Source organism: Hyperolius riggenbachi, chromosome 8 (assembly GCF_040937935.1).
Source record: "Hyperolius riggenbachi isolate aHypRig1 chromosome 8, aHypRig1.pri, whole genome shotgun sequence".
Lineage (NCBI taxonomy): Eukaryota > Metazoa > Chordata > Amphibia > Anura > Hyperoliidae > Hyperolius > Hyperolius riggenbachi.
The window spans coordinates 26,364,094-26,425,041 of record NC_090653.1 but is presented as its reverse complement, the minus strand read 5'-3'; the positions used below and the strand labels follow the sequence as shown (position 1 = coordinate 26,425,041).

Sequence of the window (60,948 nt, the reverse complement as noted above, 5' to 3'; positions counted from 1 at the left end):
GGCAGAGGATCAGCAAGACTGCCGGGCAACTGAAATTGCTTAAAAGGAAATAAATATGGCAGCCTCCATATACCTCTCTCTTCAGCTGTTCTTTAAAGAGACTCTGTAACATTAAAAAACGCCCCTGGGGGGTACTCACCTCGGGTGGGGGAAGCCTCGGGATCCTAATGAGGCTTCCCACGCCGTCCTCTGTCCCACGGGGGCTCTCTCTGCAGCCCTCCGAACAGCCGGCGACAGAGCCGACTGTAGCTTCAATATTTACCTTTGCTGGCTCCAGCGCAGGCGCTCTGACGGCTGTCGGCTCCGAAGTAGATGGAAATACCCGATCTCCGTTGGGTCCGCTCTACTGCTCAGGCGCCGGAGACTTGCGCCTGCGCAGTAGAGCGGACCCGACGGCGATCGGGTATTTCCGCCTACTTCGGAGCCGACAGCCGTCAGAGCGCCTGCGCTGGAGCCGGGAAGGTAAATAATGACGTCATCGCTGTCCGGAGGGCTGCAGCGAGACCCCCGAGGGACATAGGACGGCGTGGGAAGCCTTATTAGGATCCGGAGGCTTCCCCCACCCGAGGTGAGTACCCCCCAGGGGACGTTTTCACATTACAGTTCCTCTTTAAGTTGTGGTAGGATTGAGACAGAAGGTGTGGCTAGACCTGTGGTGGAGTTGGGACTGGGGGTGTGGCTAGATCTGTTGTCTTGGGATTAGGGGTGTTGCTGAGGATGTAGTTGGGCTGTTACTGTGGGTGTGGTTAGTGATGTGGTGGGGTTGGGTCTGGGACTCTGGGCGTGTGGTTCGAGATGTGGTGGGCTTGGAATTGGAGATGTGGCTGGGGCTCTCTTAGGGGAGTGACTGGAAGGGCAGTTGAATCCTGGCAAGAGGTGTGTTAGGTCAGGTTCGGCGCTATCTTAGGGTTAGGTTTTCGGCACCACCCAGAGGCGCTCCATAGAATTGCGGACGCTGGGGGTTTGCGGAAATGCAAATTGCAGCATTGCCTAGCGGGCACGGAGCAGGCTCACAGGGCGACCGCTATGCAATGCCACAATTTGTATTTCCACAAACCCCCAGTGCCTGCGATTCTATCGGGCGCTTCCGGGTGCGTACATTTTCAATGCTTGCCACTAATTAGGCATCTCCCAGCACCCAAAATTTAACATCTTACCCGCGAAGTAAAAGCCGCAGTTTGCGGTAAAACAAAAAAAAAATTTCTGCGCCGGTAGGTACCTGCTAACAGCTGGCACCATGCACCCAAATTTCCCTTTTCTGCTGGTAATCTTATCATAGGCGCCTATGGTGGCACCCTTTCTTTCGTAAGGGATTCTGCGCCCTTTTTCCTGATTCAGTCAGGGGGGCCTCCAGGTTACTTTTACCCCATCCCCATTGTAGCTAGAACCAGCCCTGTGTCAGGTGAGTGACTGAAGGGGTGGGGGGGGGGGGGAGTTGAGTCCGTGACTGGAAACATAAGCAAGAGCTTTGTTAGAGGTGTGACCTGAGTACGGTTAACGGACAACTGTAGTGAGCAGGATAGGGAGGCTGCCATATTTCCTTTTAAAGAAGAAGTAACACCCATGCTGACCTAGAAATAAAAAATACATATATAAGTAGTTAAATACTAGTTCTACTTACATAACAGATGTATTGCACTGTCCATTTTAAGATTCCTATGAATATTATAAATGAAAAGAAGATAATCCCTTTCTAGACAGTTTCCATCTTGGTTACCTTTGAATTCAGCTAATCCTGACATCATTTCTTCCCTCACTTTTTTTTCTCCTCTTGCTAATTGTGTATTCGTTACCCGCCCTCCTCCCAGAGTCTTCAGACACTCCCACTGAGGTCTATACTAGGAACTGCACTGTCATATGTCATTAAAAGGAGGGGGAAAAAAAGGCAAGAGGAGGAGTATATTCTAAATAAAAAGACCCCCAGCATGCAACTGTTTTGCCAGCCAATGGTATTGGTAATTAAAGGGCCAGTGCTCCTAAGGTATGTGATAACTCCAAACCATAACAGCAGAAAAAGTTTTGAATGCAAGATTAGCATCTGTATCACTTAATACACTCAGACCAGTTGCTGTTGAAATTTTATTTTTACGCTGACAATCCCGCTTTAAACAACGTCAGTTGCCTGGCAGCCCTGCGGGTCTATTAGGCTGCAGTTGTGTGAAATCATTTCTAATTTGTTTTACTGATTAAAAAAGGTAAAAACATAAATTAATAAGTTATGTTTTTAATAAGCCGGCAGCAACTGAAAAGTGATAAACATAATAAAAATTACTATGCATTTCCTCAAATCAAAAACAGGAAAATATTTATTGATAAAGAACTACACTGCATTCTTCGGACATCTGTGTCGGCAGTTTGATGTGGGGAATGGGTGAGGCCGGCCGTAATCTTTGCCAAACATGTGAGACCTCAGTGACCGGAGATCCAGAATCAGCACCCAGATAAAGTCTTATCAGTTTGTTGTGGTACATTGTGCAATCCCCTCTCCAAGATGGAATGGTTTACTGACTGGTGGAGTGTCTCCTCTGTAAATTGCTTTGAATGTGCGGGAAATGACAGCAGACTGCTCTCCAGTTTTTGGATAGATAGCGGAAAAAAATGGGCATACATGTAATTAAGGTGCAGGGAAATTTGGGCACAGGGCAAAGCCGGAAAAAAGTCTCACCCTGCTCCTGCTAAGCCCCGAAGGCGTTAAAGGGATACTTAAAGAGAAACTGTACTGAGTAAAAATATTTAAAATAAACACATGAGGTAACTTCAAATGAACATTACATAGTTACCTTACCATCAGTTCCTCTCAGAAGCTCACCATTTTCTTCTGACAATAATCCCTTCTAGTTCTGACAATATTTTGTCAGATCTGAAATATATCAGTTTCTGTCAGTAAAATATCAGTTGCTATCAGTTATAGCTGAGAGGAAAACTGATGTACCAGGTAATGTCCATGTTTCCCTATGGCTCAAGTGGGAAATGTTACAGTTTAACTGTGTGCTGACCAGAAAGCTGTTATGGGTAATGCCCATTTTCAAAATGGAGGACGGAAAATTCCCTTGATCACAGTGAACAAACAGGACGCGGGACAGGAGAAAGACACTGAGGGGTAGACTACATGGAAGGTAAGTATGACTTGTGTATGCTTATTTTGACTTTAATTTTCAGTTCAGGTTTTCTTTAAGCTTGTGCCCTCGCAGTGACTCACGGATCCTCCTGTCCCCCGCTGCCAGCTAGCTTTGTTTTCGTCTGACAGGCTCACTGCGCCTGCGCAGGCCTGGCCACGCGTCTCCTTCGCGTTCCCGTCCCCAATAGCGTCTTGCAGGCGGGAACGTGAAGAAGGCTTCGTGTGGCCAGGCCTGTGAGTGAAAAGAAACTAGCTGGCGGTGGGGGACTGGAGGGTACGTGAGTGACGGCGAGGGCACGGGACGGCTGCGGAAAAACGATTTTTCTATTACAAGCTTAAGTATGCCTTCAAAGAGAACCTGAGGCGAATGTATTAAATCTTAAGAGGACCAAGAGGCATGTTCTATGCACAATGACATGCCTCTGTGTGTCTCTATTGCTGCCACTAGTCCCCGCCAAGGGGTCTGCTGTGCCCCCATGAAAATATCGCCAGGATACTGACAATCTGCTTTTCGCTAGCCTGATATTTACCTGTCAATAACTTTTTCAAGCATTGCCTCCTCCATAGCGCAGCTTCCCCTGCTGCTCTCCGCCTCCCTAGCGTCCTCCAATCGGAAGCAAAGCCATGACCCAGGAGTACTTCCTGGTGCCCCATTTAGATAAAGGACAACTGTAGTGAGGAAAATATGGAGGCTGCCATATTTATTTCCTCTTAAACAATACCAGTTGCCTGGCAGCCCTGCTGATCTATTTGGCTGCAGTAGTGTCTGAATAACACCAGAAACAAGCATGCAGCTAATCTTGTTAGATCTGACAATGTCAAAAACACCTGATCTTCTGCATGCTTGTTCAGGGGCCATGGCTAGAGGCAGAGGATCAGCAGGACAGCCAGGCAATGTGCATTGTTTAAAAGGAAATAAATATGGCAGACTCCCTATCCCTCTCGTCACAGTTGTTAACCACAGAAAGGCATACACGTCACACAATGACACCATTTCCATCATCAATATGCAGATAATAGAGCTATTATCTATCAGTCAGGGCCAGTCACCGCAGGCACAGTCCAGCCACGCGCGTTCCCATCGCCGGGAGGGTTCTGCGCCTGCGCTGTACAATCCAGATGACGTCAGAGCGGCTCTCGTGCAGGCACAGTAGATGCCGACCTGGCGAGGTCAGCATCTTGCACGGGAAGGGAACCCCGGGCCACCGGCGGGAAGCGGACCTTCGGCGAGGGCACAGGGTGGCAGACGGGCTGGAGGAAGCCCCGGGTAAGTAGATTTTTTTTTTATTCCTTCCTCGAACATTCCCTCTAAAAGATAACTGAAGTGAGAAGAATATGAGGCTGCCATATTTATTTCCTTTTAAACAATACCAGTTGCCTTGCAGCCCTGCTTATTTATTTGGCTGCAGTAGTGCCTGAATAACACCAGAAACAAGCATGCAGCTAATCTTGTCAGATCTGCTGCATGCTTGTTCAGGGGCTATGGCTAAAATTATAAGGCAGAGGATCAGCAGGGCTGCCAAGCAACTGGTATTGCTTAAAAGGAAATAATATGGCAACCTCCATATCCCTCTTCCTTCAGTTGTCCTTTAACCTCTTGACGAATAGCTAACGCCAATAAGGCAGATCGGTGATCCCCAGCCTCTGATTGGCCGGGGATCACCGGCATATGATAGGCTGAACCCTATCCTACAATGCGCAGGATGGATATCCGTCCTGCGCAGCTCAGAGGGGGAGGGAGAGGGACAGAGCGCCGAAAACGCTGCGGAGGGGGGCTTTGAAGACCCCCCCGCAAAGCGCAGAGAGCCAGCGGCGATCAGACCCCCCCCCCCCAGCAGGGCATCCCCCTAGTGGGGAAAAAAGGGGGTAAGTCTGATCGCCCTGGCTCTATCCTGATCTGTGCTGCGGGCTGGAGAGCCTACGCAGCACAGATCAGACAGAAATCCACTGGTCGTCAAGTGGTTAAAACTGCCTAGTAAAATTTCTTGTGCAAATTTATTTGGCCAAATAGATTGATTCTGATCCGGCCACCAGGAGGGGGCGCTCCCAAAGAATGTGTATGAGAGGAATTACGGTTATTAGAGAATTAGTGAGCAGTCCTGTTACGCTTGTATACACACAGAGGCCTTGCCTAACCAAATCTAGGACGTCTGTGCTTGGGGGTGGTCTGCAAGTTACATTAACCTAGGACCCCCTGCTGCAAGAAGAATTCTGAGACCATATGGGTAAAGGGGAGGGGGAGGGAATAGCTGGAACTGTGAAATTCAGGCACCTGTAAAAGACATCATGATTCAGCACACTAGTGTATCTAATCCGCACCAGATGGATGTCCCTTTAAAGTGAATACGAGGTGGCCCCCCAAGAGTTTGATACTACACAGAGGTACCTAGGTACTGCTGAACTGCATTGTATGGCATTATCCGGGTTTCGGAATAAGGAAACCCAGATTCGAACAACACTACTCGGGGTCAGAGCAGTTAGTGCTTAAAGGACACCTGAAGTAAGTGACTACGGAGGCTGCCATATTGATTTCCTTTTAAACAATACCAGTTGCCTGGCTGTCCTACTGATCCTGTAATCCTTTTAGCCACAGACCCTGACTAAGCATGTCGATCAGACATTAGATCTGACAAGATTAGCCGCATGCTTGTTTCTGGTGTTGTTCAGACACTACTGCAGCCAAATAGATCAGCAGGGTCTGGTATAGTTTAAAAGGAAATAAGCATGGAAGCCTCCATATTCTTCTCACTACAGTTGTACTTTAAGGATGTCCAGGTGGACAAAACATTATTTCCTAATAAAAAATAGCCAATGGGATTCCAGTCCTATTACTTAGTTAGAGGTACACTTTGAGGCTATAGCACCTTTATTTGAAAGCAAGTTTTTTTTTTTTTTAGCAAAACCGGTAAGAGCAGAAAGGCTTATTTAAAAAATTACAGCCCACCCGTGGTAGGGACCATACAACCAGGGTGCCTACTGCCTAACTGCACTGCCAAAGCAGGTCATATAACACTTCCCCCCCTTATACCCACCCATCTGCTCTGGATGAGTAACACATACGCATAACTCATCCAAGCGTAAGATACAGGTTCACATTATTAGGTTTCCATATGTTTAAATTATTCACAAGAGAGAGATATTAATCAGACCTGTTGGCTGGACTATGGTCTTCCTCTGCTGATGGAGATCCTGAATCCTGGTCCTCACAGTCTGTCTGAGATCTTCTTCCTCTGTGAGCTTCTGTCCATGTGCTGTGATGAGATAGCAGCTTGGAGTTTAGTGTCTCCAGCTTTTCTGGAACTGCCCTTTTATCTCCTGGGCTGGGACTTCCTCAGATGACCAGGACAGTCATAGGACTCTGCTAACTCCCTTCAGGCAAATAAAGAGATTTAGCATTCCTGGCTTAATATAACCTCCCCAGCACTGATGGTCACAATCAGCAAAATTACGATTACGATAAATTTTAGCAATTATGCCTATACGTAATTAGGATTTGTAAACCAAATTGAATTCGTAGTCATTCTTAATTTCGCATAAAAATTAGTGTAATTTTCGCGTAATTTTGTGCCGACTTTGGAGGTTAAGGCTGGTTTCACAGTAAGACGTTACAGGCGCATGTTAGTGCAGCCTGTAACGCAGCCACCGCACAGCAATGGAAAATCAATGGGCTGTTCACAGTGCCCACGTTGCGTTACATTGTAACGCAGCACGTTTTAAAAAAGTGCTGCATGCTGTACGTTATATGCAGCTAAGCCATGTTAGACTGTTTGCACATGCTCAGTAATGTTGGAGGAGGAGGTCTTCCCTCCTCCTCAGCGGCCAGCCACATGGCTAATTAATATTCACTGCACTCAGTGACGTGCAGTGTTTACTTCCTGGAGCGGCCGCTCTGTGCGGCGATTGGCCGGCAGGACCACGTGATGCTGATCATGTGGTCTCCATATCACATTGCACAAAAAAGGCGCACCAAGAGCTGCATAACGCAGCTCTAGGTAGCGTCCTCGTCCAGCACCACCAGGCGTTGCATTAGGGGCACGTTATGCGACCTATAACGACCCCTAAAACGCAATGCCCTGGTGGGAAAGAGGCCTAATAGCAAAGCCCCCATATATGCTATTGACACCAAAATTGCTACCTATGTTAAAGGGAATAGTGGGTACAAGGGAAAAAAAGAATTTTCCAAAAAGACCGTATAGTTTTTGAGAAAATCTATTTTAAAAATGCAAAGGAAAATGTTTTTAAACAAATGACAGTTTAAAAAACATTTTCTTTGCATTTTTAAAATCGATTTTCTCAAAAACTACATCTTTTTGAAAAATTATTTTAATGCCTTGTACCTAATATTCTCCTTAAAGGACTTACGAGGCCAAGTATAGAAAAATAAAATAAAAAAAGTTAGCTACCTGCATCAGCTTGTAAGGCACGGAGGACGCCATCCGCGCCCTCCGTGCCGATCCACCGGGTCCCCGATGCTCAATACCCCCCCCCGAACGGTCCCCGACCGCGCGGCCCGGGTCGGGCTCTCCAGCCTGTACAATGATGGCCGCCGGAGCTGGCCGCGGCTGCGCAGTCCACATAGCCGCGAGTGCGGCTGCGCAGCTCTAAGGCCAACCCCCCGATCCACGCTACAGGAAACAGCCAGTTACGTGGATTGGGGGGTTGGCGACGGGGGAAGCCCTGCAGGAAATCCCATTCTCAACGGGATTTCCTGCTTGCGCAGATCGCCGGCGGCGATTGAAGAAGATAGGGGGATGCCGCTTGTCAGTGGCTTTCATGTAGCTAGCGCTAGGCTTGCTACGTGATCCCCACCTACAGAAGACAACTTGAAACCACAAAGCCGCTAGTCAAGTCTGTGAAGAAGTGGACAGAGGAGGCGAAGGGGCAACTTCAGGCCTGCTTCGACAACACTGACTGGTCAGTCCTGGAAGCCCCCTGCCTGGAGGAATGGTCAGAGAATGTCACCTCCTACATTAGATTCTGCGAGGAGACATGCATCCCAGCGACAACCGTCAAGGTCTTTCCGAACAACAAGCCCTGGTTCAACGGAAGGCTGCACAGGCTCCGGAGGGAGAAAGAAGAAGCTCACAAATCTGGAACACCGGAGAGTTTCAGGGAAGCCAGGAACATCTTGAAAAGAGAGTTGAAGGTGGCAAAGAGAGACTTCTCCGACAAGCTGAGTCGCAACCTCCAGTCCAACAATGTCCGGGAGGTCTGGAAAGGCCTAAGGGCAGCCACCAACTTCAAGCCCCCCTCTCAACACATACTCCCGAGCACTGCACTAGCCGAGGATCTCAATAAATTCTATTGCAGGTTCGAGGCACAACCCACTCACCCTGCGGTTCAAACAACCACACCCTCACCCAAGCACCCACCCCCCTCCCCTCCTCTACACGCTAGTCATACTCCCCCAACACAGGTAACAGTCCAGGAGACCGATGTGCTACGGCACCTCCGGAAGCTAAACATCAGGAAGGCCTCAGGCCCAGACGGCATATCCCCATCTTGTCTAAAAACATGTGCGGACCAGTTAGCCCCGGTCCTCACTTCCATCTTTAACAGATCCCTGGAGCTGGGCAAGGTTCCCTCCTGCTTCAAAAAAGCCGACATCATCCCGGTCCCCAAGAAGCCAGGAGTCACGGACCTAAACAACTTTAGACCTGTCGCCCTAACCCCGATTATCATGAAGACCTTCGAGAGACTAGTTCTCTCCTACCTGAAGCTCCACACTGCCACCCTATTGGATCCTCTACAATTTGCGTACAGGGCAAATCGGTCTGTGGAAGACGCCATTAATATCTGCCTTGCACATATCACTGAACACCTGGATAAACCGAAGACCTACGCAAGGATCCTCCTCCTGGACTTCAGTTCCGCGTTCAACACCATCTGCCCAAATATTCTGCACGACAACCTGGAACAGCTTGGTGTTGACCCAACCCTTTGCACCTGGATCAAGGACTTCCTTACGAACAGGACACAGCTAGTGAGACTCGGAGACTGCTCCTCCAATGTGAGAACCACAAACACAGGCGCCCCGCAAGGGTGTGTGCTGTCACCGATGCTCTTCTCCCTGTATACAAACAGCTGCACCTCCTCTGTGGACACTGTCAAGGTCATCAAGTTTGCGGACGATACCACCATCGTAGGGCTCATGGGTGATAAATCGGAGCGGGAATACCACAGCGAGATTGAGCGGATTCTCAGGTGGTGCTCAGACAACAAACTTGTACTAAACACAGCGAAAACGGTGGAACTGATAGTGGACTTCAGAAGGAACGCCCCACCACCCAGCCCAGTCATCATAGATGGTACCGAAGTCACCAGGGTACACAGCGCACGGTTCCTAGGCACCACCATCACGGAGAACTTGAGATGGGACGAAAATACCTCCACAACCCAAAAGAAGGCCCAGCAGAGACTGTTCTTCCTGAGGCAACTGAGGAAGTTTGGAATGCCCAGGGAGCTACTGACAAGTTTTTATACGGCGACCATCGAATCTGTCCTTTGCTCCGCCATCATTGTCTGGTACTCGGGGGCAAATGCAAAGGACAGGCTCAAACTCCAGAGAGTCATCAATGTGGCTGCGAGGATCATTGGGTCGCCCCTGCCACCCCTGGACCTTCTCCATGCATCCAGAATGAGGTCCAGGGCAAATAGAATCACACTCGACCCCTCCCACCCTGGTAATCACTTCTTCCGTCCCCTACGCTCGGGACGCCGCTATAGGTCCATCTACACCAAAACCACCAGGCGTAGGAATACTTTCTTCCCTCAAGCGGTCACTCTCCTTAACTCAGACCCTCTCCCAAATTTCATCTCCTAAGCCCCTCCAGCACCTAGGGGCACGAACGAGCGCCCATAGGATGACATGGTCATCTTTGCATAACACTGTATACACCATTGCATTATATGGTGACAACCGCTCGATGTGTCACTGCTATGGTGCAATGTTCTCTTTATAAACTGTACCACGTGTAGGGTTACTTGCACTGTCGTCACTGGCCAGTATGTTGCAATGCTTTCTATAAATTGTACTATGTGTAGTGCTACTCGCACTGTTGTATTCACTTGCCAATATGCTGTAATGTTTCGTTATAAATTGTACTATGTGTAGTGTTATTCGCACTGTTGTCATTGTCAATATGCCTTGTGTCCACAAATAATTCCGAGGGCGGCGCCTGTCGCACTTGGCGAATAAAGTCATTCTGATTCTGATTCTGATGATTTAAAAAAAAAAAATTTTTTAAAGTGCTGCGCTGCCCCCTTGCCGCAACAATTGGAACGGCAAGGGGGTTAAATCAATTAAAGAGAACCAGAGATGAAGCACCCTCTTGTATTTTACCTTATAAATCAGTGGGAACATGACAGTAAACACCTAATCTGCCCTTTGTTTCATTGTTCTCTGTGTAATCTGACTGTTATCACGTCTGATAAGAATCCCCGACTGAGAAGTCAGGCTGCTCCGTCTAGCTTTGCTACAGAAAGATTATAGCTAAAGGCCCATACACACGTCGGATTTGCGCGAACAACGGGTCGTTTGAACGTTCCGTCGTTCGCACGTTTCCGCATGAAATCCGGCGTGTGTACAGACTATCGTTCGGGAGATAAGACTGGTTACCAGCGATCCGCCCGGCGGATCGTTGGTAACCAGTCTTATCTCCCGGACGATAGTCTGTACACACGTCGGATTTCATGCGGAAACGTGCGACCGACGGAACGTTCAAACGACCCGTCGTTCGCGCAAATCCGACGTGTGTATGGGCCTTAAGTCTGTCTTCTGTGGTGTTATTTCAAGCCCAAGCCTGCCCCCTTGTGGCTTTGCTATAATGACTCAGCAATAATCATTCCCAGCAAAGCCAGATTTAATTGCTCAGTCTGGGATTCTTGTGACTGCTGTTAACAGACACTTTTAGCAGTGAGGGTGAAACAGAGAGCATGGTAAGTGTTTTCTCTAATGTTCTTACTGATATATATGGTAAAATACATGAGGGGGCTTTGTCTCTGGTTCCCTTTAAGGAGAGATAAATTGTGAGTTAATAAATAAGGTGAGATAATTTAACAGAAAAGCTTTGTGAATCAGGCCTTAAATGTCTAATGTATGACCCCGACAGGGTCATATGCATAGCGCCGCACAACCTCACCCCCCTCACCCAGTGACGCACTCTGTGCTGGACAACAAGTACGTTACTGGAATTCCCAGGTTTTCCCATTGTTCCAACAGCAAGTTTAAAATCAATGCGTCGCCCATTGACTTATATTACTTCCGTCACAGTGGAAGTCGGCCGGTAATGTGCCGTTGACTGATTGGGCACCTCTTGACGCAGCGCAGTAAGTACTAGACCCCATTGACGTGCATTGCTGTTGCATTAACCTTAAAGCGGAATATAACCCTGCATTTCAACGTTGCTCTAAAACATTATTTACAGCATATTATATGCAAAAAGCATTTTTTTTTACTAGACCAGCATTGGAAGGGTTAAACACAGAGGTTTCAAGTTCCGTAGAGAGATATGCAGAAGTTCAGATTGTTACATTCTATTTAGTTATATGTATCTATTGAGAAATGTTACACACTCTTTGGCTGTCCTCCAACTCCTTCTCAGCCAGAGAGAGTGAGTCACATTCAACACTTAGATACATTTATGTAAACAAAATGTATCTATTTCAGCTTAGGATGCGTCTGCAGAAATCCACAGGAACTTTAAAGCCCTGTGTAACCCTTCCAATGCTGGTCTAGTTAAAAAAAAAATGCTGGTTGCATATAATATGCTGTAAATAATGTTTTAGAGCAAAGTTGAAATGCAGGGTTATATTCCGCTTTAATCATACGCACTTCCATGTCCATTTGAAAGCGCGTATGATGTGCGACACGCAAGAACGGCAGAAGGGCATAGACAGCCCTTCTGACGTTCACATCAAATGCATTGCGCAGCAGTATGATGTGCTACTATGTGCTACATGCACTCTGCCTTCAAGCGCAGAGCTGACCCATTCATTGTAATGAATGATATCAGCAGTGCAGCGGGTAGCGGCGCAGATGGCATGCGATCGTATGTCTTGCATTCCGAATGTACGGCCATATTTTTACCACACCACATAACACAAGAAAAATATCTGATGTGTCGCCCATAAGCCGGGGAAAGGTTAGATACAGGGTATAGAAAGTAATTAATATATACTAATTATTAAATAATAGCGCTGCAAAGATACAGTAGAGGTCTTAGGAATAATGATAATAACAAATAAAAAACAAATAATCACAGCTGTATGGAGCTGGACAGACAGTTATTTATTATTATGAGTATGTTTAAAATTGTTATTATTATTATTTTTTAAATAATATCAGAAGTTTCCTGCAAAGAAAAAATAAACTGTTACTGCAGAACTATGGGGAAATAATAATAATTAATATCAGATTCAGAAGCATCCTGCAAAGAAACAATTCATTGTTACTGTGTAACTGTGGGGGTGGTAATAATATTAATAATATTGTATTATAATAGTAATTGAAGCTTGGGGAGATTTTCCCGCCACAGTAAAGCGTGAAGAGAGACACAGCTCCATCTGCTGGTTGCACATGAGGCTGCGGCAGTGTACGTCACTTCCTGCGGGACGGCACGGTGCAGCCTGGGAGTTGTAGTCGCAGCTGATCCGGGCGGGTGACAGGAAAGAGAAGAGGCAGCAGAGATGGTGAGGAGGGGACCGGTTGCTGTGGCCGCCTGACAGCCCCGGGGGGTCTCCGCTCTGGGGGGAGGGGGGTGATCACGTGTGACTGCTCTCCTGTTCGTCCATCATACATGTCACACCAGGGGGTAGGTGGTGTGAGGGTGGGGTGACTGTATGGTGTGTGTCTCTGTCTTCCCCCCCCCCCCCCCCATACATCCCACACACTCTGTATACCCTGTAATTGTGAGGTCACCACTGATCTCCTGTATATGTGTATTTATATTAAATATCCCATCACAGAGCACCATGTATGGCTGAGGGGTTAGGGAGTGTCTGTCATTCAGCGCTAAAGCCTCGTTTACGTGTGACTGCTCTCCTGTGTGTCTATCATATATGTCACACCAGGCCCAGGGGGAGATGATGTGTGTGGGGGGAGACTGTATGATGTGTATCTATCTATATCTCCCATACATCCCACACTCTGTACATCATGTAATTGTCACCACTGATCTGTGCCCATCACACATGTCACACCAGGAGGAGGGGTGTGTGGGTGTGTGTGTGTGTGTGTGTGTGTGTGTGTGTGTGTGTGTGTGTGTGTGTGTGTGTGTGTGTGTGTGTGTGTGTGTGTGTGTGTGTGTGTGTGTGTGTGTGTGTGTGTGTGTGTGTGTGTGTGTGTGTGTGTGTGTGTGTGTGTGTGTGGGTGGTGTGACTGTATGATGTCTGTCTATATCTCCCATACATCCCACACTCTGTACATCATGTAATTGTCACCACTGATCTGTGTCCATCATACATGTCACACCAGGGGGGAGATGTGAGTGAGGGTGGGGTGACTGTATGATGTCTGTCTATATCTCCCATACATCCCACACTCTGTACATCATGTAATTGTCACCACTGATCTGTGGCCATCATACATGTCACACCAGGGGGGAGATGTGAGTGAGGGTGGGGTGTCTGTATGATGTGTATCTATCTAGCTCTCTCCCATACATCACACACACTCTGTACATCCTGTAACTGTCAGCACTGATCTCCTGTATGTGTGTCTATATCCCATAGCCCATCACAGAGCACTATGTATGTATGTATGGCTGAGGGTTTAGGGAGTGTCTGTCATTCAGTGCTAAAGCCTCATTCGCATGTGACTGCTCTCCTATATGTCCATCATACATGTCACACCAGGGGGAGATGTGTATATGAAGGTGGGGTGGCTGTATGATCTGTCTGTCTGTCTATCTCCCACATACATCTCACAATGTACACCCTGTAATCGTGAAGTCAGCACTGATCTCCGTATGTGTGTCTATATTCCATATCCCATCACAGAGTGACATGTATGTATGTATGTATGGCTGAGGGGTTAGGGAGTGACTGTCATTCAGTGCTAAAGCCTCATACACACGTACAAGGAATGTCTCCAGCGAAGGATGATTACTCGATTCCTCCAGCGACATTGCAGGACCGACACTGTACTGATGCGCTGCTAGGCTAGCAACATGTTCTTAGGGGCGTAACTAGAGGGGTGCAGCCCCTGCGACTACAGGGGGCCCCAGAAGTGCGGAGGGCCCCAACTACTAACTCTCCCTTTGTCTGATACTCCAGATCAGGTGTTTTGTGGCTACACTTGTTATGGGTGTGACTACACTTGTTATGGGTGTGGCTACACTTGTTATGGGAGTGGCTACACTTGTTATGGGTGTGGCTACACTTGTTATGGGAGTGGCTACACTTGTTATGGGTGTGAAGATCCTGAAGGCCCCACTTGTTTTATGGCCCTTGTGAGATGGGCCCCCAGGCTGGGAAGGGCACCAAGAAAAGGCAAAGGAAGGGTTGTAAACATTAAGGGACTGCCCATCCAAGCTTTGCTGGGGGGGTCCAGAAGATAGGCTGTGCTAAGGCTAGGTTCACACTGGACATTGTATTCCCTGTGAAAACCGAATGGCAATGGTGGGGAAATGTTTTATTGTGAGTTACACATGCGACACAGGGAAGCATCCAGTCAATGAAAAGTATGCTTCACTGCAACAGTGAGCGCTCACGTTATCCGATAACGCCCAGCATACCCTGCGTTATCCCGATGGAGCCATCGTACCACACTGCAGTGTTCTCCCCAGAATTATTTTCCAGCTGGGTGGCATGAAATAGTAGCCGGGTGGGGCAATATGAGAAAATGCAGGGCTGGTGCTTCTGTGCACAACTCTGCTTATAGCATAGGAGGAGGTGTTGAACTCCAGGCCTGGAGGGCCAGATCCAGGTCATTGTTTAGGATGGACTGAGAAAGAGAGAAATGTGTTCTGCCTGATGGACCACACCTTTCCTGATTCAGACCCATCAATTCATTTGAGCTGTGTCAAAAATGTGTGAGGACCTCGGCCCTCGAAGGACTGGTTTGACATCCCTGGCATAGGTGGAGGTGAGCCGATGACAGCCGGGTGCTCATCAAAACTAGCCGGGTGGAGCACCCGCCTAAAAGAGCCTGGGGAGAACACTGACACTGCTAACATGCCGATGAGAAGTTGTGAACATACCAGTTATGATGTAATTGCATTGCAATGCCAAAGTGTGGACCTAACCTTAGGATTGTAGTAGAGACTGTATAGCCGAAACACTGAACCATGTTACTGCCACTAGCTGTTGACCTTTGCCACAGAGCTTTGCCTACTGCACAGCCAAAACATAGCTCAGCTAAGACGAAAGAAGGTGAATATTGGTTAGAGTTTAGGAGGACAGAGTTAGGGGGACATTTGCTTTAGGTGTAACGGGGGTAGGATTAAGCATTAGGGGGAAGTTTGGACCTGTGGGTGGCAGCTTAGTGTGGCGGGTTGTGGTGTGCGCGCATGCAGGTGTGTCTGTGCGTACTTAATTTGGCGCTACTTTAAAGGGACCCGAGCAGTGCAGAAACTATGGAAAGATGCATATCATTTTAAAGCTCTCTTTCTCCTCTTTCCAATGATATATAAACCGCCGCCCTACGCCTTTTAGTTTTCGCTATTTTCGCGATTGAAATTGCAGCGGCTGCGATTTCAATCGTGAAAATAGAGAAAACTAAAAGGCGTAGGGCGACTATTTAGGTGTCGCCATAAAGAGGAGAAAGAGAGCTTTAAAATGATATCCATCTTTCCATAGTTACATTGTATTGCACAGGGCGACTTTTTTCTAAAGTCAGCAGCTCCATTCAGCTAAATGGAGCTGCTGACACTGGGGAAAGTGTCGCCCTGTGCAATACAATGTAACTATGGAAAGATGGATATCATTTTAAAGCTCTCTTTCTGGCGACACCTAAATAGTCGTCCTACACCTTTTAGTTTTCTCTATTTTCACGATTGAAATCGCAGCCGCTGCAATTTCAACCGCGAAAATAGGGAAAACTAAAAGACATAGGGCGGCGGTTTATATATCATTGGAAAGAGGAGAAAGAGAGCTTTAAAATGATATGCATCTTTCCATAGTTTCTGCACTGCTCGGAGTCCCTTTAAAAAACCCAGCATGAAATCTCATATGGAAATTTAGGTAACGTGATTGGGTGGACGGCACCCTCTCGAACTGCTAGGTTTCCAATAGGTTGGAGTAAACGATGCCACTATTCAGCCAATCGCAACGCTGGGTTCCCTAAGGTAGACTCACGCCATTAAGTATACTCAGACGCACCAGTGGGCTGCGGCTTAGTGTATGTGGCACAGTTGTGGGAGGTGGCTTAGTGTGGCACGCAATTCTTTTGAGAATTGGGTTTTCTGGTATCTGGGTATGTGGGTAGTGAAGCATCATCTCTGGTGTGTGTTTAAAAACACATTAAATCATAAATTTAAAAAAAAGTGAATTGGCCATCACTGGAGTGACATTATCAGTGTGATTAGGTAAACCTAAACCGAACGTGTAAAAAAAAAAAAAAAAAAAAAAAAAAAAAAAAAAAAAAAAAAAAGGGTTTCACTTACGTGGGGCTTCTACCAGCCCCCTGCAGAGGCCCCCTTGCCCGCGCTTGTACTCAACGATCCTCCGATTCCCCCATCGCGGCTCAGTTTAGTTTTCCACCGATGGGCCAGTTGATGGCCACTGCGCCTGTGCTGCCCTGGCTGCTCGCGTCCTCAATCACACTGTTGTCACCAGGATCGTCCTGCGCAGTACGATATTTCCGCTTACCGCTCATGTGCAGGACGCTCCTGGCGGCAGGAGCGTGATCAAGGATGTGCGCTAGTGGCCATCGACTGGAGAGTTGACGGAAAACTAAACTTAACCGCGGCGGGGGAAGGAGGATTGTTGAGTGACGGCAAGGGTGCAGGGGGCTGGTAGGAGCCCCAGATAAGTGAAACTTTTTTTTTTTATGTTCAGCTTTGGTTCTTAAACATAATTTTTGACTGATGATGTCATCACTTTTTTTTTGTCTCAGATCCGCTTCATCCTCATCCAGAACCGGGCAGGGAAGACGCGTCTGGCGAAGTGGTACATGCAGTTTGATGATGATGAGAAACAGAAGCTGATCGAGGAAGTCCACGCTGTAGTGACTGTGCGAGACGCCAAACACACCAACTTTGTAGAGGTAACATTATGATAGTCCCAGCACCGATAATCCTGTGAGGGTGGAGCCACCTAACACTGATCACCTGTGAGGGTGGAGCCACCTACACTGATCACCTGTGAGGGTGGAGCCACCTACACTGATCACCTGGGAGGGTGGAGCCACCTACACTGATCACCTGGGAGGGGAATTTCTGTAGCACAGAACCCCTGGAAAGAGGCAGCAGCTGGACTAGTCTCCTGGGAGGCAGCCAGCACTGGGCTGAGAGGTGGCCTCCCCCAGCACTGATTCCCTGGCGGGGTACTCATAGCATTTACTTCCTGGGGGGGAGCGGAGGGAAAGGAAAGGGGAACACTTAAATCTGAGCACCTATGAGTCTCACCTCTGCTATCCCTTATCCAGGTAGCAACAGCCGGTGCTCCTCTCCTGCAGGTACACCACCCCTGCAAAGCAACAACATATTCGATATGTAGAAGAAGGCACTCCACAGGCTGTAACTTTGACTTCTTTATTCAAGCAACAGCACACACTACATGTTACGGGTACACTGACCCTTCATCAGGTGTCAAAGGGGAACGTCTGTTACTCTAATGGATGACTATACTACTGAACCCCTACTAGGGGAACTTTAAGGAGAACTGTAGTGAGAGGTATACGGAGGCTGCCATATTTATTGCTTTTTAAAGAATACCGGTTTCCTGGCTGTCCTGATGATCTTCTGCCTCTAATACTTTCAGCAACAGCCCCTGAACAAGCATGCAGCAGATCGGGTTTTTCTGACATTATTGTCAGATTTGACAAGATTAGCTGCATGCTTGTTTCTGGTGATTCAGACACTACTGCAGCCAAAGAGATCAGCAGGGCTGCCAGGCAACTGGTATTGTTTAAAAGGAAATAAATATGGCAGCCTCCCTATACCGTTCACTACTGTTGTCCTTTAAAGGACACCTGAAGTGAGAGGGCTGTAGAGGCTGCCATGTTATATTTAATGCACATTGCCTGGCAGTCCTGCAGATTCTCTGCCTCTAATACTTTTAGCCATAGACCCTGAACAAGCATGCAGCAGATCAGGTGTTTCTGACTGAAGTCAGACTTGATTAGCTGCATGCTTGTTTCTAGTGTGTGATTCAGACACTACTGCTGCCAAATAGATCAGGAGCACAGCCAGGCAACTTATACGGAACCCGCTCACCTTGGGTTCCGTATAAGTAGCGCTAAGGGTGGGAGGAGCGAGGGAGCATACATTGCTTTCATCTCTTTGGTGAGGAGGGGCAAGGGGAATGCCTTGGATGCCCATAGCACCGAAAGTCCCCACGGACAAACACTTCTTTCTGGTGTGATTCAGACACTACTGCAGCCAAATAGGTCAGCAGGGCTGCCAGGCAACTGGTATTATTGCATAGAAAATATACTGTATGTTATATTTCAAAACTTCAATAAAAAATACAGAAATAGGAAAATATACTGTATGTTGCATCTTCCATAGGTCTCACACCCCAGGTTCCTTTTAAAGGACAAATGAAGTGAGGTATATGGAGGCTGCCATATTTATTTCCTGTTAAACAATACCAGTTGCCTGGCAGCCCTGCTGATCTGTTTGGCTGCAGTAGTGTCTGAATCACACCAGAAACAAGCATGCAGATCTGACAATAATTAGAAACGCCTGATCTGCTGCATGCTTGTTCAGGGCCTATGGCTAAAAGTTTTGCGGTCAGAGGATCCGCAGGATAGTCAGGGAACTGATATTGCTTAAAGAGAAACTCCAACCTAGAATTGAACTTTATCCCAATCAGTAGCTGATACCCCCTTTTTACAAGAGAAATATGATTTTCACAAACAGACCATCAGGGGGCGCTGTATGACTGATTTTGTGCTGAAACCCCTCCCACAAGAAGCTCTGAGTACCGCGGTACTTTTGGCAGTTTGTTACAATGTAACAAGGTTCACAGACAGGAAATAGCTGGTTACAGCTGTCTCTAACAGCCAAAACAGCTAGCAGCTACATAACCTGCCCACAGTAAAAATGTCACCATGTAATAAATGTCAGAATGTAAATCGGGGAGAGGAAAGATTTTTACAATGAGCAAACACTGACTAAATCATTTATACATAATTATGGTAAAAAAAATGAAGCACTTTTTTTTACTACATTATTTTCACTGGAGTTCCTCTTTAAGAGGGAAAAAAAAAATATGGCAGGCTTCATAGCCCTCTTGCTACAGTTGTCCTTTAAGCCTCGCTTTATGTACCGTAATCTATCTCTCACATTGTTTCTCTCTCTCTCTCCTGCAGTTCAGGAACTTCAAGATCATCTACCGCCGATATGCTGGCCTGTACTTCTGTATCTGCGTGGATGTGACGGACAATAACCTGGCCTACCTGGAGGCCATCCACAACTTTGTAGAGGTGAGGAAGGCAGAGGATTGCCCAGAAAGCATGTCTCATGGGATTGTGTGGTCAGTCTGACCGCTCGGTAGATTTGTCAGGACCCGCACAGATTACTGTCATCTAGAACCATTATTGCTAACCAAAAAGGGAAACTGAGAGCCCCAATAATGTAGTATGCTGAAAAGGTTTGATCAATCATGTAGTGCATGAAATAATATAAACAAGGGTTACCAATTACCATATTTATTGACGTATAAGACGTGCCTAGGTTTAGAGAGCAAAAAACAGGGAAAAAATAGTGTGTATATATATATATATATATATATATATATATATACTAAACCTGGTGCGTCGATATTCCAGGAGTGTCTTTTAGATGTTCTCCCTCAATTGTCATGTATTGTTCTTCTGTCCCCCTGTGTGTCCCCTTCTGTGTGTCGCGCTATGTCCTTAGCCCCCTTATGTCCCCCTATGTCTCCTCCAGGCCCCTTGTGTGTCCATCTGTGTCCTTCCTTTGCCCCGTGTGTCCCCTTCTGTTCCCCTGTGTCATTCTCCGGTCCCCCTGTTTGTCACCTCCTGTTCCCATGTCGTCTTCCGGTACCACCTCCCCAGTCTCCTCTCCTCCCCATATGTATGTTTTTATATACTACTGACCTCTTATGCAACATTCTACAGAGTACATAGTCATGTCACTGACTGTCCTGAGAGGAGCTCACACTCTAACCCTACAATAGTCATAGTCTAATGTTCTACCTAGTCCAATGTCCCTATCTTGGACTCTACTTTTTTTCTTTTTTTTTTTTTTTTGTGCAGGGGAGGAGCAATTAAACCTTTTAGAAAGGAAACCCATGCAAATACAGCAACAACGTACGAACTCCATACAGATTTTATTACATTCGCTTTATCAAGCCCAATCTACTACTATTCTTTGTGCGATTCGATTACGATTCTATTTACGATCCGATTAAATCCGACATGTCCGGGATTTGATTCGATTTGCCATTGCAAAACAATGGCAAATCGAATTGAATCGAATCCCGGTCGGACATGTCGGATTTAATCGGATCGTAAATAGAATCGTAATCGAATCGCACAAAGAATCGTACCGTGTAGATGGGGCTTAAATAGAGTCTGAAGCGAGAACAAATCTCGCTTCAGACCTCATAGTTAGCAGGGGCATGTGTGCCCCTGCTAAACCGCCGCTATCCCGCGGCTAAACGGGGGTCCCTTCACCCCCAAATCCCCTCCGTACAGCGGGGGAGCGCTTCCTGGTTGGGGCAGGGATAACCGCCGCAGCCCTGCCCCACGCGCGTCTGTCAGACGCGTATCTCCGCCTCTCCCCCGCCCCTCAGTCTTCCTTCACTGAGAGGGGCGGGGGAGAGGCGGCGATGCGCGTCTGATAGACGGCGCTGGGAGGCAGGGCTGCAGCCGTTAGCCCTGCCTCCAGGAAGAGAAAATTTTACGACCAACTTGCGACCAAGTCTTGCGGGGGTGGGTTTGGGGGTGAAGGGACCCCCGTTTAGCGGCACAATAGCGGCGTTTTAGCAGGGGCACACATGCCCCTGCTAACTATGAGCTCTGAAACGAGATTTATTCTCGCTTCAGAGTCTCTTTAAGACTAGAGTACTATTTGCTATGCTACCAATGCTTAGTGTGGTTTTTCTTCTTAGAGAACCCGAGGTGGCTTGTAAGAATCCTATTAGCACACAGAGGCTGGGTCTGCATATAATGCCCAGCCTCTGTTGCTATACTGTCCCCCCCCCCCCCCCCCCCCTAGGCCCCTCCTGCCCTCTGCTGTCCCCCATAAATTACACAGCCGCGTTAGCGACACACAGTGTGTCGATAGTCGGCTGTTTACCTCTACACTGTCACTCTCACCGCTCCCCCGGCTCTGTCGCCGCTCTCTGCCCGCGTCCCTCCCCTCCCCGCTGACTGGAGGGAAGGGACGCAGGTGGGGAGTGGCGAGAGTGACAGTACAGCTGTAAACAGCCTGCTAGCGATGTCACTAGCACAACGTTTGATATATGGGGGACAGCAGAGGGCAGGAGGGGCCTGGGGGGAAACAGTATAGCAACAGAGGCTGGGCATTATATGCAGACTCAGCCTCTGTGTGCAATTAGGATTCTTACAAGCCACCTCGGGTTCTCTTTAAAACAGAAAGTACTTGCGATAATTCAGATTAAAATGTGTAAGCGTGGTTACCCAAAATGCACCGCTACTGAATATGCAAATTTTCTCTTTATGTCCCTGAAGCCGGGCTTCCATCCAGAACCGCTGGTGTATAGCAAGCCTATAGCTGATACATTTTTACAGAGCCACATCAATCCAAAATGCAGACAGCCTTTTTCTGACTGTTGGTCCTCATCAGTGCATGGCAGGGATTGATATGGCTCTATGGGATGGAGTTTTCACCAGTACAACAGAGTAAATAAGCAGCTTGGGGTGACCCAATTTAAAGCTATAGGCTTGCTATAAACCTGCAGTTCTGAATGTAAGCCTGGCTCCAGGGGCATTAAGAAATAATGTGCGGGTAACCACACTTACACATTTAAATCTGAATTATTGCAAGTACCTTCTGTTGTAAGAAGGCAAACCACACTGAGCATTGCTTTTCTAGTAGGAGGGTTTTTTGGTCTCTTTTAGTCCCTTTTTCAAGTTGCGCCATGAAAAAGAATGTAATTTTTTGTAACAGAAATGTGGTTCCACTGGGGCTCGAACCCAGGACCTTCTGCATGTAAAGCAGACGTGATAACCACTACACTATGGAACCAACTGCTGCAAACTGAGATCCAGAGGTATCTTTACATACTTTGCATTCTGTGACAGGTTTGAAAAGTTTTAGGTCTAAGGTGGACCTGAACTCTTGCACAGGACACAAGGCAAACATAACAGAAATGCACCCTGTATGTATTTAAAGAGACACTGAAGTGAAAAAAAAATGATGATATGATTTGTATGTGTAGCACAGCTAAGAAATAAAACATTAAGATCAGATATATCAGTGTAATTTGTTTCCAGTACAGGAAGAGTTGAGAAACTCCAGTTGTTATCTCTATGCAAACAAGCCATTAAGCTCTCCGACTAAGGGCTCTTTTCCACTATGAAATGCGATCGCGATTACGATCGCAATCGCGTTTCAATTTCCACCATGCGATTGCGATTGAGCTACTATACTCATTATAGTCCAGCTCAATCGCATACAAAACGCGGCAGGACGACGATTGCGCTTTGACCAAAATCGCATCGCAATCGGATCGCACTAATGGAAATTGCTGCTGCAGTTTCCATTATTTTAATGTACCTTGCGATTTGCAGTCAGAAGCAAATCGCAAATCGCAGGCTAGTGGAAAAAGGCCCTAAGTTAGTCCTGGAGAGGGCTGTTATCTGACTTTTTTATTATCTCAACTGTTCCTGGACTATTTACTTTTCCTCTGCTAGAGGAGAGGTCATTACTTCACAGACTGCTCTGAAAGACTCATTTTGAATGCTGAGTGTTGTGTAATCTGCACATATTATAGAATGATGCAATGTTAGAAAAAACACTATATACCTGAAAATAAAAGTATGAGAATATTTTCTTTGCTGCTAATCTTCTAGTAATTATTCATAGTACACAACCAATTCACTATATCATATTTTTTTTCGCTTCAGTGTCTCTTTAAAGAGTTTAGCCTGTGTAATTACCCCCCCACACACACTCTCTCTCTCTCTCTCTCTCTCTCTCTCTCTCTCTCTCTCTCTCCTAATCAATAGTTGAAATTTGATCCTCCCCTGTGTCACATGACTGCCTATTGCAGATAAGCTCATTTGAATGTCCAGGATGTTAACAATATGTCTGCTTCCATGACTCAGGAAGTAGAAACTGTGCAAATTTATTTTAGGATTTGTATCAACTGTAACAAATATATCTTTTTTGTTGAAAGGTTATTATGCTGTTGTGTATCTTTTAGAGCAGAGAGGAGGACTGAGTTTAGGTCCACCTTAAAGCGACCCGAGCACCGATGTAAAACATTTTTTCTAAAATGACTGGTCCCGTTCAGGATCCGCCATCTTCTCTTCAGACTAGCTGTATTGACCACAGTTTGTATCTCCCTATTGTTGTGAGTGTGCGTGTTCTGTAATGCATGCTGGGAGATGAAGTCCTGTGGGTACAAGTACATGCTGTACTTGCATCCACGGTACTACTCATCCCAGCAAGCATTTCAGAGTGCACGCTTACAACAATGCCGGTAGATACAAACTGTGGTTGGTGCGACTAGTCTGAAGAGAAGATGGCGCATCCCGAACAGGCAGGGTGACCAGAAGAGCAGCTCTCCGTAGGCAAGCAATGCAGCTTCCCCCAAAGGCACGCTCACGGAGGTTCATTTAGAGAAAAAAATTACTTAAAGGGAAGGTTCAGGCACAGGCGAAAAAAACCTTCCCTTTAAAGAGACACTGAAGCGAAAAAAAATATATGATATAATGAATTGGTTGTGTACTATGAATAATTACTAGAAGATTAGCAGCAAAGAAAATATTCTCATATTTTTATTTTCAGGTATATAGTGTTTTTTCTAACATTGCATCATTCTATAATGTGCAGATTTACACAACACTCAGCATTCAAAATGAGTCTTTCAGAGCAGTCTGTGAACTAATGACCTCTCCTCTAGCAGAGGAAAAGTAAACAGTTCAATTACAGTTGAGATAATAAAAGTCAGATAACAGCCCTCTCCATGACTAAGTTAGTAGGAGAGCTTAATAGCTTTTTTGCATAAAGATAACAACTGGAGTTTCTCAACTCTTCCTGTACTGGAAACAATTAGACTGATGTATCTGATCTTAATGCTTTATTTCTTAGCTGTACTACACATACAAATCATAATATCATCATTTTTTTTTTCGCTTCAGTGTCTCTTTAAATCTTTTCAGTTGTTTAAGAACTGGCATAGGATGCACAGTATGTAGAGAGTCCTCTGGATCCCTCCATCTTGGCAACTGGTTCCATAGTGTAGTGGTTATCACGTCTGCTTTACACGCAGAAGGTCCTGGGTTCGATCCCCAGTGGAACCACATTTTTATTAAAAAAAAAAAGAGGGGGAAAAAATCATCATTTTTTTACGCTACTTTGTTTAAAGTGAGTATGTCTCTACCTAATTGTATAGAGCCTTTAGGGTGAATAGATCTAAGCTTTGATGAGATCATTTACATTTCAAAAAAAAGAGGAAGACTAACAAGAGGTCAGATTACAGGATACTCTACAAAATCATATATAAAGCCTGTGTAAGTGACAGTACTTTGTATGGTTCTGATCCAGTTCTGAAACATGCCTGAAAAAGAAACTTAAAGTTTGGAAAGCTTGCAAAGGAATCTTGTACAGTTAGTCATTACAGGTATTACCTAAATAAATAACTTTTGTTATGTCTTCAGATTCTCTCCATGACAATACCGGACCGCACGCAATTTATTTTTTGGGGCAGCTTGGTAGCGTAGCAAATAGTACTCAGTTTTCCAATGCTAGTTTCCTTGGAAAAAAAATCTGTATGGAGTTTGTATGTTGCTGTTTTTGCATAGATCTCCTTTCTGAAAGGTTTATTTGCCCCTCCCCTGCACCAAAAAAAAAAAAAAAAAAGAAAAGGAAAAAAAAAACTAGGTAGGGCATTAGTCTGTTACTATGGTAGGATTAGATTGTGAGCTCCTCTGAGGACAGTCAGTGACATAACTATGTACTCTGTAAAGTGCTGCAGAGGATGGCAGTGCGATAGAAATACATAATAATAATATGGTAGGATATTAGACTATGACTATGGTAGGATTAGATTGTGAGCTCCTCTGAGGTCAGCCAGTGACATGCCTATGTACTCTGTAAAGTGCTGCAGAAGATGTCAGTACTATATAAATACATAATAATAATATGTTAGGACATTACACTATGACTATGGTAGGATTAGACTGTTAGCTCCTCTGCGGACAGTCAGTGACATGACTATGTACTCTGTAAAGTGCTGCAGAAGATGTCCGTGCTATATAAATACATAATAATAATAATATGGTTGGACATAAGGCTATGACTATGGTAGGATTAGACTGTGAGCTCCTCTGAGGACAGTCAGTGACATGACTATGTACTCTGTAAAGTGCTGCAGAAGATGTCAGTGCTATATACAGTGCTGGGCAGAATGGGAACAGCTTTGGTAGGGTCTTGTGTTGCAGTAGTTGGCAATACCGGGGAGATACTGGTTAGTCTATAGTGGAGCAAGTCACATGGGTGTTGTGATGGGCGTGTTTAGCGAATGCCGGCGTGTGATTGGCCAGTGTGGTGTCACGGTGTCTTTTCCTTTCACTTCAGGTGCTGAATGAATATTTCCACAACGTCTGTGAGTTGGATCTGGTGTTTAATTTCTATAAGGTGAGTTGTTTGGCCGTTTTGCGTCTTGCGCTCAGGCAGTGCTGCCGGCGATGTCTCACGCTCGCTCGTGTCTTGGCAGGTTTACACGGTGGTGGATGAAATGTTTCTAGCCGGAGAGATCAGGGAAACGAGCCAGACGAAGGTGCTGAAGCAGCTGCTGATGCTGCAGTCCCTGGAGTGACCTGCTGTCATGTGTTTCCTCTTCCTGTCATGTGACCACATTCCGAGCTCTCCCCTTCCATCCATTTCCTGTCAGTGAGCAGGCGCCTGTGGCCTCTTCCGACATCCTGTCCTCGCCCGATCCTTCAGCCCAGCATTATATTTTTGTTTTGTACTCTGTGAAGAAATAAAATGTTTATGTGGATATGATGACATGAGGAGCGTTGGGTGGAGTCACTGTGTCTGGAGGGATGTGGGAGGCAGAGTGGGCCTTATTTTTGCTGTTCCTGGATCAACCACAAACCTGGCCTAAATTGTATGGATTTTGTGTTAGTGACACTGAGATGGTGCCACTGCATACAAATATACATACCTGGGGCTTCCTCCAGCCTGATCGCTCCCACGCCGTCCTCTTCTGAGTACCGGTTTACCTGCAATTGGCCCCAGAAAGTTCTCCGGTCCGTGGCCAACTGCGCATGTGCTGACTGGCTGTGCGCTCCCGTTACGTTTGCGTCGCCTGGAGTGTTCTGTACCTGCTCAGTAGTAGCAGAATGCTCTCGGCGATGTGAGCGAAATGTTAGCATGCCTGATCGGACTGCGCATGCGCCGACTAGCCCAGACTGGAGGATTTTTCACGGCCAGTTGCAGGCGAAGGAGAACGTAACTGAGGACGACAAGAGAGCGATCAGGCCGGAGCAAGCCCCAGGTATACGTTTTTCAGGGCTGTGGAGTCGGAGCAATTTTGGGTACCTGGAGTCAAAGTTGGTGATTTCATAAACTGAGGAGTCTGATTTGAGTGATTTTTGTACAAAATCCACAGCCCTGGTACGTATTAGACTAAGGAGTCGAACCATTTTGGGTACCTGGAGTCGGTGGTTTCATAAACTGAGGAGTTGGAGTCGAAAGATTTTGGTACCGACTCCACAGCCCTGCATTTTTTAAGGCGCCCCATCTCACGTACACTTTAGAGGGAACCCGAGGTGAGAGGGATATGGAGGCTGCCATATTTTTATTTTCTTGTAAACAATGCCAGTTACCTGGCTGTCCTGTAGATCTTCTGGCATACGTTGTGTCTTGAGTCAAATCCCTGGAACAAGCTTACGAATCAGAGTACCTGATCTGTATGCTTGTTCAGGGTCTGGGGCTAAAAAGTATCAAGAGACACAGGATCAGGAGGAGAGCCAGGCAGCCAGTATTGTTTTAAAGGAAATCAAAATGGCAGCCTCCATATCACTCTCACTTCAGGTTCCCTTTAGCCTCCTTGGCGGTAGCCCAGAGTCAGAGGCTTGTGTTGGAAAAAAGAAGCTAGGAGAGGTAATCCAACCTGCCTCGGGGTAGCCACCAGGAGGAATGGCGGTGTTTCTAACTCGCCTCCCTCGTGATCCAGACGCTGGCAGCCATTCTGCTTCCGCTCTTCATTCTTTCTTTTGAGATCACCATTTGTTGTCATAACAGTCGGCAATCTCACTATAGTGTTACAGCCCCACCTGGAGGATGTAGGGAGAATTGCAGCACTGGATCCCATGGTGGTGTAGGCTGTGGCTGCTATAGATCTCAGTGCGGTATGATTTTTTTTTCCCCTGCTTTTAGGGCTTGTTCACGCTACCGTCTTTCCCTGAATATAAGACACTGTCTTATATTCTTTTTGGGGAGGTAATGTGTACTAGGGCTTATTTTCGGGGGGAGGGGCTAGACGCTTTGTGTATGGGGAGGCTCTTACCGCAACTCCCTTGTGGCTGCGTCCCCCTCTGTTCCAAGTAATACCTCCGGTGTCCGCAGCAATGGCGGCATAGTAATCAATCTGTGAGGGCGCCGTCTCACCCTCATGCTGACGCTACACGCAGAACGCTAGGTCGGCTCTACGCTAGCGCTCCCTTCCTGTCATAATCATGTGCGCCCGGCTGATGCGTCCCAGGCGCACATTGATTATTACAAGAGGGGAGCGCCAGTGCAGTGCTGACCTAGCGTACTGCGTGTAGCGTCAGCGTGAGGGTCAAAGGGCGCCCTCACAGATTGATTACTATGCTGCCGCCGCTGACACCGGAGGAATTACTTCAAGAGGAGACCCAGCACCGTCTTCAAGCGTATTATAAGCTCTTTATTTGTTCAACCTCCTGGGCGTTACGCACGCCGGAGGGTTTGCAGCCGACAGTCCCCCATTATAATTTGAAGCGATCGGAATATCTTCAGCTAGCATTGGTGGTTGGCATGCTTAGATTACGTCTGATTCCACCCAAGATCGCCGCTAAATACATTACCCCCCCCCCCCCGAATCCAGTGATCGCTGCAGCCTCTCTGGACAGCTCCGCTCATCTCTATGGGGAGGATCGAACATGACGTCAAGCGCAGACCTGATCCTCCCCATAGAGAGGACCGAAGATGTGCTGGGAGGGTACGCCGATCGCTGGATCCAGCAGCGATTGGGGGGATCAGACGTAATCTAAAGAAGCCGGCCACCACTGCTAGCTAGCCTAGTGCTAGCTGAAGATATTACAACTATCCGATCGCTTCAAATGATAATGGGGGACTCCTAGGGATAGCCGGCGGTATGCCCGACATAGTGTCGGGCATACCGCTAAGAAGGTTAAAGCATCAAAAAACATCAAAAAAGTTCAAGTCTGTGTGACTTTTCGAGAGGAGCCCCCTCTCTTTCTCAAGCTGACAAGCCCGGAGGAATTACTTGGAACGGAGGGGGACGCAGCCACCAGGGAGGTGCGGTAAGAGACCACACACCTCCCCATACACAAAGCGTCCCAGCTAGATCTTATTTTCGGAGTAGGTCCTATATTTCAAGCATGCTTGAAATATAAGGTAGGCCTTACTTTCGGGGTAGGTTATTTTAGGGGAAACGCAGTACAAGAGCTTTTCTAAGCGCTTTGGGATTTTAAAAGCTCTTGCTTATGTTATCCTATGTGTGTGTTCTCACTGGAGCGATGTGACTTTGTAAATATCCCCCATAGCACTGCATTAGCAAGAGCTTTTCAAATCACTAGCGCTTAGAAAGCTCTTGTGCGAACGGGCACTTAGGGTCTAAAAGCTTGTGAAAAAATTGTACAGCTTTTAGACCCTAAAATCCGAAAATAATCATTCTGCTAGTGAGGGTAAAGTGCCCAAACATAATCCATTAGCAGCCTTGATATCCAGCCGATTAAAGGCGACACTTAAGCCATTAAAAAAAAAAGTTTTACTCACCTGGGGCTTCTAACAGCCCCCTGCAGCTGTCCTGTGCCCACGCAGTCTCGCTCGGTCCCTCCTGTCCACGCCGCCAGCTACTTTCACTTTTGGCGACAGGCCCAGCCATGCGTTTGCTGCTACTCGTTCCTGTCTGCAACAGCGCCCACTATACTGCTATTGCAGACAGGAACGCGAAGACGCAGACGCGTGGTTGGGCCCGTCGCCAAAAGTGAAAGTACCTGGCGGTGGGGACAGGAGGATCCGATCGATACTGCGAGGGCACAGGACAGCTGCAGGGGGCTGGTAGAAGCCCCAGGTGAGTAATTTTTTTTTTTTTTATTTTTTTTTTTTATGGCTTAAGTGTCCCTTTAAATCCATAATAATCGAATCTGGCAAAGATCAGTGCTGCAGCATGGCTGTTCGATCGATCATGTCAACTGATTTCTGGCTGAAATGATCGATCCGCCGTGCTGGAAAGATCTTAGCTGAGTGTGTGGTGGTGACAGCATTCAATATTCCAACGACAGTCAGACCTCTGGCTGGCCTCCTTTTCCTTTGGGCCCGTGGGTGAGTGCGAAAGCAGCTTACCTATCCATCAGGTGCATCCTCTAGCATCTTATCATTGCCACCAGGGGTGCCTGTACCCCATGACCTCTTCGCATGTACTAAGGTCACATACTTGAGGCGGAGTCACAGGGTACAGGCACCTCCAGTGATGCAGTTAAAGGATACCAGAGGTGACATGATGAGATAGACATGTGTATGTACAGAGTGCCTAGCACATAAATAACTAGGCTGTGTTCCTTTTTTCAAACATCAGGTATGTAAGTAGCAGATCCGGTCTGACTACAATGTGATACACAAAAGATGCTGGTTTCCCGGCACTCAGTGATGGGGGGATGAATGGGTCTGCTGCACCATATATAATAAAAAACCCCGTCCTGCTCCTTGCTGAAACCTGGTTCCTTGTGTGAGGAAGCGTGCAAACAGGTTGTTTTAAATCATCAGTTCATATATAGTAAACACAAGACAGTCCGTGCACTGCTTCCTTAAGACACATTTATTTCTCCATTGGTTAACATCAGCAGGTGGATAGGCACAAATGCAGTAACAGCTTCAGCTCATATACATGTGTATTGAATCGATCTGACCTGTGCCATGGACGGGTGCGGGAGGGTGACCAGGGGGTGAGAGCAGGGCTGTGGAGTCGGTCCAAAAATCCACCGACTCCGACTCCTCAGTTTAGGATTCCTCCGACTCCACGACTCCGACTCCTCTAATTTGCATATTACAATTTTGTTGATTAAAAGTATGTAACATGAAATTCGTCTCTTAGCTGCCAACGCTTAGGAATTTTACAAGACAACTGAAGTGAGAAGGATATGTAGACTACTATATTTATTCCCTTTAGACTAAAACTAGTCCTTGGTAAGAGTACTTGTAAAAGGTACAAACCGGAACAAAGAACATCTATCAGGCCCTAGGCAATGTAAGTGTGGGTACATGTAAGAATGATGTGCAGGTACTCTGCAGGGGAATGAGGAGATTGTAAACAGACAACACCGCTGTGTTCAATGTGCACAGCATTCTCAGTGGATTCCCTGTAGCTCTGTGAGGAGTGCATATGTAGAGTATAGTACTACTGTGTAACAAAGTAAACCTGAGACAGATGAAATTAAAGTTTTATACATACCTGGGGCTTCCTCCAGCCGCCTTCAGGATAATCAGTCCCTCATTGTCCTCCTCCACCACCTGGATCTTCTGCTATGAGTCCAGGTACTTGAGCCAGTCAGGCGTAGTGCGCATGCACACACTCCGCCTCCAAGAGCATACTACACCTGTGCAGCACTATTGCGCAGGTGCAGAATGTTCCTGGCTGTGGGAGCGGCATGCGGCCGGACTGCGCTGACTGGCTGAATTACCAGGACTCATAGCAGAAGATCCGGGTGGTGGAGGACAGCGAGGGACTGATTAGCCTGAAGGGGGCTGGAGGAAGCCCCAGGTATGTATAAAACTTTACTTTTTATCCGTCTCAGTTACCCTTTAATTTGTAGTCACCAAACCAAATTTTAATAACATATCAAATTATTTGATTTCATCAGCAAAGGGAGTGCATACATTTGCATAAATCAGCATCAGTGCAGAATTATTTCCATCTCGTTGACCATCTCTATTAGTGACACAGCTACACATCAGGCTTTATACTTACAGCATAGATGTTATTTAGTATATAAGAGATTCCTGTGTACACATCATATATACAGTCACAATCAGATATGTATATCTGACCTTAAAAATATGGGGACTGCTTTATTGAAGCAGCACAAGTAACTAATTTTGATTGGTTTATTTCATTTTTGTGGACAAAGCACAGCTATTACTGTATATATACTGTATATATACATTATTTTTAATGACGATTATCTGAGAAATAGAACATTTTATCATATTTTCTATTTTAATTACAGTTACAAATTCATTAGGAGTCGGAGTCGGTGCATTTTTTCCCGACTCCAACTCCAGGCACCCAAAATTGCCCGACTCCACGACTCCGACTCCACGACTCCGACTCCACAGCCCTGGGTGAGAGGACTGCGCGACAGCCGTTTCGCGCCGGTGTGGCGCTTGTTCACGTGCAGGTATCCTTGGGCTAGTGTCAGAGGGAGGGGCCACAGCAGAGAGGGCCGATTTACCTGCATGTCCATCTGTGCAACAGGAAGTGTTGGGAGGATGGAGGGAAGCAGCAAGAGGTGTGGACATTCTGGCAAATTAACCCTGCGTGCTGCAGCCCCACCTCAAGCACTTCTCATTAAACTGTTCCCTCATCCATAGAGACTGCACTTCTGCTGTGTTGCCCAGTCTGGGATAACCATAAACGGAAGAGAGAGGTATATGGAGGCTGCCATGTTTATTTCCTTTTAAGCAATACCAGTTTCCTGGCAGCCCTCCTGATCCTCTGCCTCTAATACTATTAGTCATAGCCCCTGAACAAGCATGCAGCAGATCAGGTGTTTCAGACTTTAAAGTCAGATCTGACAAGACTAGCTGCATGCTTGTTTCTGGTGTTATTCAGATACTACTGCAGAGAAATAGACCAGCAGGGCTACCAGGCAACTGGTATTGATTAAAAGGAAATAAATATGGCAGCCTCTGTATACCTCTTACTTCAGTTCCCCTTTAATAAATCAGAGAAAGAAGGCAGTGGGATGGAGTTCTAAAACGCGGCTGCAGCTGGTAGGGTGGAGTAGAGTCCAGATATGAGACACGGTAGAAGTGGAGTAATGAAAGAAAACTCCACACGTGAGTAGAATTGAACTTGTAAGAAGGCTTGAGGGCTTGTGCACACTATGGCGATTTTAGAAATCTTGAAAGCGCTTGTGCAATGTTTTCCTGTGACAGTGTTCAGAGGCACACAACCGTATAAAGCTAAGTACTCACGGGGGGACAATTGTAGCTGTCGCTGCACACGGGAGCGTGTGCGCGACAGTTCGGAGACAGTTCGGTGACAGCTCGTCGCCAAGTCCCTCTGCATACACACGGCAGCAGAGGGATTAGCGATGCGGCGGAAGCTGTCGCCGAGTTTCCTCCCCCCCGCCGGATGCTCCGTGTAATGTGTGTGGGTAGCTGTCGCTAGCCCGCATACACATGTGGGGCTAGCGACAGTTCCGGCGAGGTTGCGGCGACGGCTGTAGCAGGCGATTGAACATGTCAATCGCCTGGCGACAGCTCCGACGGGCGACGGTTCGGGGCGCGCGCGTCATACACACGGGCGAACCGTCGCCGCAACACGCGCGTGCCACGTGGTTACGGCGACGGCCGTACCCCGTGTGTATGAGGCTTAAGAATCAGGAATGTACCCAGGGTAAAAGACCAAATCTAGAAGATGGAATGCCAGTTGGCATAAAACGTGCAGTCCGCCGTCCCAGGGATACACAGACGCTGAAGTCCTGCTTGTATGAATGTCTACATTCCACAACTGCAATCGAAAAGATTTTAGATATTATTGAAGAGTAAAGACTGTTCGCTGTTTCTACAAAAAAAAAACCTTTAGTCTTATGACTGTTTCTGTACATTAGACTAAAGTGTGGAGGATTCGGAGCCATTTTGGTTACCCGGAGTCGGAGTTGGAGTCGGAGGCTTTATAAACTGAGGAGTTGGAGTCAGATGATTTTTTATACCAACTGCACAGCCCTGATAAATAGGCATGCTCAAATAACACATTCGGAGTTCATCCTGCTAATTACATCACCTGTGCGGGTGGACGAGGGCGAGGGGGGTAATTTTACCCATGAGGCGTCTTCTTCGCTCCGTCCCTCGACCGCCTCCCACTTTGCATTCCAATTCGCCGTCACGTAACTATACACTTCCTCCTTCAACCCGGAAGGAGGAAGTGTTTGTAATCACGTGACGCGCTTGGAACGCATCGTGGGAGGCGCCGAGGGACAGAGCGAAGATGACTCTTCATGGGTAAAATTAACCCCCCTCGCCCTCGTCCACCCGCACAGGTGATGTAATTAGCAGGATGAACTCCGAATAACACCACCTATTTGGAGTTCATCTGAATTTGTTATTTGAGCATGCCTGCTGATAAATTCATTGTATTTATTCTTTTTCGGGTCAACGAGTTCACCTCCTGACTAACGTCAGGAAGTGAAAATATCAATCGCTGAGCAAAAGCGCTTACAAAAGTACTTTTCTAAGCTAAAAGCGCTTTCAAAATGCTCAAATGGCTCAGCGCTTGCGATTTATAATGTGAACAAGGCTTTACTTGTGTTTAACTAGTGATGTTAGCTATGAGTATGTAGCTAATGGCTATAATAATTGAAATTAGATAGCGCAGCCCGTGGCAGAGGGGGCTGTTGGCTTTCCTGTGCTGCCGCCTATAGTCGATATGTTCCACTCGCAGTTGATGTAACGCCACTACTTCCTCCTTCCGGGTCTGAAGGAGGAAGTAGTGGAGTTCCATGGACTGCAACTGGAACATTGGCTATTTAGTTGGTGGCATGGGTACAGAGGTGTATCTAGAGGGGTGCAGGCATGGCTTGTGCCATGGGCGCCATGTCTGTCCCTGTGCTGCGCCCCAGATCTGTTTTCTGGGGAACATGACTACTGTATGTAGGCCGCACGTGGCTTAGTGTTAGAAAAGAGGATAGAGAGGAAATAAGAGATATTTCCAAAAAAAGTAACTTCAGCAACATCCAGAGGCAAAAAACAGGCATCCATAACACATGGACGTGGGAAAGGATGCTGGTTTTAGAGGAGAAAGGGGCTCTGACCAAGGGGGAGGGGGCGCAGTTTCAGTGTTTGCCATAGGCTCTATATTACCCAGGTACACCCCTGCATGGGTAGGTTTACCCCCCACCCCCCTCCCCTGCCGTGGGCAGCATATCTAATTTCATTTTCAAATATCTCTTTCTTCAGAACAATGAATACATTTTGATTAGGAGTAGCTGCTTGAAGATAACATCACTATGTACAACACCGGGATAAGAGGAGACGTGGCTATCTCACACAGAGGAAGAACGAATCTAGAGAAGGCTCAATTCACAGTGAGAATTGCATTGTAGTGATGGTCAAGTAGATGCAAATAACTTTGAGTTGATGCAAATTTATGAAAATGAGCCAATCACATTTCACCTCGGCAGGATTTGATTGGTTCATTTTTAAGCTGCATAAACAAAGTTTATCTGCCTGTTGCGTGACATACAGTGAAGCATGCAGTCAATGAAAAGTATGCTTCACTGTAAATGGAGGGCATTATACAGTAAACTCACGGCAGGCAGTGTGTTGGGATAACACGGTCCGTCAGACTGCACTATAAACGCGGCATTGCTTTTGCATTGCAGTGGGACGTATTGTGTAATGGTTTGGCTGTTACGACACCCTGCAGTGGCCTGCTTTGAACCTAACCTGAGGTCACAATGTGCGTTGCTTAACCCTCTTTGATCCTGTGTCCAACCTACTGTATAAACAAGACATTGAAATAAGTGAACAGTGTATGTTCGGAATGCACTGTAGTAGTTTATTCAACAGAGGTTAAAGTGAACCTGAGGTGAAAATATACGGATGAGTTAAATAATAGTATTTATCCTCCTACACCTAAAAATTACTTTTTTTCTTTTAGATATTTCATGGTTTTATTTTATATTTCAACATTTACAAAGTAGGTTGAATGTTTTACTGTGTCTAATTAGTGGCAGCCTATTAAGTGTCCCAGAGCTAGAAAAAGGTCAATAGTTCATGTATTTTATCTCTCCCTGCCCTCAGAAGTTGTATTCTGCCAGGAAAACTTTTATGGCTGTAATTAGCTTATCAGTGGTGTTTACTATATTCCCAACAAGCTACCTACGAGAGACAGAAGCTGTGACTTTTATGCCTAGAGATGAACTCTTTCCGGCAGCAAAATAAAAAAAAAAAAGAAACAGGCTGGTTATTAAAGCAGTAGGATTAGCCATACTATGCCCATATGGAAAAAAAACACATATATAAGTAGATAAATACTTGATCTACTTGCATAACAGATGTATTGTACTGTCCACGTTTTGATTTCAGTGAATGTTATAAAGTAAATTATGAGAATTCTGTTCCTGGTGGGTGCCATGTCTTTTGCCCACAGTTAAGGCTAACTCGTGATGTCATTTCTGCCCTTTTGTCTCCTCCAATCGCTGAGTTGCCTCAGCCTTGCTTGTAAACACAAGTGAGTGGGGGATTAAGTTTCAGATAAGAAGCTGGCAGGGAAATAAAGGAAAGAGGAGGAATAGATTATAGATAAAAAGAACCCCCAGCATGCAATTCTTTGGCACGACTACTAAAGGGCCAGTGTTCCTTAAGTATGTGATAACTTCAAATCATAACAGCAGAAAAAGTTTTGCAAGTTTTGAATGCAGGATTCACATCTTTATCACTTAATACACTCAGACCAGTTGCTGTTGAAATTTGATTTTTATGGTGACGATACCGCTTTAATGTTTTGCACTGTACACACACATGTCTATCTCCTCATGTCACATGTTGCCTCGGGTGCACTTTAATAGTTCAGTCAGTCAGTGAACATGGGTTTTATCACTTTATAGCATGAAGTGTTATACTCTTTCTGACCTGCTGGTGGCAATGTTGCTTCATTTTTCTACCAGGTTGAAGGAAGGTATGGTTCAAACCAGGGCTGTGGAGTAGAAACAAAAATCACCCGCCTCCTCAGTTTATGAAACCACCGACTCCAGGTAACCAAAATTGCTCTGACTCCTCGACTCCAACTCCACAGCCCTGGTTCACGCTTACCACATTTCTGTGCGTTTTTCTGAAAAAAAGCCTGCAGCATTGGTTCGGACCCTGCATGCCTTGTCTCTTTTACATCAACTGCATTAGGAAAAAGTGAGCGTTTTATCCACACAGGAATGTGTGTGGTGTGCAGAAACATGAACCACAGACAATGGGCATGATTTACAAACCTTTTTCACCTGTTCATCTGTTTTCACCTTATCTGTGTAATAGATTGCGGAAAAGCCGCCGCGCGGACTGGCAGCAAGGCGGCTGGTTCCGCGTCCAGTGCGGCGGTTTGCACGCAGAGGCGTGCGTCTGAGGTGGCTGGGCCTGTTAGTGCACACAGATTGAGGAATACATGCGCGCGCGCTGAGAGGCAGAACCTTTATGACAAACGAGGAGGGATCAGCTGACCAGGTTGGTCAGCTGATCTCAGAGCAAGTGGCTATTGGTTGATCAGCGAGGGGTGGCGCCGGGGAGTGCCGCTCTATATATACAGTGGAGGAAATAATTATTTGACCCCTCACTGATTTTGTAAGTTCGTCCAATGACAAAGAAATGAAAAGTCTCAGAACAGTATCATTTCAATGGTAGGTTTATTTGAACAGTGGCAGATAGCACATCAAAAGGAAAATCGAAAAAATAACCTTAAATAAAAGATAGCAACTGATTTGCATTTCATTGAGTGAAATAAGTTTTTGAACCCCTACCAACCATTAAGAGTTCTGGCTCCCACAGAGTGGTTAGACACTTCTACTCAATTAGTCACCCTCATTAAGGACACCCGTCTTAACTAGTCACCTGTATAAAAGACACCTGTCCACAGAATCAATCAATCAAGCAGACTCCAAACTCTCCAACATGGGAAAGACCAAAGAGCTGTCCAAGGATGTCAGAGACAAAATTGTAGACCTGCACAAGGCTGGAATGGGCTACAAAACCATTAGCAAGAAGCTGGGAGAGAAGGTGACAACTGTTGGTGCGATTGTTCGAAAATGGAAGGAGCACAAAATGACCATCAATCGACCTCGCTCTGGGGCTCCATGCAAGATCTCACCTCGTGGGGTGTCAATGGTTCTGAGAAAGGTGAAAAAGCATCCTAGAACTACACGGGAGGAGTTAGTAAATGACCTCAAATTAGCAGGGACCACAGTCACCAAGAAAACCATTAGAAACACATTACACCGCAATGGATTAAAATCCTGCAGGGCTCGCAAGGTCCCTCTGCTCAAGAAGTCACATGTGCAGGCCCGTCTGAAGTTTGCCAATGAACACCTGAATGATTCTGTGAGTGACTGGGAGAAGGTGCTGTGGTCTGATGAGACCAAAATAGAGCTCTTTGGCATTAACTCAACTCGCTGTGTTTGGAGGAAGAAAAATGCTGCCTATGACCCTCAAAACACCGTCCCCACCGTCAAGCATGGGGGTGGAAACATTTTGCTTTGGGGGTTTTTTTCTGCTAAGGGCACAGGACAACTTAATCGCATTAACGGGAAAATGGACGGAGCCATGTATCGTGAAATCCTGAACGACAACCTCCTTCCCTCTGCCAGGAAACTGAAAATGGGTCTTGGATGGGTGTTCCAGCACGACAATGACCCAAAACATACAGCAAAGGCAACAAAGGAGTGGCTCAAGAAGAAGCACATTAAGGTCATGGAGTGGCCTAGTCAGTCTCCGGACCTTAATCCAATAGAAAACCTATGGAGAGAGCTCAAGCTCAGAGTTGCACAGAGACAGCCTCGAAACCTTAGGGATTTAGAGATGATCTGCAAAGAGGAGTGGACCAACATTCCTCCTAAAATGTGTGCAAACTTGGTCATCAATTACAAGAAACGTTTGACCTCTGTGCTTGCAAACAAGGGTTTTTCCACTAAGTATTAAGTCTTTTATTGTTAGAGGGTTCAAAAACTTATTTCACTCAATAAAATGCAAATCAGTTGCTATCTTTTATTTAAGGTTATTTTTTCGATTTTCCTTTTGATGTGCTATCTGCTACTGTTAAAATAAACCTACCATTGAAATGATACTGTTCTGAGACTTTTCATTTCTTTGTCATTGGACAAACTTACAAAATCAGTGAGGGGTCAAATAATTATTTCCTCCACTGTAGTTATTGCTGGTCAGTCTCAAGTTGTCTGCCGTTGCGAACACTTACGTGAAAGCACTCAGACCATAGTCAGATCCCACAGTGTGTTAGAACCAGGAGGACCTGGGAATTCACACTGAGCCAGATTACTTCTGTATTACTATTGTGTTATACTTCAAACTAGTTCCAGGGTGTAGAGACCACGGACCTCACACCCAAGACTAGGGATACTGTGTTATCATTGTGTTATACTTCAGACTAGTTCCAGGGTGTTGAGACCACGGACCTCACACCCAAGACCAGGATACTGTGTTACCATCGTATTATACTTCAGACTAGTTCCAGGGTGTTGAGAACACGGACCTCAAGACTAGGCATTGTTTGATATCTGTTATGACCTATTGCATTCCTGACTATCCCTCTGCTTTCTGATTCGGTACCTACGCATATCTGATTACCTGTTGCCAACCCTGCCTGCTCCTGGTTACCGAATCTGTCCGTGTGTGGCCGACCTGGCCAACCCGACCTTGAGAGCTATCCCTCTCCATTGAGAGATTAGTCTCCAGACCTGCTTGTGACACCCACCTTCTAGGTGTCACTCAACCACCGGGTCTTCTTGCTACTCAGCCTGGGACTCCGTCCCCTTGGATGTTTCAGGCTGCTGCAAGATCTCTGCACTTCTAGAGGGAGGTATTTCTCATACTGCCAAGGACCACCTGCTCCTCGGGTGGCCCCACTCAAAGTTATTACTGTTGCACCAAACACTCACACTATATAGGTGTCCAGAGGTTAGTTATACTTGTATTATTGGTGATTCTGCAGATCATCAATAATCGGGTATGTATCTGTATTCCTAGTGATACTGCAGATCACCAATAATCAGATTCTCTCTGTGTGCTGACACCAATCGTTACAGTCTGTTACTGTTTAAAGGAAACCAGAGATAAACGCTTTGGAAAAAAATCCCCCGATAGATTTTACAAAATAAATACTATACCTGGTATTTTTGCTGCTCTGCTGTGCTGCTTTTTTTTTTGTTTGTTTTTTACTAAAACTCCACGCAAAACACAGTTCATCAGAAAAGCATATTATTAGATAACCTCTTATGACTTACAAATATAGATTAAAAAAAAACATTTTTCAATTTTCCTCGGCACCAGCAGCTCCTCCCATCTCCTCACAGCTCTCTGTGATGCTACAAGCATACAGAACAGGAAAGCAGAGCCAGGAGGTGGCAGGCTTGGGCTTGAAAAGACATCAGGGAAGACAGACTCAGCTATAATGATTCCTGAGCAAAGCCAGACTGAATGCTCAATTGGGGATTTTATCAGGGCTGATAAGAAGCAGGCTGAGCAGTGAAGGATGAAGCCGAGAACAGGGAGAGTTTTCTCTAATGTTCCCACTGATCTATATGGTAAAATACATGAGGGTGCTTCGTCTCGGGTCCCCTTTAACCACTGAAGGGTTTTTACCCCTTTAGAACCACAGCAATTTGCACCTGTCAGGGCTCCTCCTGTTATTTCACCAATAACTTACTCACTACTAATCACATCTAAATAATCTATATCTTGTTTTTTGCGCCACCAATTAGGCTTTCTATGGGAGGTACACTGTGCTAAGAATTATTTTATTCTAAACGCATTTTAATTGGAATAATAAGAAAGAAATTGAAAAAAATATATTATTTCTCAGTTTTCAGCCATTATAGTGTTAAAGTAAAACGTGCTACTGTGGATAAAGCCCACACATTTTATTTGCCCATTTGTCCCAGTTATTGCAACGTTTAAAATATTTCCCTAGCCCAATGTATGGCGCCAATATTTTATCCTTTATAATAATTACCCTGTGTCACTGCGTCCAGCAGTTATGCAGCGTCCCTGTGTCCCTGTTATTTTGTTACTGCGCATGTGCGCTGTAACGAACAGCTGGACGGGACCGGGGGATGAGGTGGGTGGATGGGCGGTTGCGTTCGCGTGTGCAGGCGTGCGCATGCGCCGTGACTGGCGGTGTCAGCAGTGGTAAAAAAAGACCTAGAGCCCGTTTTTAAATGGGCTTAGGTCCACTACTTTGGAAATAAAGATGCATTTTTTCAGTTTTGTATCCATCACTAATTACAAGCCCGTAAATTTAAAAAATAACAGTACTATAGCTTCTTGACATATCTATTAAAAAAAATTCAATCCCTAAGGTAACTATTTATGTTTGTTTTTTTTATGTACATTTTTTTTTTCTATACAAAAAAAAAGTTTGGGTACTATGGGATATGGGAGTGTGGGAGGGAAATAGTTAATTTTAGATGTCAGTTTTGGGATTTTTATTAAATAAAATGCATTTTTCATGTAAGTTTACAATTTGGCCACAAGATGTCCTCACACATTTTTGATTCACGTACGTAAGTATGTGAATCGGAAGTAATGCGTGGCACTGTAACTCTGGGAAGATAGAATGACGCAGGCATCTAATAGATGCCGGCGTTCATTGACAGGGGGACTTAGATTAATGAATGGGAACTATGTCCTCATTCATTCATCTCCCCGCTAACGTGCAGTGACTGGTGGGTGCGGCGGCCGCATATTATTATTCACGGCCCTGGGACTTCAAGTGAAGTTTTCCTAGGCTGTGATTATACTGCACCTGGTGCAGGAAGTAGTTATTTACATCATCTTGAAAATATTAGCATCTTATTGCCTTTTCTAATGCAGAGTATTTTGCTACTTCTTGATAGTCTGATCCCACAAATAACATATTTAAAGGGTTATGTAACTTCTAAAGGTGCCCATACATTAGAAGATTATGGGCAGATTCGACCAAGAGACAAATTTATCGCTAATCGAATCTGCTCATACACTACAGGCCGATTCCCGTCCGATTTCAGCATGAAATCATCAGGGAATCAGCTGAGCCCGCAGCTGCCCCCAAAATGTATAAATGTATGTAAATTATGTAGTGCATTTATACATTACCTGTCCTGTAGCAGCTCGCCGGGTCCATCCGTCCATCTCGCCGGGTAAGCCGCATACACGCTAGCGGCGCATAGTGTCTGACGTCAGCCGCAATGTGCCTTTGTGACTTCAGAGCATCACCGGCGTGCATGCGGAACCCGGCGAGATGGACAGAAACCGCGTGGAGGCCGACACCGGACAGGTAATGTATAAATGCACTACACACTGCATACGTTATACATTGCAGCGGCGGAGGTTTCGTCATTTCGTCGCTCGTTCGCAACTCGGCCGCCGTACCGCCGCGCACCAGACCAACCAACCTCGGCCTGAAATTTTCCAGCATATGTGATCGACCGTGCGGCCAATTTCTGTCTCGAAATTGGTCACTTTGTCGGTTGGGCATGCACTTGGCAGCACCAATTTTCATCCAATTCGATTATAATAATCGAATTGGATGGTCGATTGGTTGGCAAATGTATGGGCCCCTTAAGGCACAGCAAGCAGTTTTCTAGAGCACCAACTCATTGGAAAGGGATCCAAAGAATCATGTCAAGCTCACTATTACATGATGGAAAAGAAAGCAAGTGTAATCTAGCTGGCACTAAAACACCCAGCTAGAAATGTGTTAACTTGTAAATCAGTACCTCTCATAAGCAAAACAATGGTGATCGCTCCAATATTTCTGAATGTGCCCATACATCAGGTGACTTTGGTGACCGATCGATCATCCAATTTGATAATTATCGTATTGGATGAAAGTCGGTGCCACCAAGTCCATGCTCAGCTGACGATGCAACCAATTTTGGGTCGAGCATGTCAATCGGACATGCTGCAAGATGTCAGGTCGCCGTGGTCGGCCCGGAGAGATACGTAGAGGGCGCACTTCTCTTGCGCAGACTGGCTGCGACATGAGGAAGTTACGGGACCCGGTACCGGCGATAGCGAAGACTGAGGATGGCGGCGTGGGAGCGTTCCGTGTGCAAGAGGCTGGAGGAAGCCCCAGGTATGTGTAAAACTTTTATTTTAAACCGTCTCTGGTACACTTTAACATCCTGTGTTTACAATTTAGCTTCTTTGCCATGGCAGAGGATATTCCTGAGCAGACACAGCTGAGAGATCAAATTACAACTTGTGATTAGTCACAGATGAGGGGGAATTAGACAGGCTAAACTCTCTAAATCATACTTGACAAACTCTCACCCGTGGGCCAAATCTGTCCCTCGGAGCCATTAGATTTGGCCCTCAGATGGTTTCCCCACTTTGCATTATGTTTGGCCCACTTAGGACCACCAGAGAAGCTATTTTTGAGGGTAAGCCCTAGATCACCAGGGAAGCCATATGGGGAAGGAGGAAGCACTATGTACCAGGGAACTACAGATGAGGGAGGAGGGCCACTAGACACCAGGGAACTGGATAAGGGAAGGGGGGCACTAGACACCAGGGAACTGTATAAGGGAAGAGGGGCACTACACACCAGGGAACTGTATAGGTGGATGGAGGGAGGCTATTAGACCCCAGGGAACTTTATAAGGCAGAGAGGTGGCCACTAGACATTGAGGTTGGCCCGCGACTTGGTCCCACTTCTCAATTTCAGCCCACTTTGTATTTGAGTTTGACACCGTGGCAATACAGAGTTCAGGTCCACTAGTGGACCCAAATTAAAAATACAAGATTTCAGAAATAAAATCCTTTTTCTAAATTATAATAATAAATAGCAGCCTTTTTTCAGCTGCATGATCACAAATAGAAAATATTTTACATTTATTAGAGAAACCCCTCCCCTTCCTTTCAAATAGCCGGGACAGAATCCGGTGTAATGTCTGATTGCGCTGCCCGGAAGCTCCCTTCCACACTGAGTAGCGCGCATGCTGGTTCCGGGGCTCCTTTCCACACTGAGTAGCACGCATGCTCAGTGTGAAGTTAATGATGCTGCTGGAGGTAAAATACTAAATATCTCCGCTCCCACACCTCCTACATTCCCCAAATTTTCAGGGTAGGGAGAGGATCCCCCGAACGACCTATATGCCAAATTGCAGCCCCCGAGCCCCGCTGGTTCAGGAGATAGATTAGAGAAATCTATCTCGGGAACCAGCGGGTCTCGGGGGCTGCAATTTGGCATAGAAGTCGTTCGGGGGGTCCTCTCCCTACCCTGAAAATTTGGGGAGTGTAAGGGGGGTGGGAGCGGAGATATTGATTATTTTACCTCCAGCAGCATCATTCTATAGGAAATGTGGCCGCACAGTCTCCTACTGCGCATGCGGGGCAGCGCAAATCCACAGGCAGCGTAATCAGACACAACACCGGCTAACTGGTGGAGTAGGAGGTGTCCAGCAAAGGAGGAATTGCTAATGGCTGCCACCTGTATAACCCTAGTTATGAATAGAGAAGGGTGAAAAGCATGCACTGAAATGCTCATAGGCTTGAAGGAGTGTTTATTTATCTTTGTACGTGTCAGAGTGGTGCAACTAAATATTTTGAATTAAAAAAATGTTTGGTTTGGGTCCGCTTTAAAGTGAACCTCCAGACTAAAAATCGATTCAGCAGCACTGGAAAGGCCTGGTGTTTCTTTAACAGTTTTACAGCATCAGAACTTTGTTTCTCTTCAGTGGTGTAGCTAAGGAGCTGTGGGCCCCGATGCAAGTTTTACATTGGGCCCCCCAAGCACTCTATACATAACAATTACCACGGCGCACCAAAACCAATGGCAACTACAGTGTCAGAGGTGCAAGAAGGGGATGGGGAACAGTTTGTTAATGATTACCACTATTCAAAGTATCTATAGAAGTAATTATTATGAGCACAGGACCAATAGAGAGCTAATACTGTAGTTGAGGGAGGGCCCTTCGGGGCCCCTCTGGCCCAAGGGCCCCGATGTGGATGCTACCTCTGCACCCCCTATTGCTACGCCCCTGTTTCTCTTATACAAGCCTCATTTTTAGCTGCACAGAAGAAAACTGCCCGGGCAGTTTTCCCCTTATGCTGTGCAAAGCATGATGGGATTTCTGATGTTGTTGTTCTCGTTCTGCTGTTTTGGTGCAATTTTTTTTTTTTTTTACATTTTGAACTTGACATTTGAAGCCTAGTGTGTGCAGCTGGGAGGGGTTATCAGGACACTGGACAGTTGGAACTGTGTCTCATGCTCCCTGTCATCTCCTTTCAACCAAAAAGATGGCTGCCCACATGACAAAGATGGCAGCCCCCATGAATCACAAACATTTGCCTGTTCTTTTAAAACAGTGTGGGTAAGAGATTATATTACCTATCTATTCTCATTAATGTAACTTCATGACAGTATCTTTGTTTAGGCTGAAGTTCCCCTTTAAGCATTCAAACTGGGTAGTAATAGGCAGTGGAGGCAGATGTGGTAATATCTGGGGCATTACATGGAAATGGAATGTCAACAGGCTCAGGCTGCAGGGTCTATTTCATCTGGGAAGCCACACAGGAGCATGTAGAGTGGGATTGCTGCTCTCACCAGTAGCTCTAAGTTTAGCCATAGAGGCCCACCCGCTTAAAGAGACACTGAAGCGAAAAAAAATATATGATATAATGAATTGGTTGTGTACTATGAATAATTACTAGAAGATTAGCAGCAAAGAAAATATTCTCATATTTTTATTTTCAGGTATATAGTGTTTTTTCTAACATTGCATCATTCTATAATATGTGCAGATTACACAACACTCAGCATTCAAAATGATTATTTCAGAGCAGTCTGTGAACTAATGACCTCTCCTCTGCCAGAGGAAAAGTAAATAGTTCAGGAACAGTTGAGATAATAAAAGTGAGAAGACAGCCCTCTCCACGACTTTGAAAGTCGTAGAGCTTAATGGCTTTTTTGCATAGAGATAACAACTGGAGTTTCTTACCTCTTCCTGTACTGGAAACAATTAGAATGATGTATCTGATCTTAATGTTTTATTTCTTAGCTGTACTACACATACAAATCATAATATCATAGTTTTTTTTTCGCTTCAGTGTCTCTTTAAGTGAAAGTTTCAGTTCATCCCTAGTCAGAGGTAGACAAAAAATGCTGCATTCAACCTGAAGGAGTCTGAGCTAGGATGACTGGTTTCCCATCCTGCACTTCTCTGCGTGTCCTCTGGGGGGCGGTATGGCTGCATTATGAGTAACATGTGTGCAGCATACTTGGTGAAAGTTCTTATAAGGGTGACTTCACACTTTTTGGCTGCCTGCAAGTGAGGATGACGAGGCAGAATGTCGGGAAGGGCCTGGCAGGGTCATCCCTGAAGATGGGGAAGAAAAATACACAGATGCCGTTCTGCTATTGAGGCTGTGTAAACACTCTTATGGCCACATTTCTGTTTTAAAAACACAACGCTGACCGGCATCACGTGTGGATTCCAGCACCACTCTCATTCAGACAAGTAGGTGATAAAATCTTGCTCTGAGGCTAGGTTTACAGTGGGAAGTTGCATTAAGATGCAACATTAAAGTCACAATGCAAAATTACAACACAACGCACCCAAAAAGTTGCAATGCCCATTAACCATAAGGGCTCGTTTCCACTATTGCGGTGCGGAATCGCCTGGATTCCACCGCTGATGAAATCGCATGCAGGTGCGTTTTTTTACGTGTTATTTTATGCGATTACGCATGCGATTTCGCATAGGTTAGGCTATATGCGTTTTTATCCATGTCACTGCCTGTGTTCATTTACGCATGCGATTTCCCTATTAAATACATTGCCTGCGATTTGCATGCATTCCACTCTCAGGCGAATTCGTTGGCTCTTTTGTGCGTTTTTTCACCGCTCAAAAAAACGCACATCACCAACGCAACAGTGGAAACAGGCCCATTCACTTGCATACCATGTGCGAATCCGCATGCGTTGGACGCATGCGGATTCGCGATAGTGGAAACGAGCCCTAACGCTGCGTTACCGTCGCATTTATTAGATACAGTGAAGCATACATGCTATGAAAAGTATGCTTCCCAGTATCTGTTAAGGTCTGCATTGAGAGGTAATGCACTGCATCAGTGCATTACCATGACGCAACATTTACAATGTAACATCGCACTGTGAACATCACGTAGCCTTAACACTGCGGTAACCTGCATTATAAGACTTTATTAACGCACTGTGAACGTAGCCTACAGGTCTATCACCCCAACATATTTCAGGACAACCACAACCTGATGAATGACTCTGGATTAGACCTTAAAACAGGAACAACCTGACACCATGGTGTCCTTACTCCTACCAATCTGCCCCCTCCATAGCAACAGAACGTGTCGTTAGCCTTACCTGACCTCAAACTGTCACCAGAGGGATCAAATACTGATCCCTATGAGCGACATTCCTCATATGTGTGTACAGGCTTAACATCAACCAACAACTAAACATTCGTAAAGAGTTTTTCTCAAAGTGCATAACCAGCCTTTCAAAAAATAGCTAACTGTTCCTCATAAGCAGGAAAGTTTGCTATGCCTTTGAAGGTAGTAGTCACTCAACCTCTACTTCAAAAAGCCCTGTCTAGACCCAAATGCTACAAGCAGCTACAGACTTGTCTTCAACCTGTCCTTCCAAGGAAAACTTATTGAAAGTCAGCCATCTCCAGCTTAAAGCCAGACTCTCAGGAAACAACATCTTTGACTTTCTCCGGTATGACCTCAGTCATCAAGAAACATCTCAGCTGTTGAAGAACCTTACCATGATGTGATAATGGCAAGAGGCCCAGGTGAGTGGTTCATCCTGATTCAGCTTGGCTTTTGATAAAGTTGACCATGAAATCTTGCCAGACAAGTTACTGGAGAAATGGATTAGGATAAAATGGGGCCCAAGGCAAGGTGGCAATTTTTGTCCACTAAGGGCCCGTTCTCACCTGAGCGAGAATCGCGCGATTCCCGTTCACGGCAAACTGCTAGCGGTTTAGCAAAAACCGCTACACAATGTAGCGAGTGGCAGTGTTCTCACTGTTGCGGTTAGCGATAACCGCAACAGCGCTGCATGCAGCGGTTTGCCGGCGACGAGCGTTCCGTGATTAGTGATCGTGATTAGCGTGCAAAGCACACTAATCACGATCGCTCCAAAACCGCTGCAGTGTCCAGTGATTTTCCGCGCTAATCGCGGGAAAATCACTCCCGCAAAACGTTCTGCGATTGTAAGAGTGAACGGGCCCTTACGATGGTCACCTGGCTTTTTTTAATAAGATTTAGTGGGGGCTACCATCCACCAGGCCCCTAGACATTCTCCAAGCTCTAGGCAACTGCCTAGAATTGCCTTGTGGATGATCCTGTTCTGGGAGTACTGTGGTTGGTATTAATGGCTTAGGGCTCATTTCCACTATCGCGAATTCGCATGCGTTTTTCGCATGCAAATTCGCATAGCAATACAAGTGAATGGGACTGTTTCCACTTGTCAGGATTCCTGTGCGTTTTTCTGTGCAGAAAAAATTCGGATGGCAGAGCCATCAGAATTCGCATACTGCATACCGCTATGCGAATCGCATACAATGCATTTAATAGGAAATTCGCATGCGGTTTGGGTATGCGAATTTTCATGCGAATTTTCATGCGAATTCGCATAGAAACAATGGAAAAAGCACACCAGCACTGCCATGGTTAAATCCGCATACATCGTCATCCATGCGAATTCGCATGCGACTTCGCATGAAAATTCGCATACACCCGCATGCGAAATTCGCATCCGCATGCAAATTTTTACCGCGGCGATTCGCACCGCACAAGTGGAAATGCAGCCTTAGTTCCTCAGTGATTTCCATTCTTGGATCTTTCAGCTCTGTACCACAAAGGAATGGGGAGTCCCAGGATTTTATCCTGTCCCCTTTGCCATTCACAAAATAAATGCTAAAACTAATGCCCGATGCGTCCCATCTATGCTGATCACATCCAGCTATATTTATCTGTAGAAGTTGGTGTGACAGACCCCACTCCGAACTAGAAAAGCTTGCTTATCTAAGCTGGAGGGGTGGATGAATGACAACTGTCTGTAACTAAACGCTGCCAAAACTGGCGTTCCAGTCATCGGAGGTCAGTGCTTGGCAGCAAATCAGCTCCGTTCCCAGTCAACACTGCTGAGGGTGCGGAGCTCAGATCTAAATAACTCTGACCAAGGCCACAGCTTGGATGTATTACATGATGGGGAAATCAAATCACTGCTGATGGGAAATCTTCCTACTTTCACCTAAGGAATAGTGTAAAAAAAAAAGATCCTTTCTGAAGGGAAACAGTTCAGAACAGAGCCTGGACAATGTCCTCCAGCACTAAAGGCTGAGACACCAAAGTGCGCCCCTCCATCCCTCCCACCCCAGCCGTCACACACTGATTGCTATTAGCCTGAGAGGCACTCCAGGGCCCCCCAACACCTTAATCTCTAGTTATCTGGCTTGCAGTCACTGCCATGCATTCCCTTTTCTTATTTCTCTCTGCTTCAAACACAATAGAGGAATGATAGCTGAGTGAGTTGTGCGCCCCCTCCTACACTGCACCCTGTGGCTGGAGCCTCTCTCGCCTCTGCCTGGCCCTCTCCTACACTTCGCCCTGAGGCTGGAGCCTCTCTCGCCTCTGCCTCTGCCCGGCCCTAGTTCAGAATCAGGATCGATTTTATTTGCATAATTGTTCCCGTAATTGTTTTTGGCACATACATGTTACAGAGTAGGAGGACACAAAAACTGCCTATTGGTACTGTGTAATATTTTAACAGTAATGGCATCAGTGATACAACAAAGAAATAAAAAAGAAAACAGGTTGCCAGTGGCAGCCGCCAGGAAGCAGAAACAATGGCCGCAGCGCAAAGTAGGAGGTGCCCTGGCACAGATTTACAATAATAGCAGCATTGAAACATATAGCAAATAGAGACAGGTCAGCCTCCTGGTGGTAGCAGCAATGGCCGCGGCCTGGGGGTGGGGGTAAGTGAAGGGAGAGTGAGCGCTGAAGTTTTGGGGGCTTGGAGTTAGTTTAAGAGATTGACAGCGAAGGGGGAAAAGTGTTTCTATGCCTAGCTGTCTTGGTGGAGATGGCCTGATGGGAGCTGTCTGACATAATGGAAACCTGGATGGGAGGGGTTGTTGGCAATCCTCATCGCTGTGGAGCGCATTCTGGAGTCGTGAAGGAGGTTGAGAGGTGGGAGGGGCTGCCCAATTATCCTCTCATCAATTTTGATAAAATCTGTATCTGTCGCTGGCTTTACAGCCGGTGTACCAGACCAAGATGGAAGCACAGAGGACATATTCAATGTGCGGAGTAGAAGGACCTTAGAAGAACCTGTGCCTTGCCAAACATTTGAATTGAATGCTGACATTCAGCAGCACCAGGCATTTGCTTTGGGCTCTGAGGCTTAGCTACTGGATCCAGTGAAGAAATTGGGCATCAGTTTCTGCCTATTCTACCACACAATGCTGAATGATTGCAGATCACCCATAGGGCCTGATTCACAAAGCGGTGCAAAGTGTTAGCACGCCTGTGAAAAGCCCTTTATCACGCCTAAACTCAGTTTAGGCGTGATAAAATGAAACTCGCGCGAAATCCCGCGCGCAATCGCGCGGCGCACGGTGCAGTGCGCGCGATGCGCCCATTAAACCCTATGGGCACTGCGCACGGAGTTGCTCGATTGCGCGCGGAACTTTGCGCGCGATAAAGAGCACAAAACGTGCTAACTCAGTGGTGCAAAGCTTTTCACGCCTAAAGTCTTTTAGGCGTGATAACTGAGTTATCACCGCTTTGTGAATCAGGCCCATAGACTGTGAAAAAGATTAACTGCTTGAGGACCACAGGCTTACACCCCCCTAGTGACCAGGCCATCTTTTACAATTCAGCACACTGCAGCTTTAACAGTTCGCTGCACGACCATACAACTCAGCACACAAATTAATCTTGCCGCCTTTTCTTGCCACCAACAGAGCTTTCTGTTGGCGGAATCTAATTGCTGCTGCGATTGATTTTATTGTATTTTTTTTTACAAAAATGTTTATTTTCTTTTTAATTTATTCCCTGGCACCTTCAACACTCCCCAACCCCCGCCCCCCCCCCCCCTCCCGATCCAATCAATCCCTGTGATTGCCTGTCACAGGCATCAGCCAACGAGAGGGATAAGATTGTGAGCCTCTCCTGGGGACAGCTCAGTGACAGAGCTGTCCCCTGTACAGAGTTGCACTAGATCGCAGCGCTGTACAAGTAACTGCGGCCTTTTTTTTTTCATTTACAGCCTGCCAGCTCCGATTGTGGCTGGCAGGCTGTTTACAGGGTGGTGCAGGCTGTTTACGGAATTTGTGCCCCCAGGACTTGACGCTTAATGGCGTTAGGCGGTCCTGGGGGAGCCACTCTGCGGCCACCAATTGGTGTTAAAGTTAAAAGCAGTGTGACCCGCATTAGAGACCATACTGGTAGGTGAGGAAATACTCATATAAAGTTCAGCTTCCTCCTTTTGGCTGTGTAATCATTTATCCAGTGAAAAATACTTTGTAAATGATTAGAAGAGACTGGTTAGCCTCACCAACTCAAACTCGCTGAAGCTGCGTCATCCTTTCCATAATTGCTATGAGGGTTGTGTGGCCACTTTATAAAAACATTATACTGTTTATGTCCAGCCCGAGACTTTATAGGTTGGAGTTGCAACCAGGGTTGTAACTACAGTTCATGGTGCTCCCCTGCTAAACTTTAAAGGGAGCCTGAGCAGTGGCAGAAAAAGAAAATCTGGACTTACCTTTCTCCAGCCCCTCATAGCCTGCGAGGTCCCCAGCATCCTCTTCGTCCCTTCCATGGTCCCGTTGGTGGCTCCGGTAATCCGACAACTTCGGCTGAAGTTGCGAGTGCATCCCGTCACGCCAGTCACCGTAAGCACCCTGCGCATGCGCGGAGTTCTTAAGACTGCACCACACATGCGCAAAATGCTTACAACAAATGGTGTGATTATGCGCTGGGGGGGGGGGGGGCGGGTGCACATGCTACTTCAGACGAAGTGGCCAGATTACCGGAGGGAAGGGACGAAGAGGACACCAAAGGACCTCGCGGGCTACGGGTGGCTGGAGGAGGTCCCAGGTAAGTCCAGACTTCCTTTTTCTGCCACTGATCAGGGTTTCTTTAATGAGGTACCCCAGTATTCACAACCTTTCCCTTGCCTAACCCTGGTGACCATCACAGCCTGGAGGATCATCTCACAAGGGTCATAAAATAAGTGTGGAAATCGTAGTCTTCAAGCCCATAACAAGTGTAGCCACAAAAACACCTAATCTAAAGGATGGAACCCTTTATTGGAGAGAGTAAAGTAGTAGATTGGGCCCCCTTACAGCGCTTGGCCTCCCCTGCGGTCGTGGGGCAGCTTCCCTGTAGTTACCAGGGGCGTTGCTATCATCCTGGGAGATCCAGGGCACTTTTGGGCACTCTAGACGAAAAATAGGTGTGGCCATGCACCAGAATGTGTGTGTGGTCATGGGTGGGGCCAAATTCACATGAACTTAACAGCGGTCTAAGAAGGCCTGCCCAGAAAAAAATTAAATGCAGCATATCACAGAAATAGGCAATGTCACATATGGGACCTGCTGGGTGCGGTGCGGTGCCATGTTGGGCACTGTGGTACCTCTATGGGGCATGCTGGGTGTTGTGGTGACACGCTTATACTACTACTACTACTACTACTCTTCATCCACTCTACTACTACTACTACTACTACTACTTTTCATCTGCTCTACAAGTCTGGAGACATCCTCTGTAGCTGGCGATTCTCCCCCTAGCATCCGAGAATCATACTCCAGGAGCTCTAGCGTCTGATTCATTCTCAGACACTAGGGGGAGAAGCCTGGAAGAGAAGAGGTCTGCAGAATCTGGAGACCAAGTAGCCAGGGGTGAGTACTGCCGACAGCTACCTGGGGGACATCCGGGGCACCACAGAATAGATCCGGGGCACGTGCCACTGATCTTCGGGGATAGCAACGCCCCTGGTAGTTACATCCCTTGTTGCAACCAGTCGCATAGCAATAGGGGTTGCAGAGGTCTCGACCGCACCGGGGCCCTTGGGCCAGAGGGGCCCCGTAGGGCCCTCCCTCAATTGCAGCATTAGCTCTTTATTGGTCCTGTGCTTGTAATGAGCACTTCTAAAAATGCTTTGAATGACAGTAATCATTAACAAGCTGTTCCCCATCCCCTTCTTGCACCTCTGACACTGTAGTTGCCATTGGCAGGTTTTGGTGCGCCGTATCAATTGTTATGTATAGAGTGCTTGGGTAGGCCCTATGTAAAACTTGCATCGGGGTCCATATCTCCTTAGCTACGCCACTGGTTGCAACACTGACTACAGACCAAATCTACTACAATTTTCAACATTTACAGCTTCAGGAATAGACAGGGAGGCATACACTTTATCTGATTACACGGCGGCCCTGTTGCCATGGTTTCCTTCTTGTTCTTTTCATCCTGGTGGTGAGACGCAGGCAGTGCAGCAACAGCAGAGTGCCTCTTCCCTCCTCGCAGGCATGGACATACTGACGTGAGGTCACATGCCTGCTACAATGGGGAGAGTGCCACTACGGCCGTCTGCAGTGCATGCATCTTGCCAACATAAAGAAGGGAGGAAGGCGTGGCAGAGGAAACCATGGCAACCGGCCAGCGCGGAATCAAGTACAGTATATGCCTCCTTGCCACTTTAGGCCATGGCGTCCAGCAGCCCGCAGCACCACACATTTAATTTTAAAAGGGGGACAAATACTTGGGGGTATCTATGGCCCCAGGGGAAATTGCCCCCTTTGCCTTGACAGAAGCGCCGGCCCTGTGCACAGTAGTGTGTTTGGAGCTGATTAAACCCACGCCAGCCCCTGGCCAGTCTGCTGTAGTAAGTCCTCCATGTGACAGAGGTAACACCTCACTGAGCAAACAGTCTCACATCACAAATGTTCTTATTCCTGGCTGTGAAATGAAATCTCCGCACTTGTGATACGGCTGGGAACTGGCAGCAGTCTGTAGCTGGGTGCGCAGGCTGTGGTCATGTGACACACACCCGGCAGACACATGTACAGATTCCCACAGCAATGCACTGCCTACACACGCTCAGAGTCTGCATGCAGCACACTGACAGCAGCTCATTAAAGGACCACCAAAAAAAGTAGGCAGTTAAAATCTGACAGAACCGACAGCTTTTGGGCTAGTCCATCTCCTCATGGGGGATTCTCAGGGTTTTCTTTGTTTTCAACAGCATTTCTTGAACCGCAGTTGCAAACTCTGACAGACAACACAGTGCGCAAGTGAGTAGGGAGGCTGGCTGGCATCTTACTATTTTGGCAGTTGAACTGCTGTCGGTTCTGTCAGATTTTAACTGCCTACTTTTTTTTCGCAATAGTGGTCCTTTGATTGTCATCTCTAATGAGCTGCTGTGCAGCGAGCCAAGACTCGAATGTGAGCGAGATCCGCAGCTGTCACCGTGTGGCCGATATAGATGTGTGCATCGTCCCTACTGCTTACATGATAACTAGAGTGTGTGTGACTGGTAGCGATGAGCAAAAAATTCTCCTAACATGTACATTTATATTAAATGGAAGAGGAAGAAGTTGAACCAATCAAAGCCAGCAGCTGACGGACGATTAGCAGGCACTTCACAGTGTCCATAAAGTGGTGAAAGAAAACACAGCAAAGGCATAAGAAGATTGGGGACCCATAGTGACATTTTGATGAGGCTCTCTGACTTTAATGTACACCTAAAGTAAGAAGTATGGATGCTCATTCAGATTCCGCGGAAATGCAATTTCCGAAATTCCGATCGGAAATGGCATTTCCGCATCGGAATGCAGAAATCGGTAATGCAAGTGCGGTAGGCGGATTTCCTTTGGAAATCGCGGAAATTCCACCCGACTTTAACATCGATTTTCCCAAAAACTATAAGGTCTCTTTGAAAACTTTTTTTTGCATCTTGTTCACAAGGTTTAGTTTAATAAACCCTGAAAATTTGGTGTTTCTAGGACTTAAGGGGGCTTTGCTATTAACCGCTAAAATCGGCGGATTTTTACTGTAATGTAAAATGCAGAAAATCTGCATCTGCCTATTTTCTGCATTTTACATTACAGTAAAAATCCACCGAATTTAGTGGTTAATAGCAAAGCCCCCGTAAGTCCTAGAAACACCAAATTTTCAGGGTTTATTAAACAAAATCTTCTGAACAAGATACAAAAAAAGTTTTCAAAAAGACCTTATAGTTTTTGAGAAAATCGATGTTAAAGTCGGGCGGAATTTCCGCGATTTCCGGCGGAATTTCCGCATTGGAATGCGGAAATTGGTAGCGGAAAGCGGAATCGGTAATTGCCAATGGCGGAATGCGGATTTACCGCGGAATCGGAAATTGGCATTCCAACCATCCCTAGTAAGAAGGGATATGGAGGATGACATATTTATTTATTTTTAAAGGATACCCCAACTGAAATGTGACATAATGAGATAGATATGTGTATGTACAGTGCCTAGCACACAGATAACTATGCTGTGTTCCTTTTTTTCTTTCTCTGCCTGAAAGAGTTAAATATAAGGTATGCAAGTGGCTGACTCAGTCCTGACTCAGACAGGAAGTGACTACAGTGTGACCCTCACTGATAAGAAATTCCAACTATAAACCACTTTCCTAGCAGAAAATGGCTTCTGAGAGCAAGAAAGATGTAAAAAAGGGGAATTTCTTATCAGTGAGGGTCACACTGTAGTCACTTCCTGTCTGAGTCAGAACTGAGTCAGCCACTTAAATACCTGATATTTAACTCTTTCAGGCAGAGAAAGAAAAAAAGGAACACAGCATAGTTATCTGTGTGCTAGGCACTGTACATACACATATCTATCTCATTATGTCACATTTCAGTTGGGGTATCCTTTGAAAAGAAATAAATATGGCTGCCACCATATCCCTGCCAGTTCAGGTGCACTGTAAAGGTCCATTCCCATTGAAGTGATGTGCAGCCCAATGTGATGGCCATGCAGGGCTGGATTTACCATAAGGCACTGTAGGCTCGTGCCTACAGGCACCTGATGATGGGAAGGCGTCTCACTCCCCTCCCCGAGCACCTCCCTCCCTCCTTCCCTATGCAGAGTCCTGAGCAGAGCGTAAATGAGAGGTTACTCACCCTGTTTTCTGTATTCCACTCCCATCAGATCGCCTTCAGTCAGGGATGCCTCTAGCTACTAAATACTGAGGGTACCTCTGCCAACCTAATACTAAAGGGTACCTGTAGCTACCTATGAAGGGCAAGGATAGTAAGGGAGAAGTGACAACTGGGACAGCCAGCACACATATGGTAACGGTTTGGTGGGGGTTTGTTGGTTCACAGAGGGCGGAGTCTAAGGTTCCAGGCTCTTGTGAGGTAAATCCAGGGCTGCATCCATGTTTCCCTATGGGTCAGTTCACATTAGATGTGTTTTAACTGAAAGCTTTTCAAAATGCACTGTTACTGAATAACTGATCAGTTAAACCCTCTGTTTTTCTGCATTTGGTGTGAAAGAGGCCTAAAGGATACCTGTACTTACCTGCTACAACTCCCCCCCCCCCCCCCACCTCCCCCCCTTCCTCACGTATCTTGTTGTCAGAGCTGTCTGTTACCTGTTAAGCATTGGGACAGACAGTGAAGTATCCACCCCAGTGTCAAGCCCTGTGAAAATCCAACCATCAACATGGTCACATGACCTGGATGCAGGGTCGGTTCTGCCCCTCCCTGCCCGACTAGTGACATCACTTCCTGTTCGCCTTCCATAGGTGGAATCACAATGTAAAGGGTGGGCAGGGGAGGGATTGAGCCAATTAATTCAGGTCAGTCCAGGGATACCATGCTGATGGTTGGATTTGCACAGAGCTTGACACCTGAGGGTATTCCACTGTACCAATCCATACCCAGTAACCAGCAACTGTAAGTACTCTCCATGCTCTACACGGGGCTGTGTTTAAATTAATTTGTATCTCACAGAACAATATCAGAATAAGAACTCCAAGTTAACAAACTCAGATGTGTATTTGCCATGGATAAATAGATATGCAACAAATTCACATGATGTTATTCTGAGCAGAGCATATTTACTAATGTACTTAGAGGCACCTCAGAGCAGTCTCCAGGCACTCAGGGCAGTTTCCAGATAGCTCTGAAGGCAAGTGTGTAAAAATCCTAGAGTAATAACTAGTGTTAGCTAGGAACTAGTATACAGTAGGTGGCCAGAGGTACCACCCAGCACTAGGTGGCCCCCAGCAGGGGCGGAGCAGTAGCCATAGCAGCAGCTATGGGGCCCTAGAGCAGAAGGGGCCCAGGTGATACTTGATGTGTTCATTATTAACTTTCTTGTGTTCCTTCACACTATGGCTTTGTCTCAGTGCCCACTGACAATATGTAGTGTACATTGCATGAGAATGTAAATTGCTCAATTAACATCCATAGGGCAGGTGTCATTGCTCAAGAGTGCCTACTTCTGAAGGGCTACATGAAAGTTTTGCATAGTCTCTAGCTACGCCACTGGTCCCCAGTATAGGTAACTAGAGATACCCCTCCCCCCCCAGCAGTTGGTAGACAGAGGTAGCCCCCAGTATAGGTAGCCAGAAGTACATCCCAGTACTAGGTAGTCCTCATTATAGGTAGCCAGAGGTATTCACAGCATAGGTAGCCAGAGGTGCCCCCAGTTCTAGGTAGCTTCCAGTATTTGGTAGCCAGAGGTACCCCCTAGTACTAGGTAGCCAGAGGTACCCCACAGTATTAGTTAGCCCCCCCCCCCTCCCCAGTAGCCAGAGGTACCCCCCAGGACTAGGTAGCCCCCTTTAGATGTAGTCAGAGGTACTCCCCAGTGGTTGCTAGCCAGAGGTGACCCCCAGTACAGGTAGCCAGAGATACCCTCCAGTACTAAGAGCGTGTGTGAGTGTGAGAGAGAGAGAGTGTGTGTGTGGTGTGTGTGCGTGTGTGTGTGTGTAGTGGATGAAAGGGGGGGGGGGCACAAAAGTCAGGTTTCGCTCAGGGCACTGTGAAACGTAAGGCTGGCCCTGTTACCAGGTGATACACAGCTATCATGCTCACACAGCAATGAAAAGAGTCACAAGCCTTCTTTCAGCCCATGAGGGTTCCTCAGGTGGCAGAAGTGGGAGGGGACGGGCAGCGCCTGGCTGTGGGGGGTGCCGAGCTGGAGGGGGTAGCAGCCAAGAAGGGGGAGCAGCGGGCACAGTGGTGGGGAGGGGTGGTCAGACACCATCCTCCCTCACCTGGGGCTCCCCTGTCCGCTCTCCCCAGCTATGATCGCTAAATTTCGAACCGGCAGTGAGCGGGGAAGCAATTACTCACTTCCTTGCGTTCCACCACTCACCCACTGTACGGCGGCATTGCAGGAAGTGACGTGGCGAGGGGTGGAACGCAAGGAAGTAAGTGAGTAATTGCTTCCCAGCTCACTGCCGGCTCAAAATGTAGCGATTATAACTTGAGGGGGAGAGCGGACGGGGGAGCCCCAGGTGAGGAGGGGGGAGAGCAGCATCCTCACAAGTTTTCCTCAGGCGGCAAAAAGTCCAGAACTGGCCCTGCCTTTTTTACTGGCTCCATAAAGTCCAAAAATTAAGGTCAGGTAAAATCCAGCATCTCAAGCTACAGGGACTAATCAACATCACATAATTTGAATATTATGACCATTGAAGCAACGTAAATCAAAAGCTTCAGGGCGACAACAATTAGAGGGCGGCAAGAGGCGGCTCCCCTCCCCCAAATGTCCCCCCTCCTCGCACTCCCCGTCTCCCCCTCCCTAGATGCACAGCACCGCTTCAGTCACCTACTCTCAGCGTCACACCAATGGGATCTCAACCCACCCATCCAGTGTCCTGCATCCATGGCTACAGCGGTGCCTCATGTGACCTGTTACGTGCTGCTGGGTCACATGAGGCGCCGCTGTAGTCAGAGAGGAAGCAGGACTTCACTTGTGGCTGGTGATCCCATCATTAATCTGCTGAGAGTGAGTGAGTGATGCAGCGCCCGTGCAGCACATACCCGGCATCCTGGGGATCAGATGCTGCGGGCCAGCAGGGAGGAGATGCTAGGGAGGAGGTGCAGCACATACCCGGCATCCTGGGGATCAGATGCTGCGTGCCAGCAGGGAGGTGATGCTATGGGAGGAGGTGCAGCACATACCTGGCATCCTGGGGATCAGATGCTGCGGGCCAGCAGGGAGGAGATGCTATGGGAGGAGGTGCAGCACATACCCGGCATCCTGGGGATCAGATGCTGCGGGCCAGCAGGGAGGAGATGCTATGGGGGGAGGTGCAGCACATACCCGGCATCCTGGGGATCAGATGCTGCGGGCCAGCAGGGAGGTGATGCTATGGGAGGAGGTGCAGCACATAACCGGCATCCTGGGGATCAGATGCTGCGGGCCAGCAGGGAGGAGATGCTATGGGAGGAGGTGCAGCACATAACCGGCATCCTGGGGATCAGATGCTGCGGGCCAGCAGGGAGGAGATGCTATGGGAGGAGGTGCAGCACATACCCGGCATCCTGGGGATCAGATGCTGGGGGCCAGCAGGGAGGAGATGCTATGGGAGGAGGTGCAGCACATACCCGGCATCCTGGGGATCAGATGCTGGGGGCCAGCAGGGAGGAGATGCTATGGGAGGAGGTGCAGCACATACCCGGCATCCTGGGGATCAGATGCTGGGGGCCAGCAGGGAGGAGATGCTATGGGAGGAGGTGCAGCACATACCCGGCATCCTGGGGATCAGATGCTGGGGGCCAGCAGGGAGGAGATGCTATGGGAGGAGGTGCAGCACATACCCGGCATCCTGGGGATCAGATGCTGGGGGCCAGCAGGGAGGAGATGCTATGGGAGGAGGTGCAGCACATACCCGGCATCCTGGGGATCAGATGCTGGGGGCCAGCAGGGAGGAGATGCTATGGGAGGAGGTGCAGCACATACCCGGCATCCTGGGGATCAGATGCTGGGGGCCAGCAGGGAGAAGATGCTATGGGAGGAGGTGCAGCACATGCCCGGCATCCTGAGGATCAGATGCGAGCCAGCAGGAAGGAGATGCTGTCTTGGAGGAAGCAGAGGGAGGTGAGTGTAGTTCCAGTGTGCAATGCACAGCCCAATGTCTCTCCTCTCTAGTCCGCTTTGCACACACACGTCAGGAAGGGACATCCGCACAATATATTGCTTCAGGCAACAAAAAGTCTAGAACCGGCCTGGTATTGTGCACACCAGGAAGTAGTGCAAGATTTTAGATTCAAAACCATCCACAGATGTATGTAGCCATTCTTGTAGGAGGCGGCCAGAATAGATAAATAAAATCAGTTCAAAAGTTGTATTGCCGTGTTGGCTTACTTCCAAGTAGGATTCACAGTCAGCAGTGTGCCGAAATCTTTTATTGAAACTATAAAAGCGAAGTGATTGGCTGGCTGCCGACTGATATTGTATCAGATCATAGCGTAATTCTGCCCCTTCTGTTTTTGCGCTCTCTGGCCAAAGGCTTGCTACCTTTATTTCCAAAGGATCTGCTGTACTTCTGAATGTTTTTCTGTAACTTTATACAGTGTTAATCTTTTATGTTCTTTTATGTTCCTTGCAGCAGGCCTCCGTCGCAGCTCCATCATTTTCCGCTCCTGCTCAGTTTTATGAGCTTGTTCCAGTTTATGGGAGGAAGGGAGGCGCCCCAGGGGGGGGAGTAAAAACAATCTAAAAACAGTTTAAAGTAGTAAGTGGCAGGCTTACCTCAAGCAGACAACTGCCATTAGGTGAAAAATGATTTATTAAAGCGCAGGCCCATATGCAATTCACTTTCTCTTCTGAGTTTTCTCTAGGTGATATTTCCAGAACTTGTTAATAAAATGTCTTTTAACCCTTTCGGGACCGGCCGCCTAACCCCCCTTCAGGGCCAGGCATTTTTGCAGAAGAAGGGAGGGGGGGGGGGCGCGTTTGGGGGGTCAGGCAGCCGGATCCCTGCAGAGTCTGGCTGGGCAGTGTCCCTCCATGGTGGCCAGGTGTCCCCCCTGTGTGCAGCAGCAATCACTCACCTTCCAGGCTCCAGCGACGAGCCGCAGCGGATCCCTCCTCTCCGGCCGGCATCTCAGCTCCTATTGCCACTTAGTTCCGGGCCGCGGCTTGATGACGTCATCAAGCTGGGACCCGGTGCTGACGTCAGAAGGAGCAGAGATGCCGGTAAGAGCGGTGGGGGGCGCCGATCGTCGGGGAACAGCAGCGGGGTGAGTGGATCCTCTTCTTTCCCCCATAACGCCGCAGCTGTCAAATTAATCACTACGATCCGACGGCAATCGTAGTGATCACGTGATCAGAAGCCAT

General features: G+C 47.0%; 1 protein-coding gene and 2 non-coding genes across 4 annotated transcripts; 2 read left to right on the top strand and 1 right to left on the bottom strand.

Moving 5' to 3' along the window:
• Positions 1 to 12,721: 12,721 nt before the first annotated feature.
• On the top strand, positions 12,722 to 26,453 carry AP2S1 (adaptor related protein complex 2 subunit sigma 1). 2 transcript variants are annotated; one of them, XM_068249286.1, is made up of 5 exons: positions 12,722 to 12,808; positions 17,175 to 17,324; positions 19,596 to 19,709; positions 26,020 to 26,079; positions 26,159 to 26,453. In XM_068249286.1, the coding sequence occupies exons 1-5, from the start codon at positions 12,806 to 12,808 to the stop codon at positions 26,258 to 26,260; spliced, it is 429 nt and encodes a 142-aa protein (XP_068105387.1). In that variant the 5' UTR covers positions 12,722 to 12,805; the 3' UTR covers positions 26,261 to 26,453. The 2 variants fall into 2 exon arrangements, with proteins under 2 accessions (XP_068105387.1, XP_068105386.1); XM_068249285.1 differs by lacking the exon at positions 12,722 to 12,808 and adding an exon at positions 12,901 to 12,930.
• Positions 22,389 to 22,461, bottom strand: TRNAV-UAC (transfer RNA valine (anticodon UAC)). Its single transcript has one exon. It is a non-coding gene; the product is annotated as a tRNA-Val (tRNA).
• TRNAV-UAC (transfer RNA valine (anticodon UAC)) lies at positions 24,671 to 24,743 on the top strand. The gene has a single exon. It is a non-coding gene; the product is annotated as a tRNA-Val (tRNA).
• Positions 26,454 to 60,948: the final 34,495 nt, after the last annotated feature.

Coding starts and splice junctions, on each gene's coding strand:
- AP2S1 (XM_068249285.1), top strand. Junction 17,325..19,595: donor AACACACCAACTTTGTAGAG/GTAACATTATGA, acceptor TCTCTCCTGCAG/TTCAGGAACTTCAAGATCAT. Junction 19,710..26,019: donor CCATCCACAACTTTGTAGAG/GTGAGGAAGGCA, acceptor CTTTCACTTCAG/GTGCTGAATGAATATTTCCA.